Below are 72,089 nucleotides of genomic sequence, written 5' to 3'. Positions count from 1 at the left end.
GCTCGTTGCAGGTTGAGAAGAAAGTGATGTAGATGAACAGAGATTCGTGAGGAAAGTGTCCAACTATATGATAAGGATGTGGAGATTTTCCTTGTCCGTTTTGATATTCATCAATTTTCCTCTACCGGTTGCTCCCATTTCCCGTACTGGTCTGACGTTGTCTTTATTTTATTATGTTCTTCTTCTGCGTTTCCTGTTCAGCCTCCCGGACGTTGGCGATCGACATAGAAAACGCTCTTGGATCTTCGGTAACACGATACACTCCTTCAGTTCATTTATATCCTTTGAATTATTCTAAAAGCGTTTGCGTACGACAGTTCTCCCTTCCAGAATAATTTATAAAATTTCCATCGCTACATGTATGGCTTGCATTAGGAACGGCAATCACATTAGTGGTGATGCCAATAAATGGTAAAAAGCCCTCGAAGAATAATAATCTCCCTTTCTTAATCTGTTTACCCTCCAAGGTTGATTTTTTTCCCTCGGACTCAGTGAGGGATTCCACCTCTACCGCCTCAAGGGCAGTGTCCTGGAGCGATAGACTTTGGATCGTGGGATACAAGTGGGAAGGGGGACCAGTACCTGGATCACGTGGCCTCACCTGCAATGCTGAACACGGTCCTTGTAGGGGGATGGGAAGATCGGAAGAAATAGGCAAGGGAGAGGAACTAAGCCACCGTGGCCTTAATTTAGGTACCATCCCAGCATTTTGCCTGCAGGAAAAATGGGGAAGAACAGAAAACCACTTCCAGGATGGATGACGTGGAAATAGAACCCTCCTCTAATCAGTTGACCCTCCGAGGCTGAGTGGATCCCGTTCCAGCCCTCGTATCTCTTTTCAAATTTCGTGGCAGAGCCGGTGATCGAACCCGGGCCTCCGGGGGTGGCAGCTAATCACACTAACCACTAACCATAGAGGCGGACTAAAATTACATATTTATTGCCACTTAACATACGCCCTATATATGCATTTTTTCTCCATTTGATTACGGCAATATCTTGCTCTTTGTAACACCTGTTTCTCGGGGGCATTTTCAACCCACGAGGCAGAATATCGAAGGGCCTACACGATTTGGGTCACGTAGTTGTCAACTGTTGGCAGCCCTGAAGATGGCTCCCCGTGGTTTCCCACTTTCACGCCACACAAATACCGGGACTGTACCTTATTTAAGGCCACAACCGCTTCCTTCCCACTCTTACCCTGTCCTAACTATCGTGTCCGTAAGACCTGTGTGTGCGGTGCGACGTAAAACGAATAAGAAAAGAGACACATCACAATAACAGCGTTACTTTCTTCTTGACCTTTCTATTCGGCTCTCCATTTCTAGGTCTGGGTTCAAATCATCTGTTATCCAACAACAAAGATGCTTAAATGTATTCAGTGTTAGATTTGTTGGACTATGAATTTCAGACTATATTTATTTATTTATATATTTATCTACGGAAATAATCATTTTTAAATTTAATGGTGTGATATTCAGGCCCATCTCCTCCCTCACTGTAATTTTTGTCCAGGAAGAGTTGTAGCCTTTGAACAACTTTAGCAAGAGTGTTCCTTCAAAACATATTTTATTGTTGTTGTTGTCATAATATGAACGTCTTGTCGGCCACATTTCATTTACTGACATGCATATCTCGCCATTTTCGTATAAAATGTAAATAGTACGACCTTGTGATATCTCGTTTCAAATTGATTAAGGAGTTACGTGGTGCGTGACGCCGTTAAGATATATCAGAGCCTGATTTGTAATGGAAATACTCGTTTATTATTGGCCTTGGGTCATCCATACAATTACCTAACGTGCAAGTGTTATTCCTGCTTTACGGAGAAGTCTTCTATGTATTCACTGGTTTTTCCCCTCGTTTAACTTAGATTATCTAGAATAATTTGTTGTTGATTAATTACAAATTTTTCCAATTTATCAATAAGTACAAATACACCAAATTTGACGCTCCGATATGCAGATGGTGTAGTTTCTGCAGGAGCGTTGCCTTGCATTTCCGCATCAGACACAAATTTGGAACAGCACGCTAGCTCAGAATGAACAGTGTTAAAATATATTTAAAAAACCAGGTACTGTATCTACAATGATTCCCAAACCAATAACACCGTCACCATCGACCGTCAGAACTTACAAAATACCTTGGAACTTTGACCACATCAGATAATGACCCTACCTTTGACACGACGTTACCGAGATCGATAGCTGCAGTACGACCAGTACCCAGTATTCCGGAGATAGTGGGTTCGTATCCCACTGTCGGCAGCCCTGAAAATGGGGGGAGGTTTATTGTGTGTGTGCGGTGTGTGTGTGTAGGTGTTGTGCGTGCTTGTCGTGTGCTTTACTTTGCCCGTTTCTTGAAAGGGCAGCCAGGAAACGAAGCGGTGTGGCTGCCTTGGCAGTTGGCGCACTTCGCCTGGTTCCGATGCATCTTGCAATCTGTGTGGCGATGGGGCCCGCCACACCTATTGTAGCGGGTGGGTTCGTGCAAGTTGCAGCGGTATGATTTAGCTGCTTCAGGCAATTAAAGCATTGTATAATGATGGAGGGGGTAGATGTGTGCGTGTTCGTTTTTGAGTAGCTCTGTTGCTGGGTGCAGTAGGCTTAGGGGCAGGTTTCCTTACGCCTACTCCCGAGACTGGCTCGTGTACTGCGATACTACGGCTTCGCTCCTTTAATAGACCAGAGGAAGATTCTCGACAAACGGTCTCACAGCTTCTACTTCTAGGCTATTCTGCCCGTTTTTCTATTGTTGACGTTTCCAGTTTCTTGGTAGCAACTTCACCAACTTGCTTGCCTTGAACTTCAACTATTCGCCAGCGCTATTGCTTTGTTCGACGCTGGCCGCCACCACATTGTCGCTATTCCGCAGTCATTGTTACATCCCACCTCCCCCTGAATTCTCGGCCTTCATTGTTGTATGTTATATCTGTCCAATATAACAAAACAAACAGTTTTGTCTCTAAGGTTAACTATTTTAATTTGAATGGCGTAAAGCATTGACAAATAATGTTATCCATAGTTACTGTAAGTCAATAACATATTTTAATGCAGGGAAAAACTGTACATGAAATTTAATTTTAATGATCACTCTGGCTTTGATCTTGATTCGAACGGTTGCCGAGTTAGTGAGAAATTAGTAACGACAACACTCAACTAACCATCCGTTGATATTAAAATAATGACTCTTGTAATAAAATTGATATGAAGCTATGCGGAATGAGCCTCAGTTATAGCTCCTCAGGCAAGCACTCAATGTTGGAAACAACGTAGGGATTTCAGCTATGAAATTTAGGTAAATAAAATATAAGGGATTATGAGAGTATATTCTTTATTTATTCCTAAACATTACAACCCTTTTCTTAATCATCGCTATCCGGTCGAATAGATTGGTAGTTTGCCATTTTCTACCACTAGGAGCGCTAATGTGAGTCAATGCATTGTTTCACTTACGCTGTTATAACTACATTCGGTTTGGACACTTTTCAAAAATCTTACAACGCCTGAGGGTGTTAAACCAAGAAACACATTAGAGAAAGAATCATGTAAATAAGTTAATTTGGGTAGGATTTGAATAAAAAAGAAAACGAGGAAAGAAACAAGAGATTTTAGGGTGATTTTCCCGGGACTGCATACAGATCGGAAATGATTTTTCAAAATTTGAATTTGATAGAGCTATCCAAGACTCACAATTTGAAAACTTCCCGGGCCCTTTAGCCCTTCAACTTTCGGCACAATTGAGGGAATTGCTTAATTTTACGTTTTTCGTAGTGTGAGGACCCCTAATTTGCTAAGAAATTTTTTCAACATTAAAAATTCTTAGAGAAAATATTTATTTGCAGAATAGTAAACTGGTTAGCATGTTTGGCATTATTATTATTATTATTATTATTATTATTATTATTATTATTATTATTATTATTATTATTATTATTATTATTATTATTATTATTATTGTGTTACGAAACAGCGCAGTTCTACGACTTGGAGCGTGTGGGAGGAAGAGTGAGTCAGTTGGCTTTCAACTCAAATGAATGACTGCACAAACCTGGCTACTACGCTATCAATTAGGAGGAATGAATGTGGCACTTCCGGAAACCAGCCATTATTTACGGAACGACGTGGAGTGTGTCTGTAAATACTCGCTGATAAGAGTGTCACTATGACTAAAGCTAGAAATAAAACAGATCCTCAGAGCATGACGAAAGGTGCTAACCAAACATCTATCAGAGGAAATACATGCACTCAGGGAATAACTACTGAAAATCATCCGCAAGCTCCTGGCACTTCGTTGTATTCACTGTTCTGAGCTTGACATTGAACAGTATTATATCATTTCGACGTCAGAATAGTAGGATGTGGTATAAGCTTAAGTAATTAGGATGAGGATAGTGTGTTCGAAATGTGCTATTTCCACCTCCAAAAAATTAATCAAATATATCCGAATGCTTTTCAGTAGTTCAATATTATCAACTGTTATGAGCAATCCAGACCAGGAATTGTGCCAAACCCGATCATGGGTACTTTTCTTGTGCCTTTCTTTTTTAAACATCGTTACGGCCTAATTGGACGACGTTTATTTAGGTTTCCAACCATGTTTACGCCCACATGAAAACATTTAATGTGACATCACTTTTAACGACGTACTGGATGTAACGGCGATCTTATATAAACACTGCATTTAAAAACCCGCTTAGTACGACGTCGCTTATTACGGCGTATCGTATTAAACGACGTATTTTGATCGCATTTTCAGATAAATGAATCATCTGTAACGTCCAGTGTTGAGTTTTGTCTTTAAGTATTTGGCGATTGCTGACAACAATGTAAAGCTTGTCAAAAAAATGCTTTCACAGCCGCAGATCTTAAAATCACAGCAATAGAACCAGCTTTTGGGTGGTTAGGCCGTGTGCATTATGCAGAGTTTCGTCCAGACGTGCCATTTGGACTCATCAGCTGGAATGGCACGCCCCTCCAGGACTCTGCTTAGCAGGCAGACCAAACTGTGTGGCCCCGCCGAGTTAGCAAATCAAGTTTGCTAACCTGCTAAAGGAGAAATCATTATTATTGTAGAGTTCAGATCAGTCTGTTAAGGCAGGCAGCGCTGTGAGGATGGAGTGTTTAATATTGAAAACACTCACACATTATAGAAAATGGGAAACAAACGTCGGCATCGCGAAGGACTTCACACCAAACGATTTCTAAAATTTGAAAGGACGGAGAGAAAATACAGTGCCATTTCGAAGAAACTTCTTTAACAATCAAGTGGTTCACATCATCTGGTTTAACCAGCAAAGAACAAATTACGTCTCTATCAATGACATTCCTCGCAGCCCCATTCCATAAATACCTTACTGTAAATACAATAAAGTTTTAACTCAATTTCATTAATGAACCATGTATATGTGCAGCCTAAAAACGTAAAGATATGACATGTTTGTCAAAAAGAAGAAAACCCGGTTCGTGCGTCTATCAGTTATAACGACCGTTGATTTGCAGTCACTTCGGGGTCTTTATAACCGATTTCGACTCTATGATTACTTTTTCTGTCGTCTGACCACGGATGTAATTTCGGTAGTTTTACGTCATCTTCAGGTACCATCCAGTCCTGGATTTTCCCGCTCAGCCACTCCTTCGTGCCATCTGGATACTTGCCTTTGAGATTCCAAACTTGTGTTAGGACCTGTTTCGTCAGCCTCCTATTCCTGATGACGTCCATTACTTTGCCCACCTGGTTATGCGATTCTTCATTTCTTCTAAGTTTCCATGTCCCTTCCTTTTTTGAATTGGTCCTAAGATTTTTCTCCCTGTTCTTCGTTCTAGTTTCTCCACTTCTCGCTTTGACGTTGTATTTCTCAAGCTCAGTGTTTCTGATGTATATAAAACTTCTGGACATACAACTGTCTGCTAGTATCGGATCTTAGCTCCCCATGACACCGCTCTCTTATTGTATATCTCAAGAACCTTCAAGTATGCTGCCTTCATTTTCATTAATTTTGCACCCACGTCCTGTTTTATCTTTACATCTAGCCACTCTCCAAATATTTTAAAGCTTCAATCTTTTGAACATCGCCCTATGCCTTTTATTTTCCGCTTCTTGCGTTTTTCCCTCAACTGCTTAGAGGGTAAACAGCAGCTTTTGTACAGACACTCCTCGTGAATATGAGAGTGGGAGAAATAGAGTAATCCATCCAGCTTAACACGAAGCGCTTCGCAGTTATCTGAAGTCCGGTCGGATCTTCCTGTATAATTTTGCCCACGATTCGGAAGGGAGTGAGTTCATGTATCTCGAAACATGTAAACACGTTCCTGAAAGGGGAAAAATTCTTGGAACTTCTAGCCATTACCAGCCCTCAGAGGCACTTAACTCGTTAGGACCCACAGAAAACTATGATTTTTCTTTTGAAAACTGCGATATTCTTATTCTTATTCTTAAGATATGACAGGAGAAGTCTGACACATTCAGTTACAAGACATATCGGGTCACCTGTATTAATACAGATTATTTCACAAGAAGGAAGTCCCTGTGGGTAGAGTTAAACGTTTCTTGTACTTGCGAAAGGGAAGTGTTGCAAACTCAGGTGTGATGTACCTGTAATCATGACGAGGATCCTGCAATAGGACATTTAACGGACTGCGAAATAGTTGTAAATAGACGTGTGTTTGCTAACGGAGGGAGTGGACGAGGTGATGCGTCGGGAAAGAACCACATCCCCCTCGAACTTCCGTCACCGCTCTCTGTCTACCGTGAATCAGGGAGGAGCATCAGCTAACTGTTAGTAAGTCCAAAGTCCACAAGGTATGTAAACACCGAGGAAGCCGTGACGTACGGGCTCTACGAGATGTGGCTTCTACTTCTCAAAGATCGCACTGTATTTATGTATTCACTTATTTATCTATCCATTTATTTATTTATTTATTTATTTATTTATTTATTTATTTATTTATTTATTTATTTATTTATTTATTTATTTATTTATTTATAGCCGGCCCCGTTTCTTAGGGGTAACGTGCTTGAGACCCAGGGTTCGTTTCCCGCCCTGGTTAGAGATTTACCTGCAGCTGAGGGCTGGTACGGGGCCCGCTCAGTTTAAGTAGATTTTTTCTACTTGTTTAGTATCGCATTAAGACATCGAAGGTTTTCGACGACGAAAGGTATAAAATGACTAGGATAGGGAAGGTAACATTCATTAATAATTAACATAGTTAAGTACTTGCCTGGAGTGAAAATGGGAAACTACGGAAAACCATCTTTAGGGCTGCCGGCGGTGGGATTCGAACCCCCTATCTCTTTAATGCAAGCTCACGCCTTACATTATTACAAGTGACGAGCTATATCTCGGTGAGATAGTGGCCCCTGTTGCGAAGGCCAAGAACAACGGCCGAGAGGATTCGTCGTGCCGATCACCGCGTATTTTATAGGCTGACCAGCGGTCGCTTGGTAGGCCGTGGCGCCTGGAAATTTATTTTATTTATTTATATATTTATTTATTACTCATCCTTTTGATTGTGATGAATTTAGAGCTAATAGTCCTAATCACGCAATGTACATCTATTCAAATATATATTAATATTGTCCGGCTCCATGGCTAAATGGTTAGCGTGCTGGCCTTTGGTCACAGGGGTCCCGGGTTGATTGCCGGGAGGGTCGGAAATTTTAACCATCATGGGTTAATTTTGCCGGCGCGGGGGCTGGGTGTATGTGTCGTATTCATTATCATTTCATCCTCATCACGACGCGCAGGTCGCCTACGGGTGTCAAATCAATATACCTGCATCTGGCGAGCCGAACTTGTCCTCGGACACTCCCGGCACTAAAAGCCATACCCCATTTCATTTATCATAATATTGTGTATGCACTTCAATTTTTATTGCGGATTACGTATACAAAACCAGAAAAGACGTGAAATTTAATTCTAGTCTCTCTATCTGTTCGTCCGTTTCTTTGTTAAGACATAATGAAACAATAACTGGCAAGATTTTCACGAATCTCATAATATAAGAAGAGGGGTTGTGCAGTGGGCTATACAAGCAGTACTGAAGTTACAAAAAGCGCCCTGAACATCAGGATGGTGAATATAATATGCAACACGCTGATATACAGCATGTGTCCAAAATGGGGACCCCCCCGCCTTCCACATTGTTCACAACGGTTAGTCTCGTAATTGTCGAACACGACAAGGACACTTCTCTCACTCCTAGGCGAGCCATGTGACCGAAAAGTGGAGTTTTTCCAACACTGTATATCAATAGTATATGTTGTAATAGTATTTTTTCCGCAAGTTCACCAATTGGCGCATTCTTTAAAAATGAATTTGGGTCAGGACTGAGGAGAGTCCTGCTGTGGGTTTCTATGTATCATCAAAAATTCAAACGGGGAAATCATAGAAAGCCAAAAACGTTGAGTTTGAAACGACTTGTCTTTTCAGGAACGTTTCTCAAGCGGAGTGAACCCCATTTCAATCACTCAAATTAGTCCTCTGTACTTGAATATTTCCCAGTTCTCGTATCAAGTGTGAAGTTCACACTCTCATAACCATGCGAAGATATCTGTAACTTCTTAACAGCCTCGCTATTGTGATTACCCCAATAAATATTAATCCTTACAATAACTCTAGCTACTTCCATTGTTTCCCATGAGGTACACAATAATTAAAAATGAAAGAACTTCTCCTCTTGGTGAAACTTATAACTTGACTTTTTATCCCATTTACAATCCTACCATTGTCTGCTGTCCATCTCAGAACATTGCCTTGGCCTCTGCAGTCGCTCACTACTCTATACAGAATAACATCATCCGCAAACAGCCTCATCTGTGATTCCAGATCCTTACTCATATCACATATATATACATAAGAAAATATAAAGGTCCTATAATAGTGCCCTGTGGGACTCCCGTCTTAATCATTAATGATCAGATAACACTTCAGCTCCTCTAATTTTCTCGGTTCTATTTTCTAGAAATGTAGCCACTCTTGTCCGTCTTTAAAAGGATCATTCGCAACCTTGTCGAGAGTGTTCCTCGATTTTCTTCTTGTTAATAAATCTGCTTGTATGTACCTCCACATACTTTTCTTGTAAGTTTGGAGAGATCTTTACGGTACTATAGCACTGTCTAGTTCAGCGTGCGAAACAAGGGGACTCTCATTACTTGTTCTCTAGTACATCTATGATCAAAAATTGAAAGATGCGTTCCGAAATTTATTAAAGTCAGGTGCGTTCACTGCCTGCCTGCGTGCGGAGAAGCGAATAGGGGGTAAGTTAGTGTTGCCATGGAAACGAGTGCGGATTCACTGCGGTTGCCATGGAGATAAGCCTGCTGGCCGGCTCGTGTTGCTTCGAGTTGTCAAACCTCTCACTTCTGAGGTGCGTACAACAGAACACAGCGAACAAGTGAGCCAGAAGCGAAGTGAAGGAGAAAGGCATGTGGCAACACTGTACAATGCACCTCCCTCCAGCCCTCCAGTCCTATCGTTCAAAACGCTTCCTTTAATATTACGGTTATAGTCACAGACACCTTAACGTTCCAGAACAGCTAATGCGGGAATTGAAGCCTTCCAGCTAAGAGCCCAGTACGTGTCGTCATGTTCTTGTGTTGTTCTAAGCACGGCCAACTAGATCTACGCTACGCTCTTTATTATACAACGACGCGTCAAGTGGGCAGTGTTCTAAAGTTCGTTTCGAATGCTGCTGAGTCCAAGGAATTTCTTCTGAATGCGTACCTTTTGCCCTTGGCATTCTTTAAAACAGTCAGAAGTCTTAAAGGAAAATCACTTTAAGAAGAGATTTTAAATTACATCATTGTTCATAGAAATGTAGGATATATGTAGCTGAAATTAGAAATAATATTTACAACCATTCGTATTTTCATATATTCTTCCATCGTTCGATCAGTGCTGACAGTCGTGATCTCCATGGATACTACTATGTATTTTTCTTGATCGTTTCCGGTCATGTTCGAGCAGTTGTCTTCTTGATGGTGTTTGACCCGCCTGCAAGTACTCGGCCACGTCCCTTTTTCCAGGGACGGTTTCTTTCGGTCGTGGATATCTCCAGGCTTTCTTCTTCCCTAATGGTACGATTTGGTAATGGTGAAGTAATATATTAATTTGTAGCGATAGCCGTAATTTTGTGCCACAAATATCTGTCTCTTCAGTCAGAGGATCGTTAGCTGTTTATATCGAGTTTGAGTCCCCCAAGGTCCGGGCGAGTTAGCGAACCCCACAGTCGACAGCCCTGAAAATAGTTTAGCGTTGTTTCCCATTTTCAAATCACGCGTATGCTGAGGCTCTACCTAAATTAGGCCACGGCCGCAGCCTTCACACTCCTAGGCCCTTTTCCATGCCATCGTCACCATAAGAGCTATCTGTGTCGGTGCGACGTAAAACAAATTAAAGAAAAGTTCCCCAAGCCCTCTCGAGCCCTGCAGGATCACCTTTTTCATTCCACCACTTTTGACGACATGCCTAAAGAATATGGAAATTCATTCACCTTCACAAGATTGCATACTTACTGATTACATCTCAATCAATCAATCAATCAATCAATCAATCAATCAATCAATCAATCAATCAATCAATCAATCAATCAATCAATCAATCAATCAATCAATCAATAAATCAGTCAATCAATCAGTCAATCAGTCAGTCAGTCAGTCAGTCAGTTTCTCAAATGATTGCAAAGAAATTGGAAATTTATTGAACATCTCCCTTGGTAAATTATTCCAATTCCAAACTCCCCTTCCTATAAACGAATATTTGCCTCAATTTGTCCTCTTGAATTCCAACTTTATCTTCATATTGTGATATTTCCTACATTTAAAGACACCACTCAAACTTATTCGTCTACTGATGTCCTTCCACGCCATCACTTTTGTCGGAAATCGCCCAGAACAAATCGAGTTGCTTTCCTTTGGATTTTCCAGGAGTCAACGGTACTTTCAGCACTTTCCATGATTCTTCCATATTTTAACCTTACCCATCACGGGCTACATTGTCGAAGAACACGAGAATGTGTTCTTCCAGAGCAGAGTTGATACAGAAAGCTGTGGGACATCTCGGGAATGTTTGCCCAGCACCATATGTCAAATAAGTCAATTTTATTGAGATAAGGGGTGTGAATAATGCACGTTTCTGAAACATAAAACGAATACCGTAGGTATGCTTGTATCTTATTGTACTCAAGTTCAGTCGCACGAAAATTGGACAATTGTGTCATAACACTTTTGGCTATAAAAATGAGATGCTGAGATCACAAACGGGACATGTCACTGAATAGTTGTTTTAAGGCATATAATTCTGTATCATAATATTCCTACACCTAATAATTAAACCTGCATATGATTAGAATCATATACCAAAATATGTAATCATACAATAAAGACACATACTAGGAAATTGATATAGAAAATTACTGACAAGCCCTTTTTTTTTTTTTTTTTTTTTTTTTTACAAAACTCATTTTACCAAAAGTAAAATTTTACTCAAAAATTCACACAATTTTATAACAAAATGTGTATTTAATAATTTAAACATATCAATACCCATTCCAAATAAGTGTACAAACTTGAGTTATATAACAAAATATACATATCAAAATGGACACTGTCATGGAAAGACAAGTCAGTATTTTAGCTTGTAACATGAAAGGGACAGTACAGAAGGTTGTTTAGTCATACAACTATATTCATATTTGGTATGGATGCTATATTTCACTCATGTTCACTATCCAAAACTTCACTTTCGCACGACACAAAATGTCAGCACTGGTTTAGACAGTTACTGAACAAGTCCCATTTTACCATCAACAGATGCGGAATCATGTATAGATATGAACCACTCATATACCACCAAAATGATCACTAGTCCAGTTTTTTATCCCAGCGCCTGAATTATCATTCTGTAGCTTGTAGCACACTGATATATGCTGCTAGGCCGTTTTTCAGATTCATTTTTCAATCCCCGCTAGGCACCGCACTTGCATTTGTGACACCAGCAAAGGACTATGCCACTTCCGTTCCATTTGGGACGATGGGCGCAATGTCCGCTGCACGGGCGAGAATAAAATATTTCTATCAGCAATACGAAATCCACCCTCCTAGCCATCAAGGGAAGCTCTCAGAGTATGCTTAGTGTAGATCTTCAAGAAATTTGAGAACAGAATACATCCGTCGCAAACACCTTTCTTCTTCTACCGAGCTCGATAGCTGCAGTCGCTTAAGTGCGGTCAGTATCCAGTATTCGGGAGATAGTAGGTTCGAACCCCACTGTCGGCAGCCCTGAAAATGGTTTTCCGTGGTTTCCCATTTTCACACCAGGCAAATGCTGGGGCTGTACCTTAATTAAGGCCACGGCCGCTTCCTTCCCACTCCTAGCCCTTCCCTGTCCCATCGTCGCCATAAGACCTATCTGTGTCGGTGCGACGTAAAGCAACTAGCAAAAAAAAAAAAAAAAAAAAAAAAAACACCTTTCTGCGTATTTAAACCGGCAGACATCTTGTAAGTCGCATTACATATCCACCATACGTATTCAGGATGTCCTTAAAAAAGGTTCCATTGTTTAAAGACGAGGCAGCAACGAAAAAAATATGGAATAAATATCGCGAACCCAGTATCTTCGGAGTTATGGTCCTCTACCACTACCATATTCCTGTCCAAAAACACCAGGAGGTCTGGTCAACATGAGCAGCGTCAGGAGAGACTTGACGTCTTTACGATCCTGGCCACCAGGGTGAGGGCTAAGACAAGGTGGTACAAGCTGAACACGAGGGGGCCTGTATTCCAGTCTCGCCTCGCTGGTAACGCGTGCGTTTTGTTAACTTGAGGTGTAATGTGCGCGATGTAGAGAACCTCTGGACACGAACCACTGTGCTTTACTTAACGTTACCGGGCAAGTTGGCCGTATCATTAGGGGCTCGCGGCTGTGAGCTTGCATCCGGGAGATAATGGGTTCGAGTTCCACTGTCGGCAGCCCTGAATATGGTGTTCCGTGGTTTCCCATTTTCACACCAGGCAAATGCTGGGGCTGTACCTTAATTAAGGTCACGGCCGGTTCCTTCCAAATCCTAGGCCTTTCCTATCCCATCGTCGCCATAAGAGCTATCTGTGTCGGCGCGACGTAAAGCAAATAGCAATCAAATTACTTAACATTTAGCCGAGCTGTAATACACGAAGGAGACGCATGTCGTCGGACGTTGTACTTTGGCAAAGCAGGAAAATAAATCATAACGTGGTAACATTTTGTAAACAATATAAGAAAGTTTTAATTTCTCTTCTCAATAAAGCAAGTGCATGGGCACCAAAGGGTGTCAGTAAAAATTAGATATTGCCGACAAGTTCAAAAAGTTTGCAGTAGCCTACAAGTTGATAGCCTGGAGCAGAAAATTAATCTTGAAGACTCAATGCTTCACAGATCTTATCCTCGAAACTTAAGAAGAGAAAGGGTAAGGTAAGGGTTATTCTGCCCGAAGGCAGATCCGAACCTCCGCAGAGGTGTTCCTGAGCCGAAGTTTACGTGCGGTAGGGTGGCCAGTTCCTTTCCGCTCCTCCATTCCCTTTACCCCCACCAACAGCGCGTGGCAACCCATCCAACTCCTGACCACGCCCAATGTTGCTTAACTTCGGAGATCTCACGGGATCCGGTGTTTCAACACGGCTACGGCCGTTGGCTAAGAAGAGAAAAGAGTCCAACTATTCAGAAAATGAAAATGAAAATCCACATCCTGTTTTCAGTCATTCGACCGGATCAGGACTGGAATGAATGAAGCCTCCATCTAGCGGCAAGAATAGGAATTGTGCCGGCTGCCAAAGCCTGTCGCACTCCTCTGGGGCAATGATTAATGAATGACAGATGTAATGAAATGACATTTGAGAGTATTGCTGGAATGAATTATGACAGGGTAAAACGGAGTACCCGGAGAAAAACCTGTCCCTCCTCCGCTTTGACCACCACAAATCGCACATGGAGTGACCGGGATTTGAACCACGGAACCCAGCGGTGAGAGGCCGGAGAGCTGAAACCTGAGCCACGGAGGCCCCAAATGTTCAGAAATCACTTCATTTAGTGAAGGAGAAAATTCGTTTTTCTGGAACACAAAATACATTTAAGGAAATTAAAAAGAGTTATTTCTAATCGTATTTCAAGCATTGTATGACATTTTTCAGACTGACTGAGTTTCAAGTAAATAGTATTGCGAGTACCAGAAAAAAGAAATTATTATAACGTTCTATGCTGGCTGATAATCTCTGTAGGAAAATTCAGCTCTTTCTTTTATCAGGTCTCCTCCTTGCCCCACTCCTATAGGCTCCCCTCATAACAAGTACATATCATGTGAATTTCTTGTCATGAAATTATCACTCTAAGTAGTGTAGCATATATACACAGGGTGTCCCAAGAAGAGTGCTCAATATTCAGGGATACGAAATCAACGATGATTTGGAACAAAAAACACTTGATATGGACGTATGCCTTATGGGAATGGTTTACGAGATGGAACACGTGACGCGCAGTTACATGTCTGATCCACCTAACCTCTTTGACGTTGTGAAATGGGTACAAGTTTTGTGCACATAATGTTCGCCACACGTTTGTTCGTAGGACACAAAGTCACCGTGTGCAGGAAGAAGGACTACGCTGCACAGTGTGTTCATGTTTCCGTACTACACGTTCAGAAGGAAAATTGGAACTAGGAAGAACACGTGTTTCACGCAATGTGCTGAAAACTCTGTGATCAGGAATTCGACGTGTCCGAAAGCGCCGACGGTACAGCAGGAGCACTACCATCGCATAAAGTACACCATATCTGCATTAGTCCAGTTGGGTGGCATGCTTCTCTCTGATGCACTCCCACTACATCACTCACAACACACCACGAACAACTGCGCGTTCAGCGGGCAAGTTGAATAGCAGAAAGACATCCCGAGAAAAGAAGCTGAAAGCAACGGGGTAGGTTGAACTAAAATAAAACATCAAAGAGGTTTATGGTCCAAAAAACATATCTACGCTAAATATGTTCTATCTCGGAAAACATTCGGAATAAGGCATATGCCCATATGTTCATATGAAATATTTTGCTTCAAGTGATTATTCCTGTTATATCCCTGAATATTAACCATTTCTCCTAGGGCACCCTATATATCGGAATATGTTTACTTTGTTCTAGGAGAACCCTATAATTAGATACGTATAATATATGTATATATATGGTCCATCTCTGTGTTAGAATTATGATTGCTTGTTTTATGATGTTTTTGTTCATTATTATCCCTGCACGTTCTTTGTAGAATCCGAGCGAGACCTCACACCGGATAGCATAGAAACACAGATCACAGCAGATGTGATAAAAGCTAGTTAGTATTCTAACGAAACGTTATGTGCTTTTGAAACTCAATTAGTGTCGTCGTGATTTGTGGCAGTAACCTTGAGGTGTGTTCCCTAGCCTTGTACCTGCTGCTGGACTCATGTCTACACGTCGAGATGGTGCAGACTCTCAATGGAGGTGAGCTTACGCAAGTTACCACATCCCAACCTCCTTCCATTCTTAAATCTCTGGCAGTACCGGCAATCGAGCCCGGGCTTCCAAGGGCGAAACATAATAGCGCTAAACGTTATGCTGTGGAGGGAGACTCATTTTTTTTTTGGCAGTGAGGTTAGCCAGTTCGAGTCTCGTTGATGGAAAAATATCACTGTCGGAATGTTGGTCGGAAGGGTAAGAGTGAGGTGGTAAACAATTTCCAGTCACTAGATTGCGCGCTAAAATCCTGGTTTTATTTCCAATCCTCTCCGCAGTGTTCATAAGGAATGAGGGAATATGACGCTGATGACGGTGATTCGTCCGTCAGACGGAGACGTTAAGCGTTGAACAAACGCCTTATTTTTTTTTTACCACGAGTAGGCTACGTGAGGACTGTAAGTTTCGCCCTCTCCCAACCTCATTACCATCAGCATTATTCCATTCCCGGACGTGCAGCAGGTCGTCCATGGGCGTCAAATAGAAAGACCTGCATTACGCGAGCCGAAGATGTCCTCAGATACTACCGGTAATAAAAGTCATACGCTAAATATCAATCAATCAATCAATCAATCAATCAATCAATCAATCAATCAATCAATCAATCAATCAATCAATCAATCAATCAATCAATCAATCAATCAATCAATCAATCAATCAATCAATCAATCGATCAATCAATCAATCAATCAATCAATCACCACTGATGTGATTTTCGATCTGTCGTTTCTTCTTAAGTAAATTCAAAGAACATGCAAATTTTTCGAAGCTTTTCCTTGCTAAATTATTTCATTCCCTAACTGCTTTTCCTATAAATGAATATTTGCCCCAATTTGTCCGCTTGAATTCCAACTGATGGTGCTGATGTGGTACTTATTATAATAAATGGTCATATACAGTCGTATCAACACACTACATTTTTATTTCAGAACCGATTTTCGGACTCTAAGGTCCATCGTCAGTGTTGAAGATATTTTTCTCGGCGATGCCGAAATTATATATATATTATATGTCAGAAAACTGAATCTTAATAAGGCTCATTATAGTTCAAGTTTCACTATGATACAGGTTCTCCACCAACCAGAGTTCAGATTTTCATTATGATACAACTGTTTGACCAATTAGGTAAGGATAGCAAAATCAAACATATCGGACACTCATATTAACATCAATGCACATTCTACTTCCAATATTCCTCAACCACACGGCACATTCCCGCAAATTCACTTCACCAACTGTACAATAAACAATTTGTATTTGAAATAAAGCTGGGTTATGATAACCTTCTAAGAAAGCTTTGAAAACATATGACATTGCCTAGATCTCTGATCCACTCACGGAAAATCAATAACCCAGCGCATGCGCTCTGCTCTGCGCTCAACTGTCAAGTCACATCTCGACAGAAATGTATGAATATTTAAAAAATAGAGTTATAATTATCGTCGAGCACAACTCGCCTATAATTGTAATTAAGAAGCTCGTTTTTTAAACATACTTGTGAGTTCATTATAGACTTGTTGCACAATGTGTTCTCACATTCAGTTTTATAACAGTTAAAATGGAGCCCGCTTGAGTTCAACATAGGAAGGGCTGGATTATCCTCTTGATCTAGTATTAAACAAATGTTCAGCTTTAAGTATGGGGCACACTGGAAGCACATGATAATACGTCACCTCAAGGTTGTGAACAATATGTTGCCTGCGACCTTTCTTAACTCCTCGTTAGACTAACGTGATTGCCTCAGTAAGCATATTTTGTTTTATTAACACCTAAGTACTTAAGGTGATCCCTAGAAGATGTGCGGATTTATCCGGAGACACAGTGATTTTCCAAGGCTATCCTCAGCATTTTCGTAAGTAACTTAAATGAAATGCTACGAAATTACGTCCAGTTTAGTTCCTCAAGTATCTTTCCCCATCAATTATTCGAACGAGATTTGATGGGTGATCTCTGACTTCTCAACAAGTGGCTCAAATTTCAGAGAAAACATTCGGAGCATAACAACTAGCACAAATACACTATCAGCAAAGAAGAATAAAGAAATAAGTAATTAAGTAATTCGTCTTTATTCGTGGCGAAGTTAGGGCTCCATGCCCTCTCTTACGCTAAACCACAGCATTAAAATCATACAATTCCCATTTACTTCGGATTTTGGGAATGGACCCACATAGTAGATACAATGACGCTCCATGGGATGAGAGACTTGATGTGAAGAATCCTAACCAACATTAGTGTTCAACGGAGTCTTGCTTATCATGCAAGTTTTACAAGTTCCTTAATCTCGCCGCCCATCGACTTCCAGATGAAAAATTCTCTGATCTTCTCTCTTGTCTTGAAGACACCGAGAAGTCCACCAACAAGGGGTTCATGATAACACTTAAAGGTCATAGGCACTAAAGTATTAAACATATCATCAAACAATCAAAAAATAGTAGGATTAATAGCAAATATGAATATTATAAAATAGAAATAATTACAGAATGTAGGCTACAACATGACAATATAAATGAAGACAACAACAATGATAGAAACAACAATTGTAATAATGAAAGAAGGAAATGCACTAAAAAACTATAATTCTCAAATTAATTTGTACTCTTCATTTTTAGGAACATACGTTTATTCACGCGTTTATTTAGACTTCACTCATTGCACAAGTCAGCTGGAAGCATTCAGCAAGTGATTTCGGCAATGTATCTTAATCAAATCTCCTACGAAAACGCAAATCGCTAATGTTAGCAGGGAGGATATTCCAGAGCCCAGCTGCAGTGACTACATGGGAGCGGTTAGATTTCGCACTAGTCAGCACACTATCATTCTGTGAAGGATCCTCGTTGTGAGATGAATCTGGCAGCCATCACTCCTGGAGAACGTTTCCATGGTTACATTCTAACTCCGCCCTGCCTCCTGTAAAGGCGGAAGGTACGTTGACAGGGGGGGGCAAACCAAGGGTTCACAGGACCAACAGGATGAGATGCGAGACTGCGCATGTGCCTTCACGGCGTTCAACCAATGAAGAAACACATAGTATTGAGTAATAACAGACTATAATAATAATAATAATAATAATAATAATAATAATAATAATAATAATAATAATATAATGATAAAATTATATTCAAATAAATCATGTTTTTCGAAAGAAGTCTGGCTACCGTGGTTCTTGTGTCAAGCGACGAACTTATTTTATATATTTATCGTATACCATGCATGAAAATTATTTATAATTCTACATCAAGATTACAAATGTATTGAAGTGCCTGTGGTGTGTCAAGGAAGAAGTCTCTTAATTCACCATTGTAAGACATTTGTGGGCATACAGCGCCACACTCACAACATGCTGAAGGTCTTTACTTCCACTTGTACAGGAGATCCCCACATACAGCGTGGTTGGTCCGAATTCTATATAATTTTGACCAGATCTTTCTAGTTTGAATGAACCCTGGCACCTTTTCAGTTATACAGGGCACTTCTGAACTCTCTGTAGGGGAAAACTATTTCCAATCATGAGACCATCTCTCAGCCAGATAGGTGCAGATAGGTGGATGTCTTGAACGTAATCGTTTCACATGTAGATCGGCAACGTCACCATGAATAGGTAGTTGTTTGTTGGTCTGGATCTTCCGATATTCTCTCATCAGAATGTAGTCTCGCCGAAAATAAGGTGGAGGGATGTGGCTGAGAACAGGGAGCCATTGTGTTGGGGTTGACATATATGTTCCTGTAATCATGCGCGTGGTGTTATTCAGCTGCACATCTATTAACCTTACATGATCACTGTTTATCCACACCGCAGAATAATACTCAGCGACACAATAAACTAAACCTAAAGCTGAGCAACGGATAGTAAAACTTACATATAATTGCATGCAAGCTCTGGGAAAGCATTCTTTCTGATTATATTAGACATGTTTGCGAAATTAATAACTGGTTTGACAAAAGGCAGTTATGGTTTAGGAAAGGTTATTCCACTGAAGCTATACTTGTAGGATTCCAGCAAGATATAGCAGATATTCTGGATTCAGGAGGTCAAATGGACTGTATCGCATTGACCTATCTAATAAATTTGATAGGGGGGACCATAGGAGACTACTGGCAAAAATGAGTGCAATTGGACTTGATAAAAGAGTGACTCAATGGGTGGCTTTCTAGAAAATAGAACTCGGCGAATTAGAGTAGGCGAAGCTTTATCTGACCCTGTAATAATTAAGAGGGGAATTCCTCAAAGCAGTATTATTGGACCTTTATGTTTTCTTATATATATATCAATGATATGTGTAAAGAAGTGGAATCAAAGATAAGATTTTTTGCAGATGATGTTATTCTGTATAGAGTAATGAATAAGTTACAAGATTATGAGTAACTGCAACGTGAACTCGATAATGTTGAGAGATGGACAGTAGGCAATTGTATGATGATAAACGGGGTTAAAAGTCAGGTTGTGAGTTTCACAAATAGGAAAAGTCCTCTCAGATTTAATCACTGCGTTGATAGCGTAAGCGTTCCTTTTGGGGATCATTGTAAGTACCTCTGTGTTAATATAAGAAAAGATCTTCATTGGAGTAATGCCATAAATATGGTTGTAAATAAAGGGTACAGATCTCTGCACATGGTTATGAGGGTATTTGGGGGTTGTAGTAAGGATGTAAAGGAGAGCGCATATAAGTCTCTGGTAAGACACCAACTAGAGTATGTTTCCAGTGTATGGGACCCTCACCAGGATTACTTGATTCAAGAACAGGAAAAAATCCAAAGAAAAGCAGCTCGATTTGTTCTGGGTGATTTCCGACAAAAGAGTAGAGCTACAAATATTTTGCAAGTTTGGGCTGGGAAGACTTGGGAGAAAGGAGACGATCTTCTCTAATAAGTGGTATGTTCCGAGCTGTCAGTGGAGAGATGGCGTGGAATGACAACAGTAGACGAATAAGTTTGAGTGGTGTGTTTAAAAGTAGGAAAAATCACATTATGAAGATAAATTTGGGATTCAAGAGAAGAAATTGGGGTAAATATTGGTTTATAGGAAAGGGAGTTAGGAATGGAATAACTTACCAAGGGAGATGTTCAATAAATTTCTAATTTCTTTGCTATCATTTAAGAAAAGTCTAGGAAAACATCAGCTAAGAAATCTGCCACCTGGGCGACTGCCCTAAATGCAGATCAGTAGTGACTGATTGATTGATTCAATGATTGATTGATTGATTGATTGATTGATTGATTGATTGATTGATTGATTGATTGATTGATTGATTGATTGATTGATTGATTGATTGATTGATTGATTGATTGATTGATGACCCCAAGTGGTACCACATAATTTCCGCAGGATGTTGTTTCTTGTCTTCATTTTGGTAGCACTCGTTCGTAGATGAAGGAACGGTGTTATAAATGGCAAGACTTGAAATAATCCAGCATTGGTTGATTTGGACGTAATATTTTTGCTAGTACTTCAGTGTCTCATTAACACAATGAAGGCTTTCAACGATACAAGGATGGGAAAGAAGTAAGAGTGGGAAGGAATATGCTGTGGCTTTAATTGATATAGACCCGCAGCATTTGTCTGGTGTGAAAATGAAAATCCATGAAAACCAATGGTGGGATTCGAACCCTCAGCCTCCCGAATTGGACATAATATGAGAAAGGAGGCGGACATGCTGTAAGGTGGACATCTGGGAATTGGACGTAATTACAGTGGACATATGTGTAGTTTGGGTTCGAGTAATTAACGGAAAGAATTTCCAGCAAAGCTGTGAGTGAAGTTCCTTAATTGGTGGGATGGAGATGAGTGATGCATCCAGGAATCTGATACCCATTCCCTTCAAGTCTAATTAGTGTTAATATCACGAGAGATTGTAGGTCAATATTTTAGCCATCATAGCTTGCTACTCAGATAGTAGAGATCTGGCTTTCTGACTTCAATTTTCTCGATCCCGGTTCAGTTCAATGGCATTTGAAAGTGTCCCAATGTAGTAAAATATCTGGCACCTTGGTATCTCTGACAACCGTAAAAGTAGCTCTTGGCATGTAAAGAAAATGTCAAAGTCTTGCTGCAAATTTTTCAATTATACGGGGTGCGTGTTTTAATGCCTCTGAAATGTTCATTATTTTACCTGAAGAAGTTCCAGAGATCAAAGCATTTAAGTTTTTTACCTTTTTATCAGTGATATAGGACATTTCAGCTCCCCTTAAGAAAACTAGGAGTGTGGTGAAGTGAACGCACTTGGTTTCACTTAGTACTTTCTGTCATTACCATACTTGCAGGTTTCTCTCCAAGGTCTGAGGCAATAGATAGAAGCATCACAATATAAAACGGAACGCTGTGCGTTTCCAAGGACGGTGTATAGTTCATTTTCTCGTCCTCTTGTATTGCAACCAATTTCAACCGGTGTGCAATCACGTACAGTGTGCTGCCGTCATAGAGTAGAATCATTCTCTATCATTCCACGGATGTATCGTTTATTTCCCGGTACAATGTTCTCACCTCCTTGACTGCGATCACAACAGGTTTGAGGTGAAGACTTTCCTTGTTTCATTCTTCTCGTATGTCACATCTAATCTTGACGCGGTCCACAGAATCATTCCCATAATAATGTGTAAGAATGGTAGCGCAGGTCAAAGGGATTTAGAACTAAAAAATAGACACATTTTGACAGTTTAAGGTTACCATCCCCGGAAGAAATGTGCAATTCCCCGTTTAAAACGATCCATCATTTAAAGAAGTCATTTGTTCGTGAAATATTTTTTTATGTTTCTAAGGTATAGCTAAAATTACACCACTTCCACTTGAAACCGCTACATGTACAATAACAAGGGATACAACAGGCTTTGTTTTCCATTATCTTCTAGAGTCAGTTGGTATCATTAAGAAAAATGTGGCTCCCTAGAGGGAGATACATGCATTTTAATTCAGTATCCAGGGGCCACGGTTGTGTGGAAAGACAAACAGCTCTCTTCAAACGCAAAACAAAGCGACAGAGCACGCCTTCTTTGCACTCAACAATACAATATACGTTATGTGCCAAGAAGTGAGAAAGCCAAGGGATGTACCTAACTTCGTAGATGTCATTCATGAGAATCAAGCATGCAGAGCAATTACGCCTCCATACAGGCGGTTAAGGCACCATAAAATGAAAGGTATAGGTACTAAGTGAAACAGAATGGTTACCTCCATACCCGCCTGCCCTTCCCTTCAGGAAACTGACCTGGAGCTCATTCTTGGTACAGGCAAGTGAAGACGTAGGACTAAGTGCCTCTCTGTCCATGGAAGTCTACTATTTCAATTTTTACGAATTACTTTCGGGGAATCGAACGCATTTCCAGGAAAGCGTTGACAACCATAGAAGAATTTTGATCTGAATAGCAGAAATGACGCTTTTGAGCAGAGAGCTGACTGCTTGTAGGAGAATTTCATGAAGACACAATCTTGGAAACACTTTGGTTTAATCCCTTTTGTTTTCTTTCCCTTCCATTCTCGAGAGTAAACTTTAGTTTGAGTTTGAATCAGCTTTTCCTGACCATTCAATTTTAAAGAAAAGGTGAGATGCTCGCCTCTATCAGTGAATGATTTCTTGAGCTGAGTCTATCCCTCGATAGTTTTGTCTATATGATATTCATATTTTTTCTTTTATATTCCAAGAATCGTCCTGTTCTGTGAGTACACTGTGATTTTGATCCCTATAGTGCACGAACGGAAAGCTGAATAAACGTGTCTATCCTACTCCTTTCAGCACTTTAAAGCAAAGGCAAGGCACCTGATTTCATTGTATTTCATTTAAATCCCTGGTCAGAAGCCGATTAGAGTACAGTTCTAGTGTATAAGACACTCACCGAGATTACTTGATTCAAGAAATTGAAAAGAAACACAGGAAAGGAGGTTGATGTGTTCTGGGTGATTTCATACGAAAGACGATTGTTAGGAAACGGTTGGAAGCTTTGGGCTGGGAAGACTTGGGAGTAAGGACACGAAAAACTCTATTAAGTTGTATGTTCCGAGCTGTGAGAAGAGAGATGGCGAGGAATGACAGTCAGTTGAGTGGAGTTCTTAAAAGTAGGAAAATCATAGCATGAAGATAAAGATGGAATTCAAGAGGAAAATTAGGGAAAAATACACGTTTACAGGAAGGGAAATTATGGGTTGGAACGATTTACCAAAGGATACGTTTCATACATATCGGACTTCTTTGTAAACATTTAAGAAAAGATTACATGAAAAAACGATAGGGAATCTGCCACCTACGTGATAGCCCTTTATGAACGTTAGTCTTGATTGATTGATTGCTTGATTGATTGATTGATTGATTGATTGATTGATTGATTGATTGATTGATTGATTGATTGATTGATTGATTGATTGATTGATTGATTGATTGATTGATTGATTGATTGATTGATTGATTGATTGATTGATTGATTGATTGATTGATTGATTGATTGATTGATTGATTGATTGATTGATTGATTGCTTGATTGATTGATTTATTGTTGATTGAAATTGTTATTTACCATATTTTTGTTCAATTAATAGGTAGTAGCAGAATAGTTAAGTAACAGCTGACTTTTGAGATGACGATAACGATTTTTCAAATTGGTGGGATGGCAGCGCTGGTTCTGGGTGAATTGGTTTTGATTATCGTTTTAAGGGGAAGTACATATGGACAAGCACCCTCTATTAACACTAATCAAACGGAAAAAGGAACAGGGCCAAACATCTGAAAATGAAGGTATCGGCTAAAAAAGTCAAGGGCACGAGCGTGTGAAAATGACTCATCAGTTTTGGAAAACCAAATACGGTCAAGGTCGGAAAAGAACAAGAGGTGACCAAGGGAGATCGGACTGGATAGATGAAGATGAGGAGTCTGACACAATTAAGTGGAAGTAATGTCATGACTCAACTAAGGCTAGCGTACTCGAGCCTCTGGAGCCCCTCTTAGTGGCCTCTTGCGAGAGGCCCCCTCCCAGAGGGTTACTGGAGTGAACTGGAAAATCTTTGTCTTTCAATAAATGAAACTGAAGTTGATAGCGTATGACTCAGTGCACCGACTGACTCAGGGCCTGTGAAACTACCACGAATGGAATATTCAGTTCTCTAGGGTGAAATGAGGAGAGCCTAGTCATGGTCATCCATCAGTACTTCACATCACAGCCTGCACGGTTGCTAGGTAACATCCCGTCACGCGCTTTCTATCCCTAATTTGAGATGATCAGCAGCCGTAAGACATATTTATGATGTGTGTCTTACTACAGAGGCCGTAACAGAAGAAGAACAACAACAACAAGAAATGGAGAGGGATAACGAAAACGTTTGATGAAAGCCAGAACGCACAAGGGGCTCTTGAGCTGATTATGTCGTATCGTAGGCGAGTAAGACTGCCAAAGTTTAATCACTGTTACATGAACCGCACAGTGGGTGTGTTCTCATCTTACCTGTCATTCATTTCACAACAACTTTCCACAATGAATGGCCGGACGTAGAAGTCGGTGGAAGAATTCCAATTCACTCGTTACCCTTTGACACTCCGGTTGGAAAGGGGCGTTAAGGAATCTGCTCCTCTGTCACGATGGAGGACTATTCTTGTAGCTCGTGAGAACCTGTGTGACTCACTTCTTCCTCAGGTAGATTTCTTTGCTGGACTTCTCGGAATCCGGAAATTCTCCTCTGTGTTCCTGCCTCCACCGCAGAGTAACCTTACCCATTTTTGATGGATGATGTGGAGGCAACATTCACAAGCAAAGATGTTTAAGCAGATATTTTGTGTTTCGAATCTTTGAAAATATGCACATGTTATAATTCTGATCGAAAATATATCTTTCTGAAAGCCTCTTGTAAGTTTCCTTCTTGTACTGTTCCCACTGCGTCTATTTTAATCAATGTCGGCCTCAAGAATAATGTCAGTGTGATTTTAGTGTGATTACCTGCCAGCCCTGGAGAGCCGAGCTCGATTCCCGGCTCTGCCACGAAATTTAAAGTGATACGAGGGTTGCAACGAGGTCCACTCAGCCTCGGGAGATTAAGTCAGTAGAGACGGATTCGATTCCCACCTCAACCATCCTCAAACTGGTTTCCCACATCTCTTCCAGGGAAATGCCGGGATAGTACCTAACTTAAGGCCACGGCCAATTCCTTTCCTCTTCTTTGCCTGTGCCTTCCAATCTTCCCAACCCCCAACAAGGCCCCTGTCCAGCATACCTGGTGAGGTCGCCTTGGCGAGGTACTGGTCCTTCTCCTCAGTGTATAACCCGACCCAAAGTCTCATGCTCCAGGACACTGCCTTTGAGGCGGTAGAGGTGGGATTGCTCGCTGAGTCCGAGGGACAAACCAACCCTGAAGGGTAAACTGATTAAGAAAGAAAGAAAGAAGGAAAGAAAGATAAAAGTACATTAAAACAGACATGAAAATAAATTCCTTAAAACGCTATCTCATTTTAATAATAATAATGCAAACAATAATAATAGTTTTACGTAATACACAGTTCAAAAATTAGAACATGTTTCTGGATGTATGCTATGCTCCACAAAACAATACCTCATACCCAGGTATATTACCAACTAAACCTTTATTCTTTACCGTTGAAGTATACGAAAGAACATCGATGGATTCGTGTTCATTTCTGAACACAAACGGAAATGTCCAAATAGGGGCGAAAACAAAGTGATAACAGTCTTCCAGGGTGGATTTTTATCACAGTTGGAGAGCTCCAGTATGGTGTATATCCTCCACGAGCATTTATCACAGCTTGGCACCTATGTAGCACGGTCCGTATAAGTAGACGGAGGTCACGTTGCGGTATTAGGTCCCATTCTTCAATGAGAGCCTGTTCAAGATCTTGGAGAGTCTGTTGTCGAACAGGACGCCACCCACGAACACTTATGCCAAGCCTATCCCACACATGCTCGATGGGATTAAGGTCAGGACTCACTGCTGGCCATTCCATCTCTTGAATGTCCAGTTCTCGCAAGAAAGCTCTGGTGATGCGCGTTACATGAGCCCTGGCATTGTCGTGCATAAGTACGAATTCAGGGCGAACACCGTATGCAACAACCAACACATGCTGTAGCAGTATCTGCTCGATGTACCCGTCAGCGGTAAGATTACCACGGACGACGACAAGATCCGTACGGCCACCAATACTGACGCCACTCCACACCATCACACACAGAACTTTGTCCGAATCGGTCGCCTTCCTGGACAGCATTTGGCATGTACTGCTCACCACGCCGTCTCCATATACGTTGACGTCCATCACGCTGTGTCAGGGGAAATCTGGACTCGTCTGCCAACAGCACAGGCCTCCATTCGCATTGGCGAAGTTGCCAGTTGACGTGCGTACGGGAAAACAGAAGGCGAGTTGCGCGATGTTGCTGCGTTAAACGGAGCACTCGAACAGGACGTCTGGGTCGTAAGGATACTTCTTTTAGCCTGTTCCTTACTGTCTGGTCAGACACCGTGACTCCAGTGGCCCTCCTGAGGTCTGGTTGCAGTTCTCTGGTAGTTGCTGAACAACGCCGCAACGCACAGGTGGTCAGATATCGGTCATCCTGTAGGGTTGCCATGCATCCCTTGTCGAACACCCCTTATGAACTGACCTGTCTCACTGTAGCGATTCCACAAGCGTTGAAAGAAGGGGAAGAGTTTTATACCAGGTTTTCGGAGACGCTAAAGTCCAAAGTTATGTCCCGTGGGAGTTCTTTTACGAACCTGTAAATCTGTCTATACGAGGCTAGCGTATTTGAGCACCTGGAACACCATCGGACTGATCCGGGATCGAACCTGCCAAGTTGGGCTCATAAGGCGAGCGTTTTATTGCCTGAGCGGAGCTAGTCGTTTGACCCGAACAGACCCCAGTAATATAAACTCATTCCCACTGTATTTAAGTTTTCTTAGAGCTGATGACCTAGCTGTTACGTCCATTTAAACAACAATCATCATCGAAGTTCGCTCAATACTCGAAGCGCATGAATGTTCACATTACACGTCAGTCATAAGTAAAAATCCCTTTGGAAATATGAATCGAATTACCCACGAATTCAAATTAAACTAATCACACACCGTACTTACCCGAATTCGAAGTGATTCCTACTTCTTGAGAAGTTCCTTAAGTTTAAATGACACTAGAATATGGTGACACATTAAATAATAGGCCATGACACAACATCGTAAATAAATACTTCAAAAATTAAAAGAAAACATCAATCATGACGCTATAAACATCAATTAACAGCCAGGATATTTGCTATGTTTACTTACATTATTCGTGTAATATTTACAAACTTCTAAAGTTCATTTATTGATTGAAACTGATAAATCACTACTATTTTGTTGTTTCTCCGTAGCGAAGCATAGCCTTAGTTGCCTAATCCACTTGCAGTTAATGGTGGACATTTTACAACGTGTCCCCAAGTACGAGTGTAATGTCTCATTTCGTCCCCTAACAGCTGTCGTGGAATTCTAGATTTAGGCCTAATGAGCTGATTTTCTCGATTAACAAAACTCAAAGTTTACTAACTAGGGCTTTCCAACAAGTACATTTCCGTTTCCAGCACTGCCCCGATTTTATGCGTCTACAAGTTTCCTATTCCACTGAGGAAGCATTCTATCATGCAGAACACAAAACCTCGTAATATTTACTACTGCACCTTGCACTTACTAACTTGCTACAGACACATCACTTTATCACACTCAAAAACTATTTCTACAATCTGGAGGAACATGTTTAGTTATTTTCTCCGTGTTTACTGGAATTTCCCCGCTTTTAGACACTAACTTCACGGTGACGTCTTATGCATGTGGCACTCTGTCCCCAGGTCTCTGTTCTGCGTTACGGAGGTCCACATAGCAAGTTCGTTCATGGGGAACACTTCGCAGGCTGATTTCCACGGTGTTCATTGCAATACGGCTGCGGGCACTGACTGCAATTTGGCGTATTCATTCGCCTCTTCTTAGAAGGACATATCTTCTGTCATTAAACTAGAAATGAATTCCTCATTGCAATCTCGAGCTGTTAGCCTATGGCATAAGAAACTCACAAACCTTCAGAAATTCAGAGCAAAGTGACATTTCAAGAGCACTGAAATAGCTCATCCACATTTGATTGCACAATTCTTTACTGAACGACGTTACACGCCCAGTATTTCAATTTTAAATTGTTTTCAATAGAAGGGATTCCTGATTAGTAACTCTTTTATCCTGAATTAATTCTACAGAATTATCAGTAATCAAATGACTATGATCAGTGGACAATGAGATGAGCTATGTAGGAATGGGTCACTCTTGCTGACTTTTTAGATGTATTGTGACTGGCTAAAGGTCCTACCTTAATTCCACCCCATATCCCTGTAATTTTAATTTATTGGTTAATCAACATACGTGTTGATAGAAGAGATGGGTAAAGATTACTCTATTAAAAAGGAGACAGAGAGAGTAACTACCTGTACTGTTAGGACTGGTAACCCTGTTTACTGTATTTCTTGATTTCGGGTTTCCATATTTCTTTTTTCATCAGGACACATACTATGTGTGACAACAACGATACTGAATTTTACAGAAACGCCCGTAGAGTAATATTACAACTAAAGAAATCAATTATTCGTATAGAAATACCTGCTTGAACACTATTAAAACTCTCACTTCAAGGGACGAAGTTAGAACACTTTTACAAAGTTACTCAAAATGGGCTAGGCTGACAATCAGGAAGAACAGAAGTGCGGGTGCAGATAGCCTTGATAATACCTGTTATGGTATCGTTGCGTGTATTTCGGAGGATACTTAAGCCTTTCAAAGTATGCCAGGTATATTTTATAATACCTCCCTTGGTACCAAATAACAATCCTTTTAATTCACTTAGATATGGCAGGAATGGTTCATAAATATATTTCTTTTCTGAATCAACTTCAGTCGCCTCTCTATGTCTCTTCCAGAACGTACGGTTTCATCTAACATTGCAGGAGTGTGTTTTGTTGAATTAATAGAAATGAAGTCAGATCTTCTATCAGACCACGTATAAAACACACAGTGAACTTCTTTGTAAACTTGTCACCTCATTTCTATTAATGCCGAAGGCAGAGCTGATCCAGTCCTGTGATCTTATCTGAACTCGTTGTGACTCCTTCGGGGATACATGAATGGTGGGACCGCCGACCATTTATGGCCCCATGTCCCACGGCAACTTGTTGGTAATTTCTTGTTTAATAGCAGTATCACAAGACGTTGTGTGAGCAGTGTCGTTGCGACGTTAATCCTACTCTTCTGGTATTTAAGGTAAGAATGGCGGTTATTCCTTCGCAGTGTCTTAATGTTTCATTATGAATGTGCTGAATCTTGCATTTATCCGCGAAGCAATTTTCTGAAAGTCACTGGCTACTTACGCTGAGGTTTAATAAATTCGCTGCTTTCTCATCATGTGATAAGAGACGAAATGTAACACGTTATCTCGGTCATAACGTATCTGGTTCCGAAACTAAGGAAATTGCGGTTAACTTCGGAGTATGCAGAGACAGTGAAACATAGGTGTTACAGCTTTCGAGAGGAGATGGGGAACGAGACAGGGAGTTATTTCTTCCGTGAAATTTCTAATGGAACTGAGTTTTCTCTTAAAAACCGTCATCGATATGCATTCTGTTACCTTAGATTTAGAAACACCGTTGTCATATTGAAACAATAGAATCTCGGAAGGGAGCAACTTTGGCCCCATGGTCGTAGTGGTGGAAGAAATAGTTTTTTAAGGGCCAAAGCAGTGACTGTTGACATCATTACAGAGAGCTTGGCTGCCCGATGGACGATGACGGGTCTGTAGATGTAGTGGTGGCAGAACTGTGCACGTTTATTTCCGGTAAAATATCAACTATGTGATGAAACTCCAGGCAAATTCAATGTAATATTACACTACACGTATCGATAACATACTCTGTATTTCGTACTACAATGTATATATTTGTTCTGCTTCTTCTTCTTTCTTCGATTTTGGCCATCTAAGGACCGCGAAAAGTAACCCTGTGAATTCATCTTAATCCTTATTTTCTTGACTTCCAATAGTTATTCTTCCTTTCACTTTGCTGTTTCCTCCTCTTTTGTGTCCAAATGTTATAAATACCTTTCCTCTTTTCCTTCTCCTAAAAACCCTTGAAGTTTTGTATCAATCTTCTGAAAGTTGTTCTGTCTTGTATTACATCGTCTGTTGTTTCAATCTCTGTCATATCCACTGGCTGCCATTCTTGCTCTTGTAGACATGGTTAAACACACGTTTTGTCAATCCACTGTTATCCATCCTCATTCTGTGACCAAAAATTTAATTCACCTCTTTCTGCTCGTGTCTGACAGCCTTTCATTTTCTTCATCCTTGTATAGATCTTCATTCCTCCTATGTCTAAACTCTCCTTCCTTTGTTTACAGTGGTCCCCAATTTTTCCTCAATATTTTCCTTTCTTTTTTTCTCTTTCACTTCTGTTTCACCAGTTTTCATAGAGAACATGCATTTCGTGGCATTCAGAGTTACATTTATTTATTTGTTATTTGCTTATGTATTATTTATTTATTTATTTATTTATTTATTTATTTATTTATTTATTTATTTATTTATTTATTTATTTATTTATTTATTTATTTATTTATTTATTTATTTATGTCAGCGCATAGATCTCATTGCCTGGATTGTTCGAGGACACGCTCATCTAGGGCGGTAAGCTACATGTATCGCTGTGTGAAGGTACTGTCGGTGGGTGTAGGTGTAATTCCACGGACTAGGAATGGAAAGTAAACAGCCGTGACATTGAGAAAGATATCATCTCGGCATTTGCCTGGAGTTCAAATCCAAGGGAAGACATTTACTGGATGACCGACGGGGGATTCGAACCTAATTGCCTCCCCAGTACAGAGCTCGCCGTCCTGCAATGCTCTGTTCGTTGAGATACTTCTTCTCACAACGATATTAATTTGGAAAAAGACGACTTAGGTCCGCAGTGTCTGCCCGCAATCCGGGGAGCTGGTGATAACTGGGCTAACAAGTGGGATTATTAGCCACAGTCATTGACTGGAGAGCCACCCTCCTGCTTGTAAAATACAAGCTTAAAATATCTGATATGACTTAACAGGGGCACTCACTTGTCCACCAACATCCAGGTTTTGATAAATCACTATTCTTTACCTTTACTCAGACATGTGAAATAGGGCAACATCAGTTGCTGGAGTTTCGGGTTTTCGATTGCGAGCATCCAAAGCGTCATTATTTCGTGGTTATCTTCTCATTGACTCCCTTAACGCCAAGATACTTTTCTTCTAATCAAGGTGTGAAAAACGAAGCCATCTCCATTCAGGCCATGAAGGATGTTGTAGGAGGGAAAGGTAAAAGCTTGCACTATTTGTAACCTACGAAAGGACTCTTCTTGCACCTAGATCCCAGGAAGATTTCAACTCACTCCCCGCAGTCAACAAAAAATTCTCATAATCAAAAAATCAATCCCCATATTAAAGAGTATAAAAATACTACCATTATGACGGATTTGTCCGGAGAACTCCGTCCCTATGATCCTAAATTACGAGGATTAAATTCAAATGTGCCTACGTATGGGGACATGTCACTACGGTTGGCAACACTACTGATCACTGCATTACGTGGTTATAGATTTCAAGAGTGTCAGCATTTACTGGAATGGGTGTGGAATATTGCTGTTAGTATTAGGAAATAAAACTGAGGACAATCATGGTCAGCACTGGGCTCCGATCAGTGAAGCTCTCCAGTCGTATCGAGCTGATTGGGTACTTTTTTCTTTCTATGTTGCTATGTTAGAAATGATGATGACCGAGAACTGTTTTCAAATCACATTTCCAGTACGGTAATGGTCACCTGCACCCACTCCAACAAAGAGTCCACTCCTTGTTCGCGACGTTGTTAATGGGTGTGTGATTTAAATATGAAAGAGGAATATTGTATGTGAAATTTACTAGCTCGATAACTCCCTATGTGTATCCGTAATCCGGTACAGCCCTTAAAACTGCCAAAGGTAGTGTGAATTCTGAAAGGTGAAGAAGTCAATTCAGCACTCCTTGTCATACGATGTCCGGAGATGAAAGATCTCTGATGACGCGTTTTGGTCTTAACCCGACAAAAGTATGTAATTCAAATTCAGGCATAGATCAGTCAACACATATCCAGTTTCTGTACGTCTGATAGAGTAATGCGGTACGTCAAAATTGACTCGCGGGCAGCTTAAAAGGAACCAAATTAAAATTTCTGCATGCGGCACCTGATGCCTTATGACTTGTTATTATTATTATTATTGTTACCGTGTTTTTGTGGTAGTTAGAGGTGAAAGAAGGTGCGGGGTGGTGAACAGGTCTCAAGCTACGAAAGTAAAATTAATTTAAAATTTAACAAGGTTATATTTTCTTTTCAAACTCAGAAATAACAAGAATGGCAGGTACAGAGTAGCAAGGCAACAAAGAGCAACAATAGTATTTACAAGTTTTGGGCTTCGGGCCCCGAACTTCCAATTCTCGAGCAGTTAGCCCGAATTTACATGTACATAAGGTTTAGCAAAGGGGCAGAAAACCCCAATCATGCCCAGGAGCACTTGCTCCGAATTACACAGTAATACCTCCTAGAGGCACACAGAAACAAATTGCAAAAGAGCGATCCGCTCTCAAAGTTTTGAGCCTATCACAAGGCCACACCTAACTCTACCTTCAAGCTGTCCCCTAAGGACGTAAGCACAGGGGTAAAATACCCAACCTACTGAGGTCTATTAAGCGATAAAAGGATAATTACATGACCTCTAAAATACCAAGTTGAGAGGAGGCGAACTGCACTCCTAATACATTTGCTTTTAAAACCTAATCTGGCTCTAGGCCACAAATGCAAGGGCTAATCCCATACTAAAGAGGTGACTTTAGAAAGAAACAAATTTACATAATGTTAAGGAAGAATAGGTTGAGAAAATAAGTTCACCTCAAAACAATATGAGTGGGAGCTCGAGAGGGTTAAGCACTCTCTATCCCAATATGTAGTTTAAAAGATAGAATAGATACAAGTTTCTTTACATTTTAAGGAAGGTTACATAATGGAAAAACTTCGGACCCGCCCCGAGAGTTAAACTGCTGAGCAAGCAAGAAAAGAAGTAATTAATCGGCCATTACCTGGTTGTTGACTGCCGCCGAAGAAAGAGGCGCTTCCCGCCCCCTGCTATGTACTTTACACACTAAAAGATGGAACAGAAGTGGCGCCGAGACCCTAAAATCAGCAGTTTATATACTCTCGCGGAAAGTTCGAGGCGTTTTAGGAAGGAAAACACCCGCCCACAATCTTTTATTGGTGGTTAAAGAAAACCCCTACACAAGATGAAGAAGAAACACATCATTGGTGGAAAATTAATTAAAGAAATTCGGGATTGGCTAGATACAAAACAAGGGAAAAGAGAGGGGTATACAGCCAACTTAAACAATAACAGAAAGAAATTTAGCAAAGAACAAACTTTTGAAATTAAATTTTCTCCAAAAAACAGTTCTTTCACTCCGCACTAGGGTGCACTATTGTTGATCTTCAGTAGTGTCCTCTAGAAGAGAAAGTTCACACTTCTTACTACAAGCAAAACAAAAATACGTCGAAAATGACACAGTTCAAAAACTCCAAAATTTCCAGGTAGTGACATCTTCTGAGAAAGTAGAAAATTAATACCGTAGATAAAGTTCAGACTTCCTCCAGCAGAGGAGTTTCAACTGGCGCAAATTTTAAATAAGCGGCATGGAGGTGTACCGCCCGGTACAATTATTATTATTATTATTATTATTATTATTATTATTATTATTATTATTATTATTATACCAACGTATTACCAGCTTAGTAAGAGATAACATTTGTATAAATAAATAACAGCATTTTCATGAAGATAATATTTTCCTATCATCCTTTTTTATTTTTTTTAATGACGTTTCCTGAATGCCGGTACAGTTACCAGTGAGGAAGCGCTGCTGCTTGCCTAGCTTCCAGGTCATGGTTGCACGACCGCGCATGCCCCGACATCACATCCACGTGCACTGAGTAGCTCACGTCTACTCGTGCTAACTTGTGATGAGGCTGAGCACAGCCAGTAGTGGAGAGATTTCGTTGCCGAATGCGGACACCAGCAAGGGGGAACGCAGAACTAGTCTAGGTCGTGCAGCCATGCCGCAGCGCTTACCAACTGCTAGTGTGGCCAGTGTACCAGTTTTCAGAGAACGTAATTAAAAATAGTCCTCGAGCTAAGGGAACCAGTGATTGAAATCCCCAACCTGACCAGGAATCGAACCCGGAGTCCTATGAACCGAAGACCATTCAGCTAAGGAGCGGGAAGTATAATACTGATGGTATATGTGACTAAGTTGTTTCAATTGCTATCGATTTTAGGAGACGCTGAGTTGTCAGCAGGGACGGAAATGAAGAATTTGCGAACAGGACTCAGATAGCATTTGCATTTCTTCACAGATTTATGGGCATTATATATAAATTAATCCACCTCGGTGGTGTAGTGGTTAGTGTAATTAGCTACCATCCTCCGAGGCCCCAGTTCGATTCCCGGCTCTCCACGCAATTTGAAAACTGCTAGGAGGAATGGAACAGGGTCCACTCAGATTCGGGAGGTCAACTGAGTAGAGTGGGTTCAGTTCCAACCTCAGCCAACCTTGAAGTGATTTTCCATGGTTTTCCACTCCTTCTCTGGACAAATGTCGGGAAGGCCACGGCCACTTCTCTCCCTCTTCCTTGCCTATATCTGCCACTTTTCCCATCCCCAAACCAGGCCCTTGTTCAGCATAGCACGTGAGGCCTTCCGGGGGTACTGGTCCTAGTCCCCAGTTGTAACCACGATAAAATGTCTCACGCTCCAGGAAACTGTCCTTGAGGCGGTGGAGGTGGGATCGCTCGCAGTGTCCGGGAGAGAAACCAATCCTGGACGGTAAAATCTAAATGTAAATTAAAAAATCTTCTTTAGCTCTGCAGTACGATATTCGAACCGGAAATAAATTAAAAATAACACGGTATTTAAGTTCATTTCTACTCACTGCACTCTCTGTTTATGATACAAACTACTACGTTTATATCCGCGTGAAATGAGTAGAAAAACACAGACATTAAATGTGATTCAAACCTAGTTATGGATACTTTCGGACAACATTTTTTGACTAAGTATATTCGTTCCCCTGTTAGTGGTTGGGAATCCTCTAATGTTCGCAACAAATACGAGCTGTCCCTAGCGGAAATTTTCTAACTTTCCTAAAGAGAATCATTTTGTTAATTGCGGGCAGTGTGCAATGTTATTCAGAACACCTATTAATGTAATAGGGAAGACCATGTGATAAGACTTGTAAGGAAACAGTGAAGGTCTGAGGATCCGCAGTATTTCATCCGGTCTTTACAAGTAACAAATCTTAACGCTTCCTATGTGGTTACTCCAAGACCACAATCTCACATCCTTCAGTGTGCTACCAGCGATGGTACTCAACGTCGCTCTTCGAGAAACAAGACATCGCATGAATGAAACATATTCAAATGAATCAGGTGTCCTCATAGGGCCTACGTACAGAAAAAAGTAAATCCTGATCGGTATAGCAAGCACAAATCCGTGAAGAAACCAAGTGTTTAACAATGCGACAGATCGGAGGAAAGCGTAAAGCATAGACTACCGTTACACTTCACGGCATGACTGGTGCAGGCAACTTTTGGAGGGCGGCAATTTCTTTCAAATCAAGATATGCTTATGAATATTTGACTTTCTAGTCCACATTGTACTCGAAGTAAACTTTCAATGTATTAGAAGAGATGATAAGTACAGAATAAAAATAGTCAATCGGTCACCAGTGGTATCCGAACGCACAATCTTCCGATTTCACGCTGGATGTTCTTACCAGTTGCCACTAATCTGCATTTAGGGCTGTCACTCAGGCGCAGATTCTCAAACAGTTGCTTACCAAAAATGATTTCAATGAATTTTGAAATTTATCGGACATCTCCCTTAGTAAATAATTCCAGTCCCTAACTCCTCTTCTTACAAACGAAAATTTGACCCAATTTATCCTCTTGAATTCCAACTTTGCCTTCATATTGCGACATTTCTAAGTCTTAAAACTCTATTCAACCTTACTCGTCTACTAATGACATCCGACGTCACCTCTTCATCGACAGCTCGGAATATAGCGCTTAGTTGAGCAGCTCCTCTCCTAACCCCAAGTCTTCCCAGCCCAAAGAATGTTAAGCTACCATTTTGTCGAAAATCCCCCAGAACAAATCGTGCTTCTTTTCTCTGCACCTTTTCCATTTCTCGTATTAAATAATCCTGGTGTGGTTCCCCTATATTAGAACCATACTCACCGAGCGCGCGGCTGTGAGCTTGCATCCGGGAGATAGTAGGTTCGAATCCCACTATCGGCAGCCCTGAAAATGGTTTTCCGTGGTTTCCCATTTTCACACTAGGCAAATGCTGGGGTTGTACCTTAATTAAGGCCACGGCCGCTTCCTTCCAACACCTAGACCTTTCCCATCCCATCGTCGCCATAAGACCTATCTGTGTCGGTGCGACCTAAAGCCCAAGCAAAAAAAAAAGAACCATACTCTATTTAGGGTCTTACCAGTGACTTAAAAGCCCTCTTCTTTTCATCGTTACTACAACCACTAAATATTCTCATATGAAGAGTTCTGTAACCTTTACTTACTGTGATAATCTCAATGAAGATATTTGCTTATATTAACTTATCGGCACTTACATTCATCCCCAGGAAGCATTTTCACCCTATTTCGGTTGCCATCTGTATTAACTTCTTCATCAATATGAGCTGATAACCACGCGACTATGCTCTTCATTTCCGTGGATTGCCATTGTAAAACCATTAATTAAGGCCACAGGCGCTTTCTTCTCTCTCCTGTCCCTTTCCTATTCCATCGTCTTTTTCGGTGTGATGTAAAGCAAATATTGTAAAGTTTGCTCTCTATAAACGAAATAATGACAACAAAGATCATCATGGCAGAAAACTCGTCATCATGACGATCGAATACATTCAAGTTGTCAGGATGACATTCATGGAATTAGTAACAAATATTTACATTTGTGAATACCTCTGTTATCATAGCTCGTACAGTAAAATTGTGTGAGACATAAATGATCGGACTGCAGTTTCTATAACTTGTTGTGCGCCGTATTTGGATAAAACTAAGATTTCTGAAAGTATTTGGAAGTTAAAGAAAAAACACTGTTTCCACTGCCAAAATCAAATGATCATACATATGTCACCCGGTCATGGCCATCCTTCAACGGCTCTACCAGCCATAAGACAGCCTACACGGTTGCTAGGTAACATTGTCTGGTCATCCATCCTTAGCTTACAGTACAGCCTACACGGTTGCTAGGTAACATTGCCTGGCCATCCATCCTTAGCTTACACCACAGCCTACACGGTTGCTAGGTAACATTGCCTGGTCATCCATCCTTAGCTTACAGTACAGCCTACACGGTTGCTAGGTAACATTGCCTGGTCATCCATCCTTAGCTTACAGTACAGCCTACACGGTTGGTAGGTAACATTGTCTGGTCATCCATCCTTAGCTTACATCACAGCCTACACGGTTGCTAGGTAACATTATCTGGTCATCCATCCTTAGCTTACATTACAGCCTACACGGTTGCTAGGTAACATTGCCTGGTCATCCATCCTTAGCTTACAGTACAGCCTACACGGTTGCTAGGTAACATTGCCTGGTCATCCATCCTTAGCTTACAGTACAGCCTACACGGTTGCTAGGTAACATTGTTTGGTCATCCATCCTTAACTTACAGTACAGCCTACACGGTGCTAGGTGACATTGTCCGGTCATCCATCCTTAGCTTACAGTACAACCGTGTACGGTTGCTAGGTAACATTGCCTGGTCATCCATCCTTAGCTTACAGTACAGCCTACACGGTTGCTAGTTAACATTGTCTGGTCATCCATCCTTAGCTTACAGTACAGCCTACACGGTTGCTAAGTAACATTGTCTGGCCATCCATCCTTAGCTTACAGACAGCCTACACGGTTGCTAGGTAACATTGTGTGGTCATCCATCCTTAGCTTACAGTACAGCCTACACGGTTGCTAGGTGACATTGTGTGGTCATCCATCCTTAGCTTACAGTACAGCCTACACGGTTGCTAGGTAACATTGTGTGGTCATCCATCCTTAGCTTACAGTACAGCCTACACGGTTGCTAGGTGACATTGTGTGGTCATCCATCTTTAGCTTACAGTACAGCCTACACGGTTGCTAGGTGACATTGTCTGGTCATCCATCCTTAGCTTACAGTACAGCCTACACGGTTGCTAGGTAACATTGTCTGGTCATCCATCCTTAGCTTACAGACAGCCTACACGGTTGCTAAGTAACATTGTGTGGTCATCCATCCTTAGCTTACAGTACAGACTACACGGTTGCTAAGTAACATTGTCTGGTCATCCATCCTTAGCTTACATCACAGCCTACACGGTTGCTAAGTAACATTGTGTGGTCATCCATCCTTAGCTTACATTACAGCCTACACGGTTGCTAGGTAACATTGTCTGGTCATCCATCCTTAGCTTACAGTACAGCCTACACGGTTGCTAGGTAACATTGTCTGGTCATCCATCCTTAGCTTACAGTACAGCCTACACGGTTGCTAGGTAACATTGTGTGGTCATCCATCCTTAGCTTACAGTACAGCCTACACGGTTGCTAGGTAACATTGTCTGGTCATCCATCCTTAGCTTACAGTACAGCCTACACGGTTGCTAGGTAACATTGTGTGGTCATCTATCCTTAGCATACATCACAGCCTACACGGTTGCTAGGTAACATTGTCCGGTCATCCATCGTTAGCTTACAGTACAGCCTACACGGTTGCTAGGTAACATTGTCCGGTCATCCATCCTTAGCTTACAGTACAGCCTACACGGTTGCTAGGTAACATTGTCCGGTCATCCATCCTTAGCTTACAGTATAGCCTACACGGTTTTTTAGTTACATTTCCGTCACACACATTTTGTCGCGTCACGCCACACAAATTTTCAGATGAAACCCGCATAACACATTTTGTCAAAAAGGAAACTAATGATCGGGAACGTTTCCGAGATTGTAAGGAAGCCTTAAACAAGAAAGATTGAAAATGATATTTTGGACAACTACTTCTAATGTAAAGCTTTTCCATGCAGTCAATATTAACAAATAAAAGTGGCATATTTTGTCCCACTACTCCATTGTAAACTGACCCTGAACACTCTGGCAAACCCTGAGCATAATTACAGAATTTTCAGAAATTCTGTTCAGCCATTCTCCCGTGGTATCACCTCATACAGAAAAGCACAAATTGAACTTAATATATTTTTGACTTTTGTACATTTAATCCAGTTACAACGAGATATCAGTTAAATTTTAGAACTGCAAGAACAAAATTAACATTGTATTCGTATAGACTAGTTATAATATCTGACGTTGACGATAAAGTCACTTTGGATGCATGTGATTGCATTTTCGACGACCACTGAGCGCTTTATTGAGTTGGGACTTTAAGAATCTTTGAGTATGGTTCAGTGTCTTGACACTTGGATAATTCTCGTTCAATTCAATTTGCAATAATCCTTCAACATGTTTGCTTATTTGTACGTGACCGTACCCGACGAACTTTAAGACCAAAGTGACTGAGGCAGAAACTCAGGCTGGCCGAAAGGCAAACCTTCCTTCCCTTCCTATCAGTACGTCCTACCCAGCGCTAAGATACGTCGGGTTATTTATTTATTTATTTATTTATTTATTTATTTATTTATTTATTTATTTATTTATTTATTTATTTATTTATTTATTTATTTATTTATTTATTGTAGGAATGAACTCTTCTACAACAACGCACGTAATGTAAAGGAATAGCATTTCTCCATCGACCGTAACAAATCTGCATATGTGTGTCAGTTGCTATTAGGAATAGGACTGCAAATCAGTTTGTAATCTTTCATTGTAATATGCAAGCACACCTTATCATTTTGTGTTCTAACAATCCTAAACCTCGAAGGCAGATTTGAATCTTCAGGATTAATTATTTTATCATTTTAATCAGTTAATGTGCTATGTTGTAAATACAACCAGCAGTGAAATGCCCACGCATCGCATGCGCAGTAAGAGCACCGTACTGATGGTATTATTTATTATTTACAGCTGCGTAGAGATTATGTAACTCACCGCATGGGAAAATGTTTGCCCAATATATGAAAAGCTACCTATAGTGGAGTATTATGTTCGTTCGTTCGGAAGTGGATGTGAAAGCAAATTAAGTTTGCAACATGCCGCGCAGAAACATCGTGGATGTGTTTACAGAGCGGATCCGAGCAGTAGCCTTATGTTAAGAATTTCGGGCATGGTCTCTCCAAGTGGGAATGTATTGCGTCCACGAAATGGCCTCGCTCGGTTGCAGAAAGGTATTGACGAATGTGATTTTGTACACACGCTCTCAACCAGGTGTTACTGTGTCTTAAAAAATCGACTGTTTTCTGTAAATCGAACTTGAAAAGTGATTGATTGCGGTGGATAAACGTGTTAAAGTTCTGTATTGTGAGTGAATGTTGAGTATGGTGTACGAAGATCCTGACTGATTGAAACAATGTGTAGTTTTGAGGTCGAAAGTTACACTCGGTTGGATGGTTACAGCAACGAAAAATCAAACTGCTTCCTTAATAAAATAACTGATGAGTCCATTGCTAAAATGGGGCGAAACGCTGGTAATTTCACGAAAAAAAGGCCTGAGTAGCTTAAATGATTTAAACTGCTTCCTTGATTCTGAATGGCCAAACGTCGCTGAACAGAAAGCAGTACACGGTGAACGTTCAACGATTAGGTGTGCAGTGTCTAGGGACTAAGAAAACACGCTCAAGAAATTATATCGGCGTGCACTCTTTTTGTTCTAGAAAAGTTCATCGGTCAGATTCTGACCAGAACATTAGACAAACGAGCGCACATTTCGACAGCGAATTCTGCAAGGTAAAGCACATATTGGATCCACTCCTATACACTTGGAGGAGAAGTGATATTTTCCCTCAACCCATGCGTTGTGTAAAGGCAGAGTACGTCAGTGTTTCGTGGAATAACACTCAAGTCCGCGATGGTAGCCTTTCATACTAGCAAGCCTGCTACGATCCAGCCGGCTTTCTCTCCCAGCATCGCGTCTCTCATCTCTGGCACGGTGAGTCTAGAGTTAAACTTAGCCGGAAGATAGATCAACGGCGGGCATTTGGCAGTTCCGGATGAGATTCCTTCCAATAAGCTCGCTTCCGGTTGAGGCAAGGAATGTCAGCCAGGGTTGTACAGGTGTGTCCACCTCAACAATACGGCATATCTTGATGTCCTTCCCTTGGTTACACCACAATTATGTTGTTCTCATTGGACATAACAAATGAAACCACACCACTTTTCTAAGAATTACTTTCAATTTTATGTCACATTTTGAAACAAGTTAAAAATACGAAATAACACTCAGTCAGTCACTCACTGACCCACTCATCACGGTATCATAGTATCTTAAATCGATGAGAAATAAAATTTGGGACAGAGGTTCCGCTTAGGTCAGAAGTAGTGAAAAAAATTCAATTCCTAAAGGAAACCACACAAAAAGTGAGAAATGTTTGGGAGCGATATGGCACGGGCTGCTATAAACGTTCGTTGCTATGTCACTTGGTAGCTTTGATAGGTCACGGGCTCCTGTAAGTTTTTCTTTACCACTTGGCAGTTTTCATGTCTCATGCAGTGTCTTCTTCTGTGTTGTGGTGGACAGACCCTGTTCTGAGATGAACAGTTAGCAACTCTGTTTTCAGTTGTCTTTTCTGTTAGTGCAAAGTGAAGGATTCTACGTGTTTGATGCCGCAAGAAACGTCATAAATCATTGCTCATTTTTTAAATTTATTTAATTATACCGGTCGAATGTGTACTTATTGAGTGGAAAGCTGTTGCTTAATGTATGGTGGCTATCAGAGGATACAATAGGTTGTCCTTTTTTCTCACAGTGTTTCCCTGGACATCCAAAAAGCAAAAGGAAAATTTACTTTTAATTTTCCTACTTGCGGTAGAAAGACACAGTATTTGTTAAGAAAACAGAACTGCCTACCAGAGAGGGTAAATGCGTGCTCCATTCGTGCAGAAGGGCGCCGGTTCGAAATCCTCGTAATGAAGTCAAAACATTTATAAACGTCATTTCCCGCCTGGAGATAGATATCGTTTCCAGAATACAAGCTCATAGCAACACGACTCATAATCCATGCGCAACTAACTCGATGGACTGGACTAGGGTAGCCCTTGTCGTACACAACTCACAAATAAAATTAAAAAATATATGATAACGTACAAGGGGTGTCTCAAAAGGTATTTCATGAGACTTTTCTTAACAACTTCCTTGTCGTCGAACCACCACAGATAAGTCTTCTGGCGACGATGGAATAGAAAAGGCTGGGAGTGAGAAGGAAGTAGTCGTAGCCTTAATTAAGGTACAACCTCATGTGAAAATGGAAAATCACGGAAGTCCACCTTCAAAGCTGCCGAGGAATTAACCGATACTCCCCTACGTTTCAAGGGAAAACAGGCTGTAGAAATCCAGTCCCGTAAGAGTTCTTTTACATGCTGGCAGTCAGTGTCACGAATTTGTCCGCACGTCGAGTGGCATATACCTCAATTGGAACTGAGTCTGCTATCTTGGGAAAAGAAGGTCAATGACTAACTGATTGCGTCACCAAGGCAGACACGTCTATTCCAGTAAGTGTTTGTACACATAGCGTCTCGGCGGACCACTCTTCTGGAGGAACATAGCGCTGATAAAACGTCCTATCTACAAGTACAGCCTTGAAGCTACGAAGTTCACACATGATTATAAATAGTAGGCTAGAATGACAGTGTAAGGTACGAAAGGAAATGTCCTTTACCTTTCAGAAACACTGCATGCTCAAGAGCAGGTAAACTACAGGAGGAAATCATCCATTGACGTCATACCAATTCGATGAAGCCGATTCAGGTTAAGTTTATCAACTACTACAAGTGTGTAACCTCGCCAAGTCCCTCATTTCCCTGCGTGTCGAGTGCTGAGTGCTGCCTGCACGACCTCTGAACTACTGTACAACTCCCCTTTCGTCTCCACATCATGTGAAGGCTTAAAGGAGAGCATTATTATTATTATTATTATTATTATTATTATTATTATTATTATTATTATTATTATTATTATTATTGTCGTTGTTGTTTGCGTCATCAGTCCATCACCCTATCCTGTGCTAACCGTTTAATTTCTACGTAACTATTGCACCCTACATCTGCTCTAATCTGCTTGTCATATTCATACCTTGGTCTACCGCCTACACTTCTCTCAAAAACCAACTGTAAAAGTCCTGGGTGTTATAAGATGTGTACTGTCTCTTCTTCTCGTCAAATTTAGCCAAATCGATCTTCTCTCACCAATTTGATTCAGTATATCTTCATTCGTGATTCGATCTATCCATCTCACCTTCAGCATTCTCCTGTAACACCACATTTCAAAAGCTTCCATACTCCTTCGTTCTGAGCTAGTTAACGTCCATGTTTCACTTCCATACAATGCCATTCTCCAGAGGAAAGTCTTCAGAAACCTTTTCTAATTCCAACGTCAATATTCGAAGTGAGCAAATTTCTTTTCTTAAGAAAGACCTTCTTCGCTTGAGCTAGTCTGCATGTTATGTCCTCCTTACTTCTACCATCCTTAGTTATTTTACTGCCCAAGAAACCATACTCATTTACATCCTTTAAGACTTCACTTCCTAATCTAATATTATCTGCATAACCTGTCTCCGTTCGACTGCACTCCATTACTTTTGTTTCGGACTTATTTATTTTCATCTTGTACTCCTAGACTCCGTCCATACTATTCAGCAACTTATCGAGATCTCCTGCAAATATTATTATTCTGATATGTTTACAATTCATTGAACTTACGACGCAGATTTTACAGCTTCATAGTTCAGCTTTAAAATCCTTGGGCTGATTGAGAATCAAACCCAAGGTCTCCAGGTACCAGGCAGATACTCAGACACCTTATAAACAAACGTTTTTTTCTGTGCTAATTTATGAAAATCACTTGTGCATTATTCCGCATTTAATGGTGCAAACTGTTGTTAAAATAAAATCACAATAATAATAATAATAATAATAATAATAATAATAATAATAATAATAATAATTCTGTTATACATACGAGTAAAATAGCCTGTGACAATTTCTTGTGATTTTTGAATCTCTCTCTTGGTACAAACCAGAACAAAATGTAGATTCTAATGACGTCTCCATTTCTGACAGTATTGGAGTTGCTGAGATGTGAGTGGTGCTGAGTAGAGCATGAATAGTGAACGTTATAAAATTTGCTCCTCATAGGGTCGCTCTTGCTGTAATAGCACTTTCTGACCCAGTGAGGAGAGCAATGGTAAACCACCTCACTCTCCATTATGCTTTGTTTGCCGATTTATGCCACCGCCTTTAATTTTTACGCTTTCACCAAAACCACTTAACACAACAATGTCAGCTGCCGTTGGCACACTCCTTCAAACGGGATAAACGAAAGTGAACAAACGGACGCCCAAGAATTGTCATCAAAAACGACAATCATTGTCCAAAGAGTCCTCAAAGTGTAATCTACGACGAACACCGCTGAGACCAGATTTGTGCGATAAGTCTGTTGGACAGGTGTTTAAAAAACCGGGTGGATTTGCATACCGCACTCATAATAGAAGGGTGAACGAGCTCGAGTACAGTGTTGCAGCCAGGTGTTGAGCTACGCCACGAGGGAGTGAATGCCTAACTTTTCGTGGAGCTCCACTCCACCTCTCCAGATGCCACGGACACTTCATACCGAGCATGTTGAAGGGATCTGTTTTCAAGTCATACAGTCCACCTACAAAGATTATCAAATGACGTGACAATAAGCCATCATTCTTTTGTATACATATTTCTTATGGATAGGGGTCATCTGAAAAGTTGTGTAACGTTATGCGACAAAATGTGTACCGTCAGTGACGTCACATTAGCTGTTACCGTAGGCCTTGGTGGCCAAAGATGTTGCGGCTACAAGTTAAGTTCCTTTGACTTAGAACTGCACCTTTCCTTGACATAACATTGTCACAGTTTCGTTTACTGAAAGTCATATTCATAGTCATTAGCTTTTCGGAAAGGGAAACGTTTTTGTGTCCTAACAGGAATGTTGTTCACTTTTATGGTGTATAATCTTTAGAAACGTTATGAGCAATGTGTAGCACGGGGTGGTACACATTTTGAACAGACTGTACCAACACGATTGAACAATATCTGTGTCTTGTCTGTTTTACGGCATATAGGTATATATTATTTCAAGAAAATGTCTTGCAGCTAATGACTGATTTTCGATTGACTTTATGTCTCGTGTTGATCTGCTTGCTGAACCCTCAGTTACACGGTATTGTTTCTTCAGTGATGTTGTCTTTTTAAATCCGTACCATTTAAAAACCTTTCCTAGACGAAAGCGGAGTTGTACTCACAAGTAACTTTGACAGCGTTACTAGAAGCACCCCTTTATATTTTACTCGGTTTGAACCACTCAAGCTCGGGTACTTCCGTTGTTAGAGTCGAGGTTACGGATAGTGGTTCCACTCCTCAAGGTCTTCATGATCTGTAAGGAGATCATGTGTTAAACGCAAAGTACATTCCAGTACCTGAAGACGTTCTTCTGGAGCCTGGGACTGTATTGAAGTTATTTGTGAAAAATAAACCGATGGTAGAAGAAAGAGCTGTTGAAGGGGCAATGATAGACCAGATCACAAATAAAGAGATGCTGTGAGGAGAACTATTTGTTACAATTTGTCCTGGAGAACGATAGACTAACATGGAACGTTTATGAAGCGTTCAGAACTAGTTCTGTTGTTTCGTAGGGAAGTGAGGTTGGATGAGGCCAATAATTAGGAAGAGATGAACAGATTGGCACATAGAGGAACAACAACGCAATGAGTCACGAGCAAATTCCCTCCTAGACATTACCTGCTAATTACCCCTCCGCATTACCACTCGGTGCCGCTCAATTGCCTTGTGGGCTGCATGTTGAAAGTGTACAACTGTGCATGTTTGCCGCTACATCATATGTCTGTAAGCATCGCTGGTCTCATGGCTGTAGTCGCCTCAAATATTGTACTCCTCGTAATCCTCACTGTCTCCATCACTTAAACACAGTACTTATATAGACTCACGTTCGCTTTCCTAAGTATAATTTTCAATTTCTTCATGGTATTGCCCCCTCCCACCTGGTCGTGCCATCATGCCGGTAAGTTTAAAAAGACATCTGGTGTGCTAACGAGCCGCTTTAAAACGTCAGCGCGAAATGCGATGATTGTGCTGGTCTTGCACAATGTGTTCCTAGTGTTTTCAATGGTATACTTAGTCTGCAGATGTCAGCCCTAAAATTTGTCAATGCAAAAGTAGAATTAGAAACTGTTGTGTTATGTGTGATGTCTACTTGTGGCTATTCGAGGGAAAGAACTCTTTTAAAATGTTCCACAAACACACACACACAGGTTTGTAATATTGAGAGATGATCTGTTAGTAATGGATTAAATGGAACAATTAACTGTATATTTTTCTATATAAATTGTTCCAGTTATGTTAAAACTCTTCGGTAGTATAATTTATTGTCATTCCATCTCCAGAAGTCACGTGTCATTTCAAACATTTTGCTCGTATGCCAATAAATGGAAAGGGGATAAACTTACCAAATGACTGCTCTTCATTCACAGTCGAATTGCTGCCTCCGCTATGAGACAAACACTCAGCGAGGCTGAGTGAACCGCACTCTAGCTCTCAGTACGGAACTCAATCAAGATTAAAATCCTGAGATAAGTTGGGAACGGAGGCGTTCGGGTATGAGGTAAACACACTGCCCCTACACGCCGCACAGTGAAATAGTGCGCTGTTATCGAAATCTGCGTTATGTGGATTCATTGAACGAGACGCAGTGGCCTATCGTGATACAGCCAATGAGGAAGAGGGATACATGTCAGTTAACTACCCTGTTCCTTCGTTGTGAGCGAGGAAGGATTGGGGACTTGTCAGAAGTGATCATATAAATCAGGGGTTTTCTACTGGTGACCCGCGGTCGCCAAGACGTCGTCTTGCGCCCGAGAGGTTATTAAAGAATTATTAAAGAATCTTCGGAATCAGACATTTTCTCCGCTACTGGGACCAGCATAAAATCATTTTTGGGCTTAGAAGGCGAGAGAGCGGGATTACAGATTCTTTACTTGTTCTCCTCTTTGCAGCCTCTTTCAACACGCAGTGCGTACTTCGACTCTACAAACAGGGAGATAAAGAGTTTTGATCAATGGTAAGAGAAATTAGTGCATCCACAAAAGAATGGTAAGGCTCATGTATTGCGAGAAAATGAAAGATCTCGTAAATACGTATTATTATTATTATTATTATTATTATTATTATTATTGAACGGATCTCTAGAATATGCCTGCCTGTATCTTATCCTAAGGCCCTGGGTTCGTTTTCCGGCAAGTTCAGGGATTTTAATTCTGGAACGAGGTGTAGAACGACATTCACCTGATACGAAATTTCCTGAAGCTCTTGGTCACAGAAGGAAGCGCACTGTGAGAAGATGACGCTACTGACGGAACACTGGTTGTCATGGTTACAATACTGTCGGGAAATTGATGAGGTTAGTTCGAAATAGAACAGAAACATATCCATGCTTCAAATGAATTAATAGTACATTATGCAACAAGCCTGTAATTATCACACGAGTATGTCTATAAAACGAGCGAGTTGCATACGACTGTTTATGCTCGACGATATTTATAACTCTATTTTTTAAATATTCCTAAATTCCTGTCGAGATGTCGCTTGACAGTTGAGTTTACTGAACAGAGCGCAGAGCGCATGCGCTGTTGGTTGTTGATTTTCCGTGAGTGGATCAGAGACCTTGACAATGTCATATGTTTTCAAAGCTTTGATAGAAGATTATCATAACCTAGCTTTATTTCAAATTCTTTATTGTACAGTTGGTGAAGTGAATTTGCGGGAATGTGCCGTGTGGTTGAGGAATATTGGAAGTAGAAGGTGCATTGATGTTAATATGAGTGTCCGACATGTTTGATTTTGGAAACAAGTGCGAAGCTAGTTGCGATGCTATCCTTACCTAATTGGTCAAACAGTTGTATCATGAAAATCTGAACTCTGATTTGTGAAGAACTTGTAGACTATCATAATAAAAACTTGATCTATAGCGAGCCTCATTAGGATTCAGTTTTCTGGCATATAATATTTATATTTCGGCATCGTCGAGCATAAAATACATACTGTAGGTGAAGAAACGGTAACCTCTGGATTCACGCTCCGGAGAAAGAAATATCGCAGGTCTATTTGATTTTTCAGTGAATAAAACATCAATTGAAGTATGTTTTTGGAATATTTTTATTCATGGTATTTTTTCTGTATTGATCCACTCCTTCGATGGGAGGATTTAATTTTATTGCTTAACTTTTTATCTTAAGTTTTTGCTACATGTTGTTCAATACTTGTCACTTTAATTTCCAATTTTAATTTTAAACGCAATTGAAATTTCCTATGTATTAATTTCAGGGACTTACGTCAGGCTAAATAGTTAAATAACTTTATTTTAAACTGAAAAACTGATACATCCTTCGGGGAAGTTATATCGGCTGCAGAAAAGTCAGCGTCACTTCTAAAAGTATTTCTTTTAAAGTCTCAGATTCTGAAATGTATGTTTACATTTAAATGTATTTTAGGACCTTTATATGTCCTCTATTCTGATTTTCCTTCTATGGACCAACAATCAATTTATGTATACAGTTTTGCCCCTCTATCTATTGAAATTGTAATTGGAAACCCCAATTGTAAATAACAGAGCTCTGTGGAATGTAGGTGACATAGTTCAAAGTAGAATTATTACCATATTAAGCAACGAAAGTCTGGCCCAAACAATATCTGCTTTACATTTTCGCAACGGATGAGACAGTTAGGATACAAGCTTTTGAAGTACTATGCAACCAACGATGCATTTAAGGAGAGTTGAAACCTAAAATTCTTAAACTTTTGAATATTGTACATTTTTTATTTCACGAAGAAATTTAATATAACTTCATTAAATTGGTAAATATATTTTCTTAAAAACTCGTTCCATAAACACGTTCCACATAATTATTAAGTTATAGTTAAAAATATTCCAGTTTCAGACGCTTCTTTTGAACCCAGCGAATTTTCGAAATTAAGTGAAATAAAAAGGATTTCGTTTCCATTAATGTTAAAAATGATTTTTACGTTGGTAGCATTGTCAAACAAATGTGGCTGCATAGAGTGAGGTGCGCCATTGTGTGAGTACACATCATGGATTACTTTGACAACAGCTTTCGACATTTTAATGCAATAAGCTGCTATATGTATCAAACAACTTGTCAAGTCATGGAACATCTCAGGGGAAGAGGGAGAACGCAGAGGTCAATAACTAAGGACAACGGCCGTAGCAAATGAATGACTAAATGAAATAATACATGAATCATGACTTGTTAATAGGGCGTAAGTCTATAGAACATAATTTCAAGAGACAGTTAAAAAACTTTATTTATCAACCGGTTAGTTCTGTTCTTGTAAATTGCACTATTCTCATGATTAAACCTGTAATATATAACATGTAAGATATAAGTTCTTTAATTTTAATGCAATTTTACATTCATATTGAGGGGTTTAAAGTACATGCACTTAAGTCCTTTTAACAATTCATTCTTGAATATTGTTAGTATATGGCATAGTTTGAAACCATGAACATGTAAATAGCTTCATTAAGCCTGTTTTAATATTAATACCACTGTAGTGACATAGGCAGACTTTTTACAGACATGCGACAACGGTAAAAGTATCATGATCGTATAAAATGTTGTCATTTGCAGGGTATCAATGGCTAATTACTTGAGAAGTTATGAGCGTGACACTATTATTGCATTACTCTTTCTCACTTTGTCGTCATTATTCCGCCGCAGAATCTCCGGGTAAAATGTGTCTTCTTCTGTACCGCAAGGAATGTATGGAAGCACTTGTTGACTATCAGCTAGTTTTTTTGTGTTGATTCAAACACTATCCTGTGGGCATGTTAAAGTCTTTGGAAGAACTATTGCCTGTATACCTTGCTGTGTAAGTTTGGAAGTATGACAAACAGGACTCCTGATGTATGGAGAAGAAACTACACAACCCTTCATATATGCAGAATATATGAACTCCATGTACTCTGTAGGTTTGAAGCTTATCTTCTAATAATATGGCACAGAACGTTTCATGGTTTCCATGTATGTTGTTGTTTTCTTAAATCCTATTAACACTTCATCTCAGGAAGACATCTTCAATATTATGTTGCAAGATTCCAGGACTAAAGTTGTTTCAACATAACATTGTGTATTGAGGTCTATACACCTTATATTGATACTTAACTTCAAATCGTAAAGGTAACTTCATTCTGGTTCAACAAACTTACAATAGGTTTCCAAAACAGATTTTAACATTTCAAAGTAATAGTGGAGGATACTTAATTTAACTATTTTAACATATGTGAGACTGAGCTTTCTAACTTCCCTTTAACTTAGAGCTTGGCACAGTTCCGCACCCAAGCTGTAACCTGTAAAGAGGTTAGAACACATCTTACTGGGGAGTTATGCATCCGGCGAAACAATAAATGGAAGTTTGGTAGAATTATGCAACCAGCAATGCCATTAAACATGCGTCGGTACGTAATCAGGTAGATGCGAGAACATTTCTATCGACGTCATTAACGCCTGCGTTACAACGACATTGATACAAAGGATATGTTCCCCAAAATAAGAAATATGTTGGCTAAAACAGTCAACAATGCGATATGACCAAAAATGCCAAAGAATACCACAACTTGTAGGGCGGTTAGAACAAACTTTACATGAGAGTTATGCAACCGGCGAAACAATTAAAATACAGGTTCGGTAGAGTTATGCAACCAGCAACGCAGTTAAATCAAAGTTGCGCCACTACGTAACCAGGTACATGGGAGGACGTCAATGTTTGAGTTACAGTAACATTCATAGAAAGGGTTTACCTCGAAAATAAGAATTCTGTTGAGTAAAGCAATCAGCAAGGTGATCTGACCGGAGTTTACAATAGAATTGGACAACGAGCAATGTGATTGAACTGAGGGTGGATATAAAGCTTGAAACTGGCGAATTGATTAGAAAAGAATATTTAAGTACGGTTATCTAGCCTATCTTTCACTAGTTTAAATTGAGTAAAATGCGAACTTTTGTAGTTGAACAACGTCGAATGCCAGTCGTTACTACTCATTTCTTGCAAAATTTTCATAATAATTTTTTGAAGCTAACTTGAGTTTCGACTATAAATACTGGAGATGCATATGGCCTTGAGGTTAACTCAAGTACACGAAAATTAGTGCCTGGTTATTTCCTGTATAAGGACGGTCAATTAGTGCCGAGATCGTTGATTCCTTCACCTCCAAGGGTAGCTTTGCTTTTTCTCGGGCAGTACCAATTAATTTTAAAAATTAAGGCTCTTGTGAGTTTACGATTTTTTCTGGGTAATTTCCTAAGAAAACAGTAGTTTACGAAAACGTTGCAAACTTGGGGCTGGGGAGACTTAGGAGAAAGGAGACGAGCTCCTCGACTAAGCGGTACGTTCAGAGCTGTCAAGGAGAGATGGCGTGGATATACATTAGTTGACGAATAAGCCTGAATGGATCTTTTAAAAAGACGAAAGTTCATAATATGAAGATCAAATGGGCATTCAGGAAGGCAAATTGAGGAAAATATACCTCAGGGATTGGAATAATTTACAAGGAGAATGTTCAATGAATTTCCAACTCCTTTGAAATCGCTTAATAAAGGACTAGGTAAACAATTTGATAGGGAATCAGACACTTGGGTGATAGCCCTAACTGCAGATCAGATGATGATTGACTGAAAATGTGTTAACATGTAAATATCTTCAGTAATTCTTGAACCACGATAAAAACCATGTTTAGAAAGAGAAAGTTGGAAAAAATTATTTAAAAAGGTATTTCAGAGTGAACTGCAGCATGTAACGGACATAGAAATTTGGACATTTTGAAGTATACTAAAGAGGAATTTGTAAACAATTAAAATGCAGGTTTTTTCTGCCGCTAAAGGGGTCCTTTCCTGATAAGAAGAGATGCAATAGTAAGGAATCCTGCTGTAGACTTATGCAACCAGGATGGTATTAATAAAAGGAAGTTGTTGAGTTGTGCAAGCTTGGAGTCACCCGGAACGAAGTATGTCGTAGCTGTTTGCAACCGGTGAGGTAATTTCAAAGACTACTTAGCTAATCAGTGAGTGGCTAATCTGGATGAGGATATCAATCTCAGTTGTCCATCGCCACAACTATTTCTATCGCTTTACTTGCACTTTGTCTTATGTAAATTAATAATAATAATAATGTTATTTGCTTTATGTCCCACTAACTACTTTTACGGCTTTCGGAGAAGCCGAGGTGCCAGAATTGAGTCGCTCAGGTGTTCTTTTACGTGCCAGTGAATTTACCGGCACGATGGTGACGTATTTGAGCAGCATCAAATACCACCGGACTGAGCCAGGATCAAACCTGTCAAGTTGGTGTCAGAAGCCAGCGCCTCAACCGTCTGAGCCACTCAGCCCGGCTTTATGTATATTCATCACAACAATATTCTGAATAATCTTTAACATTACATTTGAGCAGAGAATGCACAATCAACAGGACTTACTTTTGTTATTCTACTGAAGCCGACAGGCTGCGGCCCAAAGAGTTTAAAAGAAAAACTTGGCGGTTGGCTGCGGGGTTTCCAGGGTTTCTTAGACTAGAAATAAAAGACAAACCTTATGACCGCCAGCTGAGAGTGAGCGCCATCTTGTAACTGAGTATGCGTGTGACGTGACATATTTAGCACAGTTCATGGAAACTACACTTCAGAGTATCATTGTTTTTGAACTGGTAGCCTCCTCTTTTATCTGCCGATTGAGACGTTAAACACAATCGTAAGTTAAACACTCGCGTTCCACACTAAGAGCGTCTTTACTCGTTGTCGAGGAACGTAAGTCTACGTTAATACAGCCAGACCATGACGTCACCGCATCTAATTTTGATTTCCTTTCTATTAGAAGAAAATCTAAAACATGTTTTCCAGTCAATAACCGTGTCAGGGATTGAAGCCCGCATCTTGCGGCGAGGATAGGAATTGTGCCGACTACCGAGGCCTGTCGCATTTCTCTGGGGCAATGACTAATGAAATGAAATAACCCTTGAGAGTGTTGACAGGCAAACCCAGAGTACCTGGCCCGCCTCCGCTTTGTCCAGCACAAATTTCACATGGACTGACCGGGATTTGAACCACGGAATCTAAAGCCGACGCGCTGTCGCCTGATCCACGCGGGCTTCCTGCTTCCTTTATATTATCGTTACTTATTTAATTTTGTATGTATTCAGTAAATAGTGAAACTGTGCTCGAGTTTCTCCCTAGATAAATTCTGGAGCTTCTTTTATTATTATTATTATTATTATTATTATTATTATTATTATTATTATTATTATTATTATTATTATTATTATTATTATTATTAACTGCATTACGTCGCACCGACACAGATAGATCATATGGCGACAATGCGACAAGAAAGGGCTAGGAGTGGGAAGGAAGCGGCCATGCCCTTATTTAAGGTACAGAATTAGTGTGAAAATGGGAAACCACGCAAAACCATACTCAGCGCTGTCGAGAGTGGGGTTCGAACCCACTATCTTCCACATGCTAGCATACAGCTGAGCGCCCCCAACCGTATGACCAACTCGCTCGTTATAATGATAATATTAATAATAATCGCCATAATCATCATCATCATCATGCATTTCTCCCGCTTATGTTAATAGAGGAGCACGCGGACTTGATGGAGCACATGTGTGTGTGCGATGAGGAAATGACCAGGAAAGTGAGGGTATTTAGTTCGATGTACAGTCACTTCCTCGGAAATACAATTTCTCCGTTATGAGGGATTCCCTTTGTTATGTGAGCCGTAATAGGCGGAAGATTGAGAATCGAACTCTGCTAAGCGACCTTGGCCCCGCTTTGAACGACCTTGCCCGCTTGCTCACCTGCTCTCCCATTGTTTCTTCATCACTGCGGCGGGGCACTCGCCGGCGGACATTCCCGCTACATTCTGCTAATTAACGTCAAGACATTTACTGCTAAGGTCTGTCATCACTCAACAAAGTCAGTGTAGCATCTTTATATTCCAGTTATGTGTACGAAGATTTTTACAATCAAAGAGCAAATACACATGTTAATCCACACATGTCGTTATGACGATATTTAGGGGTTTTGGGAAGGCTGCGAAAATAGAGCGTTTTTAAGAATTTGATATTCCTTTAAAATACTTCATTTTAATTGTAATTACGCAAGATTTTAAATATTAGATGGTACCAATTGCCGAAGACAAGCTTTAAGGGTGACAGACAAGATTGCTTCACTCCATGAGATTCTAAGCCTTCAATAACAGTATGGTTCCTACATCAGATATCATTTCAACGCGATTTTCAACCGGATGATGTCAGACGACAATTCGATTTTCGGCTGGTTAATTCAAATAGCTCGAAGCTGGATGTTATTTGGCGTTTTTACACATCACATTACTAATTTCGACTGAAACACGCAACAGTGTGAATATCTCAACATAGGCTTGACGTCAGGAAAGGCTACCCACCGTCAAACTAGCGAAAAATCCATTCAAAGTGCCTACCCTTGGTAAGTGGGAGAAGAATATTTAGGTATTAGAATACCTTACCAAGGGAGATGTTTGGTAGATTTCCAACTCCTATGAAATAATTTAAGAATGGTCTACAGTAGGTAAAGGTTTGAACCTCCGTGACTCAGTGCGCTGGCCTTTCACCACTGGGTTCCGTGGTTCAAATCCCGGTCACTCCATGTGCGATTTCTACTGGAGAAACCTGAGGTGAGGCATCAGTTTGTTTTTTTCGGGTACTCCGGTTATTCCCTGCCATCTTTCATTCCAGCGCCACTCTCCAATATCATTTCATTTCATCTGTCAGTCATTAATCATTGCCCCAGAGGAGTGCGACAGGCTTCGTCAGCCGGCACAATTCCTATTCTCGCCAGCAGATGGGAGCTCCATTCATTCCATTCCCGATTCGGTCGAATGAGTGGAGACGGGCTGTGGGTTTTCATTTTTCTACAGCAGGCGAAGAGAACCTGCCTTCTGAGCGATAGATCAGAGGTGAATTATGATGATGATAAAGTCAACAGTTAGTCACTTTATTTCTGTACCGTACGGAGACTGAACTCTTCACCCGCTGTAGACCACTCTACAGTAGTTGAGGAGAGGAGTGTGATCTCCTGCAGTAGGCATGGGCGGACTCTTGGGGAGTTAAGGTTCACAGGATCTACTCTACTCCAGTTAGTTTTCAGTTGTTTTCATCACGAGGACGATGTCTTCGTGTAGGGGTGTGTAAAATTCATGTTGACTTACCGATGTACTAAACATGTCTCTCATATAGTAAAAAAACAACATCAAACGTAAATTACAGGATGTGCAGGCGTTAATAACGAGTACTTCATGCACTTGGCATTAACTCGATAATAATGCAACAATAGAGCAATGAATTTGCAACAATAAGGAGCTCATCATTTAAATTATGTACGTCACTCATATCGTTTTTCCGGCTCCTGAATGGTCACCGTGGTGGTTTTCGTTTCAGGGAGCCCTCCTAATCGAACGGGGAATTCTAACTCCATATGACCAATTCCTCTGAGTCTGTGTTCGTCTATAGAGAGTGCCCTTGAGACAGGAGGCAGCACGCAACAAACGATGGAAGAAAGGTCCTATAAACATTGGTCAGACTTCGGAGTTATGGCCCACCATCATCTTTGATCCACTCTCAGCCGAGCTGTAGTCACTTAAGTGCGGATAGGATCGAATATTCGGGAGATAGTGGGTTCGAACCCCACTGTCGGCAGACCTGAAGATGGTTTTGCGTGGTTTCCCATTTTCGCACCTTAATTATCGCCACGGACGCTTCCTTCCCACTCCTATTCCTTTCCTATGCCATCGTCGCCACAGACCTATCTGTGTCGGTGCGACTTAAAGCCACTTGAAAAAAAAAAACGAATTCAAAGACATCCACGTACATAGCATTGGCGTAGGAATGTGGTGAAGACAATAAGCAGGAGAACACTAGGACTGAAATGCTAACAAACGGGGGAAATCAGAGGGATAGTTTTGTGGCTGATAAAGCCATAAGACTAAAAAAACTGTAAGGGAACAAGAAATATTAATTATAGATGGGAAGGAGATGGGTAACTTCGAAATGAATCCCGAACTTTACACTCTTATTACGTTATTAAACAGAGATTGGAAGACACCGGGGAGGACAGCAAAACCAAGCAATATTTTACGAGAAATGTGGGTTAAGAAATAGAAATAAATTGAAAACAGTGAAGATACAGTAGGTAGTAGTAAAGATATGCATGTAGAGGTATCCTAGGCTCTCTGATTCAGTTAAGGACTAGGAAGTACCTCAAAGGCTAAGTTTATCTAACCCCCCCCCCCATGGCGCAACGTCCCCGAAGGGTCATGTCCTACCAAGCGACCGTTTCTCAGCCCGAAGGCCTGCAGATTATGATGTGTCGTGTGGTCAGCACGGCGATTCCACTCAGCCATTATTCTTTTCTTTCTATACCGCGGCCGCTATTTCACCGTCAGACAGCCTGAGTGGACATGGAACCAGCCAACAGGTACAAGTAAAAATCCATGACCTGGCCGGGAATCGAACCCGGGGCCTCCGGGTAAGTGGCAAGGGACACTACCCCTACACCGCGGGGTGTACAATTTGATTTACGTCACACGTCTTACGGCGACGATCCGATAGGAAAGTGTTAGGAGGGTGCAGGAACCGACCGTGTCCTTAATCAGGGTACAGCCCGAGCATTTTCCTGGTGTGAAAATGAGAAACCACAGAAAACCACCTTCAGGGCTGCTGACAGTGGTTTTCGAACCCATTATCTCTCAAATGCAAGGTCACAGTTGCGCGACTCTAACCACACGGCCAACTTACTTGGTCATCATTATTTAACAATTCCTCCAAGAAGTATTTATAGTATATTAGTAAGTTTACTCAAATAATTTGTCTTAGAGGAGATGGTCACGTCACCTTGAGATCTGTATGTCATGGCCATCCATCGATACTTCACATCACAACATGCACGGTTGCTAGGTAACATGGTATCACACATTTTATTGGAAGATATATTTATGATCATTTGATTTTCCCAGAAGGGAGATATAATAATGCACTTTTTGTAATTTTTTAATTTGGATTACCTTTAATAATGTGTATTATAAAAACTCATTTTAATTACAGTAAATGAATACTCTTTTCACCAATCGTTGGTCAACCGTGACTGGGCGAGAATATTATTATATTCATTCACTCATTTGTTTATTCATTCATTCATTCATTCATTCATTCATTCATTCATTCATTCATTCATTCATTCATTCATTCATTCATTCGAATTCCTATGTAAATTGTCACTTTGGGCTCTTTCAACGTAAATAAATATTCATGTTCTGAAAAATATAATTAATTTGCTAGAACCATTCTAGTCGGTAGACGTTCAAATTGATTGAAGTACTCCATTAAAACGTGCGCGGTGATGGGCGAGGCCTGCAGTTTGTGTGTTCGACTACTGGCTTCAGACATGAAATTCCTACGAAGTGAGGGTTGCAATCAGCTTCGTGTGATATCATTTCCCCCACCCTGCATGCACAGGAGCTTCCATCATGAAGCGCTAATCGCGTTCTGGGAACGTGTTAAAGTGTTCGTGTCTGCAGTAGAGTACCGCTGGGAAGCGGAAAGCCACCGGGCCACTTCCCCGTGATAAGACAGCATCTGATCCCTGGAACAGATTATGGTGACTAAACGCTTCCTCCCAAACATTTCTCTGCAGAAATCTAAGGTACATGGAGAGTGTACTCTTCTAAGAAATTATTACTTAATTTTCCATACGAAAATTAGTTCTCCGAAGTATCCTCCAAAGAGTTTGGTCAGTCTGGGACCTGTGAGGAGGTCAATTTGAACGTTATCCCCTGTTTGTAGGATATAGGGTTCAGTCGTGGGTAAGGTCGGTGGCTTTATGCAACAATTTCGTATCATTGACTTTCACTGAGTTGATGACGATCCTCTCTTAATACGGTCGTAATGAATAGCCAGAGACTTCTTAACACTAGTTGACGTTTTCAATCTGTTCAGTCTAGTGATATTAGAAGGTAGGCCTCACCGCCTTGCTGGAAACTCTGCAAGCCAAAAGGAGTGATAAGCCGTGATTTCTCGGTCCCTATGCATAATGAAAATGGGAAACCACGGAAAACCACTTTCAGGGCTGCCGTCAGTGGGATTCGAACCCACTACCTCCCGCTCCAGCTCCTAGCCGCACGCCCAAGTCGCCCGATATTATTATTATTATTATTATTATTATTATTATTATCATCATCATCATCATCATCATCTAGGCGGCCTGCCGACCAATTTCGACATTCTGATTTTGCTGCTTTCTAGGTGACTTTTACGGAACAGATACCATCGCCGAGTTCAGATGATCATGAGTGCGCCACCAGAGACTTGCAGACGTATGGGCTGGCTGTCCTCAGCCGAGATCGAACGAGTGGACATGGGATGAGTGGATCCACCTAGACAGCTAGTTTTGAAATAATATATGAAATCCCTTCGGTTTAGATTCGGTGTTAAACTGGATGTCCTGAAATGTACTGCAAAGCTAGGGCTCATTGCGAAAGTGGACGGGAGGAGAGGTTTGAACTCATCATCTCAAGAATAGAAGCTTCCGGGTACGTGTTCTGGAACACGAAGTCGACGTATGTTTGATCAATAAAGGTTGAATTCAAGGAATAAATTATCGGACGATGTTATTATTTAGTATAATAATAGAAGGGAATGTTTGCAACCGAATAATAGAGTCCGTATGTTGATGGTAATTCAAATTGTAAGCGAATATCTTGACCCGACTCCCTTCAGACTATCCGGGTCAAGAGCATTTCAGAAGCCAGCCCGGATCGCGTGGCTAGTCGCAAGATTCTTTCTCATATCTGCGGAATCCTTCAGGCCATAAGATGTATTCGCGGAACGGACCGGGCTCACTTGCACATTGATTTTTCTTGTCATCGCTATTTCGCAGAATACGTGAAGTAGAGCATCTACTCATCAATACTAATATTGTACTAGCGAGGGAGGAGCTGCGGGGCTTCCTTGCTTGACAGAGCTGCTACGAGCTGTACCAGTTGCCCAACCAATGTCGCCTTTTGGTGATGTGTGCTGGTGGTTGTCGTTCCAAGGGGCAAAGTCATTCTATTACTCTTTCGATCTAATCAGGGGGAAGTAAAAAGCTCCACCCCTTCAAGAAAAGAATATATGGCATAAAAATGGATTGTTCATAAAACCTTTGCAGTCCAACATACGTAAGCGTTACTCATAGATCTGCAGTATATTGGGCTGTAAATGCTGAAACACGCTACTCTATAACTGATGAAATGTACCTAAGATTTCCATCACAATCTTATTTCCTTCTTAGTCCCCTTTACCGTCCAAGGTTGGTCAGAGTCAGCGACAGATCGCCTCAAGAGCGTGAGACATTTAGTCTAGGATACAACTGGGGAAGAGTACCAATACCTCACCCAGGCGGCCTCACCTGCTATGCTGAACAAGTGCCTTGCGGGGGATGGGAAGATTGGCCTTAAGTTAGTTACCATCACGGCATTTGCCTGGAAGAGGAGCGGGGAACCACAGAAAACCTCTTCGAGAATGGCTGAGGTGGGAATCTAACCCACGTGTACATCCCAGAGCTGAGAGGATCGCATTCCAGTCCTCGTATCAGTTTTCAAATTTTGCGGTTGAGCCGGGAATGGAACCCGAGCCTCCGGGGGTGGCATCTAATCACACTGACCACTGCACCAGAGATGCGGACAGTATTTCATTTAACATATATTTACGAGTTAAGGGGCGCGTGATTATTTGCTGGTTTCCCACCCAGGAGGCTGAGGTTCGAATCCCAATCGATTCTAATTTGAGATTTTCAAGGGAACATGAGGGTTCTTTGGTACGGTACCAATTTTTAAATTTCTATACCACCTGGAAGTGCTATTCAATTCATTTTTTCGCGTATTTATACGATATTTACCTTAATACATGACAACACTTCACTCGCAATTATTACTATAGACAGATAGTACAGGATACGGGTGTATCAAACCCGTATATGAACTTCTGACCCAAACAACAATGCACTTTAACTTCCCCTGTGCTGGAGAATGATAAGCATTTTAAAATAAGAGAATATGTTACAAAAATTAATATTTTGTGGAAGACACAAAAATATATTCAAGTGGTAGCATTTCCTGTTCTTAGTCATATGGAAACGTAATGCAAATATCTGTAACTTCAATAAAAGCAGAGTTTGTGCAGCCATTGAAACAATACCACAACATGCATGTTACTATTTTACGTACAATGACATGTACTTTTTTCTTTGTATATCGTTATTTAATGTTAAACATTCTTAGGAATATGAAAGTATAAGAAGACTTGACAAGATTTGTAAGCACAAATTCCATTGATTTATACGGAAATGATCTCACGAGTGCAATTATAACTCACTCACTTACTAATATCATATTTCCTCAGATTAAAAATTTACATTTAGGAACAATATTTAACGAACATCTGACGCTCTTAGTGTCTTTCATATTATATCTTTTATGAGTTTCATCATCGCCATGTTCCCATTGTATCTGTACTTCTTTCGTATCTGATCTTGTGCAGCACTGTAACTTGGAATAGAAAACGCAACCAACAACGTAAGGGAAAGGCAATCTATTTCATCTAACTTCTTTCCATTGATTGGAACTCGTCCAAATGGGAAAGCTTTGTGGTTAGTAAAAGTGTAATTACACTGCTAAAGGCTGATAAACTGAATGTATATGGGATTAAGCCACTCAACAGTAAAGCAAGGATGAAATGAAATGAAATGTCGTATGGCTTTTAGTGCCGGGATATTCCAGGACGGGTTCGGCTCGCCAGGTGCAGGTCTTTCTATTTGACGCCTGTAGGCGACCTGCGCGTCGTGATGAGGATGAAATGATGATGAAGACAACACATACACTCAGCCCCCGTGCCACTGGAATTAACCAATTAAGGTTAAAATCCACGACTCAGCCGGGAATCGAACCCGGGACCCTCTGAACCGAAGGCCAGTACGCTGACCGTTCAGCCAACAAGTCGGACAGCAAGGCTGAGCTAGCTAGCCAGAGTGAACGAGACAACGCAGCAGTGCTTCCAAAAGTAGTGTTCCGGGAGTTCAGTGCTAGGAGGAGGGATGCAGTGGCCTAGACAAAGGGGATATATCACCTTTAAATTGACCACTGAACATTTAAAATGTGTTTCAATGTTATTGCTCTTCAATACTCCCCCTCCCCAAGGAAAGGTCGTATTTACGCCATTGGAGACGTGTAAAACACATATTCCTTCTTAACAGTGAACCATACTTTCAAAGCCTACGAAAATGGTTTTGTATAATAATATACCTTTACCGTCCTTTCGCTTAAAGGTATTCTTATTTGAGTTGACTCAGAATCCGCAAATACCTCTATTTGGATAAAAAGTGACCGACGCAATTATTTAAAAAAAGGTGACCGTTTACAGAACTGCACTTCTGAAATTCAGATGTCTGTCATGCTACCAGGAAGACAAACAGAATAGAAGAGCTTCATTGCTAGAATAACGCCAAACATCTGGATGAGAGAGATAAAACACGAAGCCGCGCACGACATTCAAGATGAACACGCAATTTTCACGAATATTCGCATTAAAGGTTCCCGGAATCCATTGACCAGACTTTCCTTTTGTTAACTGTATCACCCAGACAGCTCGTGATCGCTTCTGGACGTTCGTCTCAAAAGTGGGGAGCTGACTTCAAGGAATTTTTAAAAGTATTCCATCTTTGGTTTTTTCTAAGTGTACACATTTTATTGAGAAACTCGAAGAATTTTCAGACGTTCTGTACGGACACAAGGACAACGTTTAACTACATGACTTTATTCCATTCTTTATTTATTTGTTTGTTTGCATCCGGGAGATGGTCGGCTCGAAACCCACCGTAGGCAGCCCTGAGGATGTTTTTCTGTGATTTTCCATTTTCATACGAGGCAAATGCTTGGCTGTACCTTAATTAAGGCCGCGGGCGCATCCTTCCCACTCCTAGCCCTTTCCTATCCTTGGGTCGCCGACGTGTTAGTGCAGCATTAAACAACTCGTGAAAAATATATTTGAACACATAATATTAAAATAATCTGATTAATAAACCTAAAAATCAAAGATTAATAGCACAATATCCTACAGTCGACAGCATCAAATCTGTATTCAAAGTAGACCACGTTATATTTTTTTGTATTTCCAAATGTTTAATGCTCTGGTCTATATATTGTGTTATTAATCTTTGAATGTTTAGAGTTATATGATGTTTCCTTCTTAATCCGTTTAACCTCCAGGGTAGGTTTCTCCCTCGGACTCGGCGAGGAATCCCACCTCTACCGCCTCGAGGTCAGTGTCCTGGAGCATGAGACTTTGGGTCGGGAATACGGCTGGGAAAGAGGACCAGTACTTCGCCAAGGCTGCTTCACCTCCTATGCTGAACAGGGGCCTTGTAGAGGGGGGAATGGAAGATTGGAAGAGATATACAAGGAAGAGGGAAGTATGTGGTCGTGGCCTTAAGTTAGGGAAATTACGAGGGCGCTCTTCCAGGATGGCTGAGGTGGGAATCGAACCCCCTCTACTCAGTTGACGTCCAGAAGCTGAGTGGACCCCGTTCCAGCCATCGTATCACTTTTGAAATTTCGTGGCAGAACCGGGAATAGAACCCGATCCTCGGGGGTGGCAGCAAATCACTACACTACAGAGGCGGACCACTTCGTCCTTGTGGTAATCCAGAATATCTGGAAACTCGTTGGAAAGGAATAAGAACATAACACAACTGCTGGCCATGATCGTTAAGATGTTGAAGTCTATATGGTCTGCCACCGAGGTGAGCTGGTTCGAGTACTGTTGGACCATCAGAATGTTGGCCGACAGCGTAGGAGAGGTGGTGGTATACAATTTCTAATCACTAGACTGCGTGCCAAAAGTCGGATTTAATTCCAGATCTCTCTGCAGTGCTCATATGGAGTGAGGGCATATGATACTGTTGGTGGTGATTCGTCCATCGGATGGGGACGTTCAGTTTTGATCAGAGACCTTGGTGTTATTCGACAGGAGTAGGCTACGTGCTGACAGTGATTTTAGCCTCTCTCTACCTCATTATCATCATCATCATCATCATCATCATCTCATATCCAGAGGTGCAGGTCGCTCAAGGACGTCAAATAGAAAGATCTGCACCAGGCGAGCCGAACATGTCCTCGGTCACTTCCGGCACGATATATAAATAAATAACGGGGTTATAAGAAAACAAAGAACAGTACATTCTCCATTATAACAGCAATACATATATATATATTACAAATTGCTTTACGTCGCACCGACACAGATAGGTCTTATGGCGACGATGAGACAGGAAAGGGCTAAGAGTGGGAAGGAATCGGCCGTGGCCTTAATTAAGGTACAGCCGCAGCATTTGCCTGGTGTGAACATGGGAAACCACGGAAAACTATCTTCAGGGCTGCCGACAGTGGGATTCGAACCCACTATCTCCCGAATACTGGTCACTGGTCGCAGTTAAGCGACTGCAGCTATCGAACTTGGTAAAACAGCAATAAAAAGGGAGTATAAATTAAAAACTTATTTCGAGTCACCAGACCAAACGGTTAAATTTTTAATTGGGAAAATAAAATTTTGTAAAGAGTTTTCATGAAAAGCTCACCTGTAGATAAGTTTGTAAATGGAAAAAATACTTCCAGTCATCCCAAGTTTAAACTACCAAGTGATGAAGGTCGTACGTTATAATTTACTGGATATTGTGAGTAAGTTTGACTTCGACAGTCGAAATGAACATCTGAGGAGTAACTGGAAATTTTAAATTAACTTGTTATTATACAGTACCTTATGAATAAAAAATAGCTTCCCACGATATACGGAGTGTCCAGGAGGAATTGCCACTGTTCAGGGATATGACAGGAGCGAACGTTTGAAGCAAAACACTCCATGTGGACATATGCCCGATTCCCAACGGTTCCTGACATAGAACACATTTGATGTACATTTGTTTTTGGGGCTGTAGCATGCATCTAACTCCTAGCCCAGCTTTCAACCAATAAACTAGCCCGTGGTGTCTTCTGGGTGGAGTTGTGCGAGGGTAACTGTGTTTGTTCAAATGCCACTCATTCACACTAATGAAGAATATGCCGATATGGTGTGTGTTTAACGCTTCTGCGATGGTAGTACTCCTGCTGTTGTTGAGGAATTCCGGAATTCCTAATCGTAGAGTTTTTAACCAGAGTTTTCAGCACATTGCGTGAAACAAGTTTCCGTTTTTCTTCTCAATGTGTAGTTGAACAGCCTGTACAGGAACATGAACACACTGTTGCAATGGTGCTACCAGCACGTATCAATGTCCCACGAACATGTGTATGGCAAACATTACATACCCATTTCAAAACGTCAAAGAGGGTGGGTGGGTAAGACATGTAAGTGCGCGCCACGAATGTACTTAAATGTGCTCTATATCGCAAAATATGTCCATATGAAGTCTTTTTGCTTCAAATGATCGTTTCTGTCATATCCCTGAAAACTAAACATTCGTCCTGGGACACTCTGCATATAAGACATTTGAAAAGAATCCGAATTTCCGTATAAACAATATTGAATGAAGTTGTAGTTTACTATTGTGTACTCTTGAATAAGCTATATACAGCTGTCCATGGTTAAACACCGGAGTGAATAGATTTATTCCAACTTTATCGAAAGTTTCTTGCCGTGACATTCATTGTGACAGATACAGTTAAAATTAGAGGGGATTATCTCCGTTTAAGAACGAATAATTTGTCAGGATTATTTTTTCCCTTCCTGTGCTCTCCCAGTTGTTGGGGCTAAGTGTTGATCGTCATGCCTACAATGCCCTTGTAAGGCCATCAGTCCATTAATTTGATGAACAATAATAGTTCTACTGCTCATCTAACTTGGGAAAAAATCAATAACTAAGAGATTCCTTTCGATTTTCGAAGCACAAATTGAAAGAGAAACTTAAAGCATTACACCAAGAATATTCAACTGGGTTATAATATGTGGATTTTTCCATGCACTTGCCAAATTTGAAAACTCCTACTTTAATAGGTAGTTCATAAATATACCTTTCGTTGAAACTTAACAATTCGTTATTTTTAAATGTTTGTTACAACGAGATTATTTCAGAATCGTAACCACTAAATCCGGTAATGTGAGGTCAATTTTATGTGTGTAAAAATTAGCATTATAATTGAGTCCTAGGTCTTCACGGTGAGGCACAGGAACAATCTGACGTGCTACGCTCAGCCTGTATAATACGGTCCTTACTTATCACTTTCGCCGAACTTAGAGAGAGATAAGATGAACACGCCCGTAAGAAAATTCTGTTGTAAACTAAATGACGTGCTTTGAGCTTCCAGAATACGTGATAACAGTGACGAAACCGAATGTTAGTGAAGTCACAAGTAAGTGACAAGTTGTTGTTGAAACTCAGGAAGTAGACTAACCACATGAGTGAGGCCTTTTCCTTTTTCAAAGGAACTCCACCAGGGAAGCCCGTCAAGTTATATCATAACTTCTGGCACCTCTTAAAATTGATATTAAGTGGAAAAGTACATATTACTCGTTATAATGGATCAGGGCGTGAAATCTGAAGGTACAAAGTTACAAGGAAGTGGATAGATCGTGATAGTGAAATTTCTTTATAGACAGGAAGTAACGGGAGGCTCAAGTATTTTAGAGAAAATGCTGTCTCATGGGACTTTAAAGGAATAGTGTGTTAAGAAAATGTTCTTTTCATCCAGAAGTATGCAGGAAATCAGGTAAACTGTCTCCTGGGCCAGACTAAAGTGATACTTTTAAAGTACATTAGTCTAAATAGTTTCTTAACTGTGGTACAGAACGCGTTTTACGTTCCAGGTAAGTCGTTATGAATTAAAGCGCAAATAGTTCATGTGCTCCTCCATATTCATTCAATATCTTCTCGTTGTGCAAACCTGATTTTCGACTTGGAAAATCTTGGGTGCCGTGAACTTACCGGTCCAGCCTTACGGTCTCCAAGACCTCGTCAATGATCCTACTGTGGACCTCTCAAATGTGGATCACAGGGGAGGTGGTCGTGTTGGGAAAATGCGCCGAGTCCTAACCCTCGCAACAGCGGGTTACTGACGTCACGTCTTAGTAAATACAAAAAAACAAACGATCGTAGAAGGAAAAGGAAAGAAACCACTTTTCCTCTTGCGAAAACCAAATGGTCATAAATATGTGCCCAGCTCATGGTCATTCATCAACTGCTGATAATATCAGGTGGCAACCAGCCGTAAGACATAGCCAGCACGGTTGCTAGGTAACAATACCTTACATCACTGCCAGCACGATTGCTAGGTGACAATACTTACATCATAGCCAGCACGGTTGCTAGGTAACAATACCTTACATCACGGTCAGAACGGTTGCTAGGTAACATACCTTACATCACTGCCTGCACGGTTGATGGGTAACAATACCTTACATCACAGCCTGCACGGTTGTTAGGTAACATACCTTACATCACTGCCTGCACGGTTGATAGGTAACAATACCTTACATCACAGGCAGCACGGTTGATAGGTAACAATACCTTACATCACAGGCAGCACGGTTGATAGGTAACAATACCTTACATCACTGCCTGCACGGTTGATAGGTAACAATACCTTACATCACAGGCAGCACGGTTGATAGGTAACAATACCTTACATCACTGCATGCACGGTTGATAGGTAACAATACCTTACATCACAGGCAGCACGGTTGATAGGTAACAATACCTTACATCACAGCCAGCACGGTTGCTAGGTAACAATACCTTACATCACAGCCAGCACGGTTGTTAGGTAACAATACCTTACATCACAGCCTGCACGGTTGCTAGGTAACAATACCTTACATCACAGCCAGCACGGTTGTTAGGTAACAATACCTTACATCACAGCCAGCACGGTTGTTAGGTAACAATACCTTACATCACAGCCTGCACGGTTGCTAGCTAAAAATACCTTACATCACAGCCAGCACGGTTGTTAGGTAACAATACCTTACATCACAGCCAGCACGGTTGTTAGGTAACAATACCTTACATCACAGCCAGCACGGTTGTTAGGTAACAATACCTTACATCACAGCCAGCACGGTTGTTAGGTAACAATACCTTACATCACAGCCAGCACGGTTGTTAGGTAACAATACCTTACATCACAGCCTGCACGGTTGCTAGCTAAAAATACCTTACATCACAGCCTGCACGGTTGCTAGGTAACAATACCTTACATCACAGCCAGCACGGTTGTTAGGTAACAATACCTTACATCACAGCCAGCACGGTTGTTAGGTAACAATACCTTACATCACAGGCAGCATGGTTGTTAGGTAACAATACCTTACATCACTGCCTGCACGGTTGTTAGGTAACAATACCTTACATCACAGCCAACACGGTTGTTAGGTAACAATACCTTACATCACAGGCAGCATGGTTGTTAGGTAACAATACCTTACATCACTGCCTGCACGGTTGTTAGGTAACAATACCTTACATCACAGCCTGCACGGTTGCTAGGTAACATTACCTTACATCACAGGCAGCACGGTTGCTAAGTAACAATACCTTACATCACAGGCAGCACGGTTGCTAGGTAGGCCATGGTCCTTCGGGGCTGTTGCACCATGTGGATTGTTTTGGTATATTACCATAATTAAACAAACTTTATAACCTTAATATGTTTCGAAACATTTTTTAAAATATGGTGAAATACCATATATGCAGTGGTAAGTGTGATTACCTGCCACCCCCGGACGCTGGGTTATATTCCTGGCTCTGAAACGAAATTTGAAAAATGCTACCAGCACTGCAACTTGGTTCACTCAACCAAGCGAGGTCAACTGAGTAGAGGGCGTTCTTTTCCCAACTCACCCATCATCGAAGTGGTTTTCCGTGGTTTCCCACTTCTCCAAGCAAAAACCGGGATGGTACCAAACTTAAGGCCACTTATTTGACTCTGCCTTGCACCTCCCTTACAATCTCCTCAACCCCCCACAAGGCCTCTGCTCAGAATAGCAGATGAGGCCGCCTGGGCGAGGTAGTGGTCCTCCTCCCCAGTTTCATCCCCAGGACCCAAAGTCTCACGCTCAAGAACACTGCCCTTGAGGCGATAGAGGTGGGATCCCTGGTAGAGTCTGAGGGAAAAAACAACGCTGGACAGTAAACGGACTAAGAAAGAAATAAGAAATACCTTATAGTACTATAAATTACTGGATCATCATCTTCTTCTAAAGACAAGCCATGTCTGACGGTCCACTTCATATCAGCGTACGAATCACAACGTAGTCTATCGACGGTGTTCTGAGTAAAGGAATTTTCACGATCGTCCCCGGGACTTAAGCTTTAGTTTAAGTGGAAAAGAGTAGGACTATCGCGCCTGAGGATGTGACCAATGACATTCGCTTTTCCTCTTCTTGATCATGGTCAGTAGATTCGGTTTTTCTTTGACACTTTTAAAACGAGATCGTATGACTTTCTGTCACTCCATCTTGTTCTGGTCCATCAGAAGCACATTTCCTCCACCTTCCTATAGTCGAAGTTTCACATCCGTATGTCAGAACATTCCAAAGAAATGTGTTGAGGAATTGTGAATCGGGGAGTTATTTCAATATTGAGAGTTGTAATCGGCCATTCCTTTATTCGATCAAGGATCCAATGCCAAGCAGGACGGTTGATAGGGCGTATATGACATTTAGAGCGACCAGGAAACTGAGGAATTTCTAATTTTATAATGATTTCATTAACGAGATGAGCAAGTTACATGTTTTCAACAGTATAACCTTTCATACGACAGAGAGTTTCCTGAGAATCTGTCCATGTTAGAGAGAACTTGAAGCAGAACTTTGTTTGTGTTTATGGGGTTAAACCCGGACTCCAGAAATAGCACGCGCACGCAGACATAATTGTTACTAATAGCGAATGTGTCTCGTGCACACGTCATCATACAATTAATCTCACTATTCTCATTTAACTCGTCTCTGACTTCTCCGCTACCTCTCTTCGCTGTGACGTGACTCGGGCAGCATTTTGACGTCTCCTCCAAGATTCTTAGTACTGTTTGGATATCAAAGGAGCATCTGTTGCGGTCGGAAAGTTTTCTTGCTCTCCATTTCGTAGCATCTCACAGAAAGTCGCTTGATAATATCTAAGTCATGGCGTTAGAGAGAAAATTCCCAAGTAGGACTTGGATGACCAGTCACGTAAATATCATGACCAAATTATGATGCCTTCCTCCACCCCTAAGATCATTGACAAAGTAAATAAATTTAAAGGAAGTGGGGGGTCAGGATATTCTTCTCCACCTCCCACGCACCATCAGTAACTCGGGAGAAAACACTCATTTATAGTAATCCATTGACTAACTTACTTTCAATGCTGAATACATTTCCTAGCAGAGAAAGTAGAGGTCCGTATATTACAAAAACACGTAAAATTAAGCAATTTTCTCAATTGTGCCGAAAGTTGAAGCGGTAAAGGGTCCGGGGGGATTTCAAACTATGAGTATCTTGATAGCTCTACCAATATAAAATAATTTTGAAAATCACTTCCGGACTGAATGCAGTTTGGAAAAAACAGCCTAACATCGCTTCTTTCTTTACTTGTTTTCTCTTTGAATCATATCTTAGCCATATTAACTTATTCACATAATCCTTTCTGTAATTTGTTCCTTTGCTTAACTTTCTGGTGCGTTTCCTTGATTTCTTGAAAATGCCCATACCGAATGTAGGGGTTAGGTGAAACTCTGCATTGACTCACCTAGTGGTACAAAAAGGCAAACTCCGAATATAAACGACCGGATAACGGTGATTGAGGAAAGGATTGTAATATTTAGGAATAAATAAAGAATATATTCTCATAATTTATTATATTTCATTTACTTAAAATTCGTAGCTCATATCCCTAGGATGTTTTCAACAATGGGTTGCTTGCCTGAATGGTTAGAACCGGGGAATTTTTCCGCCTGTCATTACTTCTTGATGGGTGCAGTATTTTCGCATCTGTCTTAGGAAGCAGGATACTTCCGCTGAAATCTCAGCCTCATTTGCGGCATGAGTCATTCTACTAGTGACATTCTGTACATCAAAGATTGTGCATTACTACTGGTAGCTCTTTTTAGCTTAGTGGGGAAAGCAATGGCAAACTCCTTCATTCCTTTTATTGCCTAATACGCTTCATGATAAGACCACCATCGATTTTTGCAATTTGCAGGCGAAGAATTCGTGGTGCTCTTTGAAGATCCAACCATCCTCTGAGATGATGGCTTGACTGAAAGCCGGACAGACTTATACTCCGAACAACAAAATTTTACAGTAAATCATAGAAATACAAGTGTTCAGAAACATATGCGAGGTAATAGCGATGGGTAGTGCTACTAAAAACAAACACAAAAAAGGTATATGTAAATGTCTGCGCTTCTCGGAATGTGATAGAATCATAGGCCTAGAAGACGAGAAGGTGAGTGCAGATTGCAGGGGTACACTCCACCCACAGGGCCTCGCGAAGTACCTTGGAGAACTTCATAGGTGATGGGGCATCCGTCAGGAATTCATCGCAGTTTATTGGCATTTTATCCAATCTGCATACCTCTCCTAGTGATATTCTAGTCAGTTTAGATGTTATATCTCTGTCCACTGGTGTTCCAAACATGGACACCTTGTCTCTATTGGATCAAATCTTTTTTTTTGCTAGTTGTTTTCGTCGCACCGACACAGATAGCTCTTACGGCGACGATGGGACAGGAAAGGGCTGGGAGTGGGAAGGAAGCGCCCGTGGCCTTAATTAAGGTACAGCCCCAGCATTTGCCTGGTGAAAATGGGAAACGACGGAAAACCATTTTCAGGGCTGCCGACAGTGGGGTTCGAACCTACTATCTCCCGAATACTGGATACTGACCGTACTTAAGCGACTACAGGTAGCGAGCTCGGTAAATCTTTCTTTGTAACATTGTTAGACTGTTTCATCTTGTCCTCACCACCACATATTTTAGTTTTTATGGTCAAGTATTTGAACAAATGGATGGTGTTGCCATGAGATCGACATTGTCTCCAGTCATTGCTAATTTCTGTAGCCTATGCAACATTTTGAAGAGCGTTGTATTCAATCTTTCACGCTCAAGCCTTCCATCTGGTTGAGATATTTCGATTATACATTTGTTATCTGGCCCCATGGTGAACACGAATTATCCATATTTTT

The sequence above is a fragment of the Anabrus simplex genome, chromosome 8 (assembly GCF_040414725.1).
Source record: "Anabrus simplex isolate iqAnaSimp1 chromosome 8, ASM4041472v1, whole genome shotgun sequence".
In the NCBI taxonomy this organism is placed as follows: domain Eukaryota; kingdom Metazoa; phylum Arthropoda; class Insecta; order Orthoptera; family Tettigoniidae; genus Anabrus; species Anabrus simplex.
This window is presented reverse-complemented; position numbering follows the sequence as displayed.